Source organism: Megascapheus bottae, chromosome 13, assembly GCF_031878675.1.
Source record: "Megascapheus bottae isolate mThoBot1 chromosome 13, mThoBot2.hap1, whole genome shotgun sequence".
In the NCBI taxonomy this organism is placed as follows: domain Eukaryota; kingdom Metazoa; phylum Chordata; class Mammalia; order Rodentia; family Geomyidae; genus Megascapheus; species Megascapheus bottae.
The window spans coordinates 58,781,094-58,852,202 of record NC_143521.1 but is presented as its reverse complement, the minus strand read 5'-3'; the positions used below and the strand labels follow the sequence as shown (position 1 = coordinate 58,852,202).

Below are 71,109 nucleotides of genomic sequence, written 5' to 3'. Positions count from 1 at the left end.
CTGACAGGGACACAACAATCCTTATGAGGCAGACACAGAACACTGGCCACGAAATACCACCGCCGGAGACATAAAACAAGACTTAATAATTCACCTCATTTCACACAGCGCAGCCAAATGAGAAGCAGATGGCGATGGTAGGAAGACAGCCGGAGAAGACCCCGTGGATCCTGCCACACCCCTGTGTCGGCAAGACGCTGCTCTCGTGCCGCTCACCCGACACTGAGTGAGGTCTTGGCAGGGAGGACCCTTCCCACGGTGGAGTCAGGTGGCACGGACGCGTTGCTTGGCTCGGTGGCCATGGGAACCTTGCAGCTAGGGCTGGACCCCAAAAACGGAGGGCACCAAGGAGGGGCAGGCACCCTCAGAGAAGGGGGCAGCAGCGATGGGTACAGGGATAGAGGAGACCTGGGGCCCGAGGAGCGGCCTGGGGGCTGAGGGCCCTCAAGAGTCCCCCTTGGCAAAGGCGTCTACTGCCGTCGGTTTGAGCGAAGGCCCTGAGCTGGCGCGTGGCGGTGCACCCTGGAGGCGCGTCCCGCCTTCTCATGCGCTTTGAAAACCCCAGCGCTTTCGTCGGGTTTAGATGGAGCTGTGCCTGGGCCAGCCTCAGCCTGCGCTTCCTGCGTAGCTGAGCTCACAGGCGCAGACAACCGAGCCTGGCTCCTGAGTGACATGGAGTCTCGTGACTTCCTGGCCTGGCTCCTGTCTGGCCCAAACTCCTTCTTGCTTGGTTCGGCTTGGATAGGGCCCCGGAAAGGCTCCTTTGGGTTGGTTGTGCCAGGGGTGCCCTGGTGTCCGGCTCTATCTCCTGTGAACTCCCGGGCGATCTCGGATCCTCGGGGTGTCTGGGAGCCGGCCGTGTCCCTCGCAGGGCGCGCGCCCTGGTCCGCTTTTCTCTCCCAGGGCCACGAGTCCTCCGACGCATCGGCCTCTGTAGGTATGTTAGCTCTACCTCATCGCTTGTTTCCATTCTAATCCTATTATTATGTTGGTGCTTTCACGCCGTACGCATTATTCGAGGATTTTCACACCACATCACGTCATTCTTTCCACACCGCGTTCCTCATGCTGGGATTTCCACACCGTCACCTCTTTATGCACACACTCTCACACACTCACATATACACACTCACACACACACACTCACACACAGTAACAGAGCAGCAGCATGGGAACACACGGAGACCATGTGGAGATGTTGCAGTCATGGCAGCGTTGGAGCCAGGAGACAAAGGACACAGAGGACAGGGCAGCCATGCTCAGAGTGAGACCCCCCCCCAGACGCTGGCCTCCAGGCTGGCCTCCGCTGCTATGGCCTCCACTGCTGCGTCTCCCATCTGCGGCCTCTGTGAGGGCCTTCCCAGCACCACTACCAGGTGGCCTGACTCCTCCATGGACCCCTGAGGGGAGGAGGGAGGAGGAGGGAGGAGGAGGAAAGAGGGAGGAGGAAGGGTAGGAGGGAGGAGGAGGGAGGAAGAGGGGAAAGGAGGGCAGAGGAGGAGGGAGGAGGAGAGGGGAGAAAGGAGGAGGAGGGGGGAGGAAGGAGGAGGAGGGGGAGGAGGAGAAGAGAGGAGGACCTGGAAGGGGACTCCAGGGCGTCGGCCTCTAGCCTGGAGCCCCCAGGGCAGTGGCTTGGTTAGCTGCGGGGGGGGGGGGGGGGAGGGTGACGGGAGGGGGTTGGGGGGCAGCTGTGGGCACCGGCCCCTCTGCTCTGGTCCTGGCTAGGCGTCAGTGCTCCTTGCAGAGGGATGGGGATAAGGGGTCACTTTGGAGTAAGTTAGTGGCAGATGCCTCCCAGGCCAATTCAGTCTAATTGCTTTTGAGAAATGACTGTTGTTATGTGTCGGAGACACCAGCCGAGGTGGAAAATCCATTACGAGCCGCAGTGGAGGGGCCTGGGGCCTGGCTCCGGCTCCGCCTCCCTCCCCTGCCTTGCTGCCCCTGCTGTCCTGGCTGCTGGGCCACCTCAGGTCGGGAAGGAAAGGGCAGCAGGGCAGAGGGAGTCCCGGGGAACCGTCCTGCCTCTACCCACTTCCCCTGACGTTGAACATGCCTGGGTGGCCTTCCTCTCTTGTCTGAGCCTCAGTTTCCCTGCCTGCCACCCCTCCCCCACAGGGTTCCTCCCACAACAAGGTCTCGTTTGGGTCCCACAAAGCCAGTGTGTGTTTGCCTTGGGCTGGGGCAGCCTGAGCTCAGAAACAGCACAATTATCGTTCTGCTGTTCAGCTTCCTCTTCCGCTTGCCTCGGTGGCACCGTGGCTTCCTGAGAGACGCCTGCCATGATGGCAAGCACAGACCATTGGGCTGAGGCCCTGGGGCCCCTGCCCGAGGCTCCCCCACCCCCTCCCCTCTCTCCCTCCTCTCCACGATGGAGATGCCTGGTGAGTTTTCTGTGCTCGGCTGGGCTGCAGGCCCGGGTGTGACACTTTCACAAGAAAAGCTCACTTTTTTCCTAAGAGAAGACCTTGGTGTCACCTGCCTGGTTTCTTGTCACCTGCCTCCGCTTGCTGACGGGACGGGAAGGGGTGGGGTGGCCTCGGCTCCAGCCCGGTGATCTGGCGCTTTGGTTTTGGAATTTATCCAGAGCTTCTTCAATTGTTTTTCCAAAGTTCTTAAAAATAACTCCCCCTGGGCTCGTGTTCCCCTCCAAGTACGTCCGCCCTGCGCCCCGGGACCGCCCTGCGTCACCAATTCCCAAGGGGCCAGGAGGTGCTGCCCCTTGCGGAGGGCAGCCAGCCTGCACCCAGGAGCGGCCGGGAGCTCACAGGCATAGGCAGACGTGGGCACGCATACACGATTGCACACACACATGCATGCATACTGCATGCATGTCCACACCCATGTACACTGCACACAAGCCTCTGTATGGAGCCCTGTCCCTGGGCCTGGCGCCCTGGCCTGGCCCTGGTGCCCTGTGGGAGGTGAGTCCTCCAGGCCCCCGCTCCTGCTCCCTCCCCATCTCCTTCTGTCAGCGCCAGCCCAGGAGGAGAGCCAGGCCCCATGGAAGTAGAAGCTGCCCACCGCTTGGGACCCCTCCCCTCCCCACACTTTCACCCCCAGGGCTCCCCCACCCTTTTCGGGGGCATTCCCACCCCCTCGGTGCCCCCTCTCTGGGCCTCGGTGGCATCCTCTGCTGGGTTTTCTTACTGCCTCTGTCCTCCCTCTTCCCTCGCTCCCTCCTCCTCTTCTCCCTCTGCTTTTTACCTTGTTATTTTTTTAACATACAAAAGGTTTAATTTGCTTTGTCCAGTCTATCAATATCTTTCTTCGTGCCTCGTTTCTCACTTCTTCCGAGCCTCATACCACAGGAATCTGCTTGTCTTCTCCTCCCGCCCGCCCCCAGCTGCCGGCAGCACGTGGGGTGGGCATCTGCGGGCATCCACTTGGCCCCTTCTCTGGCAGTGTCCCCTCAGCTAGTCCCTGCCCTGGTTCCCTGTGCCCCTGCCAAGCTGCCTGTGGGGCACGGGCGTGGCAGGGCGTGGTGGAGTGAGGCAGAGCGTGGCACAGCCACAGTCTTGCCAGCCTGCTCTCCACTCGCAGTGCCAACCTCCGATCTCCATGAGCTCCCCATAGATGCAAGCAGGGGCACCAGGGTCTTGGTGGGGCAGAAGGGACTGAACTGGAGCTGGCCAGGCTGAGGGTGTGGTATCCATTACCTTTCTGGGTCCTGCTGCTGGCATCCCCTGGCTCAGGCGATTGGATCCCCCTTCCTCCTCAGGCTGGCCCCGCAGGCTGACCTCCTGGCCCCCTCTGTAGGTCACCTTTACAACAACAATTTTTAAAAAAATCAACCAAAAATAACTCAAAGTCATGATGAATTCTGGGTAAAGAAAAGAAACCCCAAAGCGGTCAAAGATGCCAAGAATCTGTAGACTCCCCCAGATCGTTTTCTACAGGCCCCCCAGTCCCTCTCATCTTACGCTCTTCAAAAGGCCTCGAGAATCTCCCGTTCCGACTGAGAAAAATCAGCACTGCAGCATTTCCAACGCCAGTTGTGCCTTGTACACATGAGATACACTGGTTTCGCACGCTCTGAGTTTTTAACGCACACGCGGGGAAAGCGGCCTCGCCCCCTATTACCATCTCCAAGCCGCTTCTCTGCTCCCACCTTCCCGCCACACCACCTTTCCATGCCGTGTTGACAATGTCAGAGCATTTCCAGAAAAATGCTTCTACCAAATCCCAGCCATCGTCACACGTTTCCTTTTTCGTTAATAACCAGGGCATACCCGTCTCTTGGAAGAACCTTTACAAATCACACGGCTCTCTCCACAGCTGACAAGGGCTCAGTGCCAGGCGGCGGGCACTCCAGGCCATGGGGGCTGCTCACCGCCCACTGCCCCCAGCCGGGGAAAACAGGATGGCAAACCAGCCCTCCGCGCCTGGACTGAAGACTCGGATAATACTTCCATTGTCCAGTAAGATTTTCAAAAGGTATTTTTACAAAAGTTCCACAATGAAGGCTTGGCTTCAAGTAGTGACGATGCTTAAGTTGTAAAACTTCACTGAAATAACATTCCTGGCACACTTCCGTCACCTGCTGAGGGGCTGTGGTCTCTGATGTTGAGGGGCTCCCCTGAGCGGTCCTGACATTGAGGGCTCCCCCGAGCGGTCCTCGTGTTGAGACAGGCTCGGTGGAAAGAGCCACAGCTGCCCTGCACACAGAGGGCAGAGACTGCAAAATGCCCTAAGGGTTCAGAAGAAAAGTGAGGCTCAGGAAGGGGCAGGAGCTCGGCAGGCAGTTGGACAGGGAGGGTAGACATGGGAGAATGAGGATGCGTGGCATAGATGGATGGATGCACGGATGATAACATGGGTAGCTGGGTGGATGGATGAATGGATGTGGGGGGGGGGGTGGATGGACAGGTGGGTGGATGGATGAATGGAGAGACGGCCGGGTGATGTGTAGATAAATGGGAAAATGATTGATAGGCAATCCATAATAGACAAATAATCCATGAATGGGTGAAAAATGGGTAGGTGGATGAGGAAAACGGGTCATGTGTAGGAAAAGGGATAGATGGCTAGTATATGGGTGGGTAGGTGACCAATGTGTGTTCGGGGGTTGAGGTCGGGGGTTGAGGGATGGAGCGTGAGTAGTGGGAAGGAGAGATTGTGGTTGGGTGGCTAGATGTATAGGTGGATGGAGGATGAATGATGGATGGGTGGATGGACGGGTGGATGATGAATAGATGGGAAGACATATGGATGATATATAGATGGACAGGTTAGTGGATGGATGGATGGATGAGTGGATGAGTAGAAGAATGGGTAGATGGATGGTAGAAGGATGGATGGGTAGATGGATGGGTGGGTGGATGGGTGGATGGATGGATGGATATATGGATAGGTGGATAGGTGGATGGGTAGATGGATGAGTAGATGAGTAGAAGAATGGGTAGATGGATGGTAGAAGGATGGATGGGTAGATGGATGGGTGGGTGGGTGGATGGGTGGATGATAGGATGGGTGGATGGGTGGATGGGTGGATGGGTGGATGGATGGATGGATGTTGGATGGGTGGATAGGTGGATGGATGGATGGGTGGATGAGTGGATAGATGGGTGGATGATGAATACATGGGAAGACATATGGATGATATATAAATGGACAGGTTAGTGGATGGATGGATGGATGGAAAGATGGTGAATGGATAGATGGATGGATTATGGATAATAGATGTATGGATGGGTGGATGGATGGATATATGGATAGGTGGATAGGTGGATGGGTAGATGGATAAGTGGATGAGTAGAAAATGGGTAGATGGATGGTAGAAGGATGGATGGGTTGATGGATGGGTGGGTGGGTAGGTGGATGGGTGGATGATTGGATGGGTAGATGGGTGGATGGGTGGATGGGTGGATGGATGGATGGATGTTGGATGGGTGGATGGATGGATGGATGGGTAGATGGGTAGATGGATGGATGGGTGGATAGACGGGTAGATGGGTGGATGTTGGATGGGTGGATGGATGGGGGGATGGGGGGATGGGTGGATGGGGGGATGAGTAGAAGAATGGGTAGACGGATAGGTGGCTGGGTGGATGGATGGGTGGATGGATGGATGGACGGATGGTGGATGGATGGATGGACGGATGGGTGGATGAGTAGAAGAATGGGTAGATGGATGGGTAGGTGGGTGGGTGGATGGATGGATGGATGGGTGGGTGGATGGGTGAGTAGGTAGATGGACAGATGGTTGGAGGATGGGTGGGTGGATAAATAGATGGAGGATCTGTGGATGATGGATGGTCAGTGAGTGTGGATGAAGACTAGAGGGTAACAGGTGGTGAGTGAGAGGACGGGTGGCTGGCGTGGGTGGGGAGTGGGGGCTGGGCGGGTGATCTCTCTCACACTGGACGTCTGGGCCTTGCACCCTGCATGGCCTGTATGCTTGCTCTCTGCCCTCGAGACAGCCCCTCCCCTGACCCAATGCCATTGACTTCCACTGGGATTTCCATCGGATTTTCCTGGTCTAAATGCACCGATGCCAGTGTTTGGAGCCTGTGGCCCAAGTTTGTCTGCCAGCACAGGCAACCCACAGGGTCCCAGCCTGGGAGGTGGAATTCAATCCCACACCAGAAGATGTTTGTGAGACAATGGTTTTTTGCCATTTTTCCTCATTTGGCTTCTGTTCCTGGGCACTGGCTAATGCTTACAGGAAAGCCGGGTTTCTCAGTAATGACAGGAAATCAGATCCCTGGGCTTGGAGGGTGCAGTGAGTGGTGAGGCCTTGGCACACAGACGAGCCGGCCAACTCGGCCGCCTGAGAGAGGCTGCTGCCCCTTCCCGCCCACCTCTCCGGGGGCAGCGGACCCAGCTCTGCCCCACCGGTGGCCAGGCTGTCACAGGATGCACGCGTATGGAGACCGGGAGGGGCACTGGGGAGGCCCAGGGCAGCAGAGCAGAGACCCCCAGGTCACAGTCGATCCATGCCCAGCCCAGCCAGGGAGCGCTGTCCAAGATGAGGGTGTCTGGGGGTGAGCACGCCCAGGAGAGACTGTGCCCAGGGAGCAGTGGTGCCCCCAGGGAGCCCCTCAACATGACCGCTCAGGGGAGCCCCCTCAATGTCAGGACCACTCAGGGAGCCCCCCTCAACACGAGGACTGCTCAGGGGAGCCCCTCAATGTCAGGACCGCTCAGGGCAGCCCCCCTCAATGTCAGGACCACTCATGGGAGCCCCCCTCAACATGAGGACTGCTCAGGGGAGCCCCTCAATGTCAGGACCGCCCAGGGGACCTGCCACGTGAGAGGCCTCAGCTCCCTCTCCACAGCCCGTGTGCAGGCGCAATGGGCAGCTTGTGCCTTGGGGCGCAGGGGGCAGGGGCGAGAGGAGATGGGTTAGACGGAGTCTCTCAGTCCTGGCCACAGTCCATGGCTCATGGGCATGTAGCCGGCCTTTGACCTCTTTGTGTGGACAGAAGAGGCGTGGCAAGCTCTCAGTGCTGTTTGAAGGTCATGTGGGGCCGAGGTCACGCCGGGGCCGTGGCAGAGCGCAGCCATCTGCAGCCGCACTCCTCCACGTGAAGCGGGGGGCATTTTATTGTCCCAACTTCCTGGCAGCTGTGGAAGCTGTGGGAGACGAAATTGGCTATTCATTCTCCTGGCCAAAGTGCCAGTGAAGCCTGCTGCCAGCCGTCAGCACAGCTCACAACCCAGACGCCCCCCGCGTGCGTCAACCTGCAAACGCCGGGCTGAGTCTCTGTGGACTGAATTCAAAAGTGCGGCTTGAAAACCCCTGGCTCGCCACGAAATACGCCACGCAGAAAGCACTAAGAGCAGTCAGTGGCCAGCCAGCCCTGCTAGGCGCTTCTCAGTCAGCTGCGCTGGCGCCAGCCCTGGCCAACAGTGGGTCACCCTGACTGCCCACCCACTCTGCCCTGGTGGTCGGGGTCCCAGCTGCAGGCCCTGGCTGAGCACGTAGGGGAGTGAAATTCACAATAGTTCAGTCTTTTCCCAGAGTTTGAGAAATTCCCTGTTTCAAAAGAGCCGAGGAAGAAAATGACTAAGCAGGCACTTTACGTAACAGCCATTCAGAGAACAGTCAGTTTTGATTCGAGGTGCAGGATCCTCTGTGAAGAGAGACACCCTCGGCTCTCCAACGCTTCCTAAGGGCTAAGTTAAAGCTCTTCCCCGATCAGCATCAAAAGGCTGCCTTCCTATCTACACGTTAGCAGGAAGCTGAAGCTGGAAACTGGCTTCCAAATTACGCAGGCGCCTTATCAAGACCCAGGCTTTATGTAAGACTCGTGGCTGCTGTTCATGGATTATTGATATTTACCTGGTGTTACCCTGCTGTGCGGTGGAGGGGCTGGGGCAGAAGGACCTGCCTCGCTGCCGTTTCCTCTGTGCAGCCCCAAGCCCCTGCTCCCCCTCAGCCCCTTCACGGGGTTCACTTCCACAGGCAGGAGCTATGTGGGGTCTGGCAGGGGCCACGGTCCCAGCACTCCCTGCCTGGATGATACGGGAGCTCTGTAGCCAGAGTAGCTGTTCCCACGCGCCCAGGACCTGCCTGGCCACTGCGCCCTGGACCTGCCCACGGTGGCAGGACCCAGTCAGACCCCGCCTCCCAGCCAGGGTGGAACAGGGGTGCAGGGGCTCCTTGGCAAGACCCGGGGGTCCTGGCCATCCTCCTGGCCCCTCAGCTCCACCCCAGGCTCGGCTGCTATCTCCACTGTGGTGGCAATCCCCTGTGCCCAGAGCGCCCCATCTCTCTCAGGAGAGGCTCTCCTGGGCCCCATGGGGCTGGCGTGGGGCCCCTGTCCTGGAGCAGTGACCTGCCTTCAGGGACCTCTCTCTCTCTCTCTCTCTCTCTCTCTCTCTCTCTCTCTCTCTCTCTCTCTCTCTCTCTCTCTCTCTCCCCCTTTCCTCCCTCCTCCCTTCTCTCCTCCTCTTCCTCCCCTCCCCCAGTCTCCTCCTCCCTTCCTCCCCCTCCCCCCTCCCCTCTTCCCCTCACCCTTTCTCCCCTCCTGCCCACAGCTGACTCTAGCCTCAGGCGTCCTGAGGAGGGGTGCTTCCTCTGGGAGGGCAGAGCAGGGGGCTTGGAGCAGGCTTCTGAAGGAACACTTCATAGATCCTGATATACAGGACAGGTGCCACCCCTGCAGGTGTGTGTGCAGGTGTGTGTGCAGGTGTGTGTGCAGGTGGCTTTCTGATAAAGGACCCGGGACAGAGGAAGGTTCCTGAGATTTGTGAAGGTCCCGAGGCTTCAGGTTGGGTTTGCCTGGCGGGGTGCTGGCTCTGTCTCCCTGGGCTTCTCTTCCCCTTCCAGGCCTCTCTTTCCTGCTCTGCAGAGCTGGCGCCTTGGTGAGGGGCTGAGGCCCTGCACAGAGCTGGGCTCACCGCCCAGATGCCCAGGGCGGGGGCTTGGTTTGAGGAGTAGGCAGTGAGGACTGGGCGGGGTCCGGCCTGGCCCACGGTGCATCCTGGAAAGCAAGAGACCAGGGCCGGGCCTGCCTCGAGAGGCTGCGTGGCTGCCTGGAGCTGTGCGGGCGCCCTGGCTTCTCATCCATAATCCTCGCTACTCGGGAGGCTGAGCTTTAGAGGCTCCTGTTTTCAAGGCCAGCTCAGGCAGAAATCTCTGCGAGACCCTTATTACAACTAAACACCAAAGGAGGCAGGAAGCAGAGTTGTAGCCCAAGTGGTAGAATGCTAGCTTTGAACAAAGAAGCTTAGGGACAAGGCCCAGTCCTGAGTTCAAGCCCCAGGTTTGGCCCCCACAGAAACAACAACCCATAAAAAACACCACAAGGCTGTCCTCCCTTCCTTCCTCCCTCCCTCCCTCCTTCCCTCCCTCCCTCCCTCCCTCCTTCCTTCCTCCCTTCCTTCCTCTCTCCCTCCCCCCTCCCTCTGTAGCTCTCTCTTTTGGATTTTAAATAAATGCCTACCAGTACTTGCAAAGGGAAGGGGTGGGGTGGAGGGGGGCATCTAGGCTGGCTCCACGGTTGCTGCTGTAGCAGCTTCATGGTCCCTGAAACCTCCCAGCGCAGAGGGCAGGGGCTCTGTGGCTCCAGGAGCCCACGGAGCCCCTCCCCGGTGGGCAACGGCCAGCCGGGAGCGCGCCATGCCCACTGAGCCAGGCGTCGATCTGGGAGCAGTGACCGCATGGACGTCTGTGGACGCCCCACCATGTGGTGGTCATGCGGGGGGGGTGGATTTTGAGAGTGGCGGTCCCCTCGTGCCCTGCCAGAGACGGTCCATGTCCACCTGTGGCCCACTCTGTGAAGGTCGGGCCGGGTGGGGCAGGGCAGGGCTTCTCGCCCGCCGGCTGTCAGGGGTGGGGCTGTTTTCACACGTGTGTGCCACGTTCCCTCGTGCTGCGTGCAGACACGGCGTGATTTGTGCTTTCCATCCTCCTTAAAGGTTTTCCGATAGTAGACTGTGCTTGGCTCCTCCTGGCTGACCGGGGGCCACGTGGACAGTCAGTCAGCGTCTGTACTGGGCAATTTATGGTGTTCCATCTTCCATTTCACCCCCTCAGCTGGGCAGATCTGGGCGCTCTGATCTCTGACCGTTCTAGAGAATTCTCCCTATGACCACTGGAAGACAATGGCACTGGTGGTTCTCATTCCTTGGCTCTCTGCAGCTGGTCCCCCGCCTACCCCCATTCTGTCCGTGGTAGTAGCCCGACACAAAGCCACCGCCTGTTGCTTATGGGATGCATCTGGTGACCACATGTCCTGGGCTCCGGTGCCTGCTTTACTTCTGTGCCTTCTCTGTAATGTCTGCGGGCCCCTTTTCTTCCAGCACCCCACTGCCCACATGCATTCTTCTCCTGGCCCGCGGGAGCTGGTTCCCAGAGCCCCGGCCTGCTGGCCTCTGTCCTGGCCGGCCTGGGCTCTCTCAGGGACTGCAGCAGGCGTGTCTTCAGGTGCCTCCTGGCCTGGCCATCTGCGTTAGGCTTGCATAGCTGGGAGGAGGGACGTCTGCTCGCCCTGACCCCACGGCCTCTCCATCATTTCCAACACGCACCATGTACAGACCTGGTTTTATTTTTTTCTAGCCCTGGGCCTTGAACTCAGCGCTTAGGCTGCTACCTGGCTTGGTGATCCGCAGATCTCAGGCTCCTGAGTAGCTAGGATTATAGGCGGGAGCCACCAATGTCTGGCTTTTTTTTTCTAATTCTTTCACGAGTGGGTCGGCATTGGTGGCTCACACCTGTAATCCTTGCTACTCAGGAGGATGAAATCTCAGGATCCTGGTTTGAAGCCAGCCTAGGTCAGAAAGTCTATGAGTCTCTTGTCTTCAATTAACCACCAGAAAATATGGAGCAAGAGCTCAAGTGATAGAGTGCCTGCCTTGCGCAAAAGAGCTACAGGACACCTAGGCCCTGAGTTTAAGCCCCAGGACCCGCACGTGTGCAGGCATATGTATATGTGCTCGTGCCTGCATGCGTGCACGCACACATACACACAGAGTGTGGCTAGGTTTCTCTATAATAGGCCATTTTCAGAGGTTCTAGCTTACAGAAACAAGGAGAGGAGCCGTCTCAGCCCAGCCCGCCCTGTGCTCAGAGGCTTCATTTGACCTTGGGTCCTCATCTGGCCTGGGACCCCTCCAGGATTCCACCGCACAACCCGTGCTCCTGCCACCGCCATCTCCTCTCGGCGCCTCCCCCTGCTGACCACTGGTGTGGCTGGGGACACTGGTGAGCAGGGCAATTGCGGGTCAGGATTTGCCACTGCGTCCCTCTGGGCTCTTGGGGGAAAGATGGCCGGAGCGCAGCCCATGGCTGTTGTGGGAGTCCCAGGAGTTCTCACGGAGACCCTCGGTCGCTGTAGGGAGTGTCTGCTGGGTTTCCTTCCTGGGAAACTGTTGTGCCTCCTCTTCCAGGCTGCCCTCCAGAGAGGGAATCCTCTGCCCTGGGGCTCTCACAAAAGGGGCCACTTGCCCTCCCTGAGAGCAGACTTTAAACCCAACTATCAAAACGGTCATCCTTTTGTCTGTTGGCTGGGCCCAAACACCCCTGTGGACATGCCCTTCCCAGACGATTGACCACAATATATATTTGAGACTGCTGGAGATGGGCAGAGGGAGGACACAGCTGCCACAGCCTGAATAGCCAGCAGGGGGCGCTGCCCTGCCCGCCCCCTCCCCCCCCCCCCCCCCCCCCCCCCCCGCAAAGTGCCAGAAAGTAACTCCCATGTTCTCAGCCCCAGTTTGCAGTCACTGGTTGCAGAGAAGAGAATCCAGCTCGAGTGGCTACCCTGGGCTGTCGTCATAAGCCTCGGCCCATCTGAAGGAGAGTGCAACAGCTTCCTTTCGTCCTTGATGCCTGAGCGTGGCACACCAAGAGGCCATCAGTGGACCAGAGTGGCCAGGGGCCCTGGTGTCTCTGACAATCAGGGTCAGGGTCCTGGCAGCCATTGTCTGGCTTCTGATGGTGTCTCACCTGTTTCCAGGGAAAGGAAGTGTTCTCCGTTTCCCGTAGGAAGAATTCTTCGAGGAAACCAGACTTGTCAGACCATCTAGCAAAGGCTCCAGGGTGGCTGCTGTGTCTCTTAGTGCAGGGCTGGACAGGGTGGCCTTGAGAGGGCACTGCCCACCTGGCTGCCCACCCCAGTGTCCTGGGAATGGGGCAAGGCCCCACACCAAGGCCTCCAGACTGAGTCTCCCTGGCTCAAGTGTGTCCAGATTGTGTAAGAGACAGGGGGTCTGGAGGCCCAGCTCAGAGCTGCTTCGGGGTCAGGCAGATCCTTGGTCATAGATAATGTGTGAAGCGTTCCAGGCTTCTGCTCTGGTGTCATCTCTAGAGACACAGAAGCCACATGCGTGTGTGTCCAGAGAATCTGGGGACCACAAGTATGTCCCAGAGTGGCTAGGGGCCGTGTGTGTGTGTGTGGAGTGTCTGGGGGCCATGCATGCATATCCAGAGTGGCTAGGCCACACATGTGTGTCCAGAGCGGCTGGAGGAGGTGCTGGCTTGGTTGGCCTTGGGTCCCCGCTCAGCCATGTACCAGCACCCTCCCTGTGGGTGATTCCTCTGGCTGGCAGTTTCAGAGTTGTCGCCTGTACACTGGACTCTGGTCCTGCCTCAGAGGTGCTGGCACAGTAAAAGACCATCCAGGTGCCCGATGCCCAACACAGAGGAAGGATAGGCTTCCTGGAATGGTAGTCATTAAGTGCCTCAGACACCTCTCCTCCCTGCCGTCCTGTCGTCAGCTTCCATTGTAGAGCTGTGGCCATGTTGGGCTCCAGCGGCACTGCAGTCATTTTCTCCCTTGCTATGTGCTCAGGGTGGTGAGGCGTCTCATGAGCCGTCCTGGCCTCCGCGGCCAGCCGGGGGTTTGCTTTAAGAGTGTGGACCGGTGCCCTGCAGTCACCGTAACAAACACCACTCGCTATGAGGCTGCAAAGTGAGCCTCCGGCCGCTCCAGAGGCCAGAAGCCCGAATCCAGATGTGTATGTGAATCCAGGTGTGTGTGTGTGCACGCACACACGTATGTTTCTTCTCGCCTCTCTGGCTTTGCCATCACATGTTTTGTTTCCTGGCTCAGGTCTCAGTTTCCCCCAGAGAAGCCGCGGAGGTCCCATGTGAGGACACAAGCCAGCCCAGAAAGGCATTCCGTGGAATGGGTGAGGAGTGGGGCGCCAGCAGCCCCCGCCTCAGATCCCAGAAACTCAAGACGCTAAGATCGGAGGTGTGAAGTTCAAAACCAGAATGGGCAGAAACATCGGTGAGGTTTTCATCGCCCGTGAACCAGCGCCAAGCTGCAGAGATGGCGTGGCTCAGGTGGCAGAGCCCCAACTAGAGCAAAAAAGCTAAGGGAGAAACCCAGGCCCTGAGTTCAAGCCCCAGTACCAGCGCATGTGCTAGCACACACCCATACACACACAGGAAAGAAAAGGAAGAAACAAAGCAAGAAAAGGAGAGAAAGAAAGAAAGAAAGAAAGAAAGAAAGAAAGAAAGAAAGAAAGAAAGACAGGAAAGAGGGAAGGGAAGGGAAGGGGAGAGAAGTGGGAACTGGCCATCTGGGAGTTTATTATCCAAGTCTCCCCATATATGCTGAGAGTTTCTATGATAAAGTCTCATGTAGAAAGGTCATGCTTTCAATGCATATTTAATAACCTATATTAAACATCATGCATCCACAAAACGTCTTTGTAGAAGAAATGACCCCAAATGCCCCTGGCCATTTTCCCGGAGAGCTGTGCTGGGGGCTGCATTTGATGCGTGTCACATTCCTGCACTTTGTGAAGAATTCCCACATTGGATAGAGATTCTTTATATAATTGTGGAATAATAATCCAACCATCCACCCGATGACCATTCAGAGACGCGTCAGGGAGACCCGTCAAGGCAGGAACTCGTTTATTAGGAAGTCCATTCAGCTAATATAGAGTGCAGGAGCCTGTCAGCACAAAGGTGGGCAGGGCGGGGGACGGGAGGGGAGGCAATCTCACTAGGAAGTAGGATGCAGGTGCTGTCTGAGAGGGCGGGAGGGTTCGATCCAGAGGTGGCCTTACTTTCACAAACCACTGCCACGCCCGGGGCGGCAGACACCATCTCAGCCAGGTGCCGTCCCAAGACCAGGGAATGAGCACTGGGCCACCAGTGAGGCCTCCTTTTACAGCGCAGGTTTCCATTTCCCTGACTGACGTGCCCCCACTGGATGTGGTTCCGATGGTAAAGAGCTTGCTGAGTAACTGTGAGCTCCTGAGTTTAATGTCTAGCACTGCAAAATTAATAAATAAACATGTCAAAAATACCAAGGCACCGTTGATGAAAGTGATGACACAAACCGAAGAGGAGATGGTGACAGGCACCCTAACCGCCATTCTGGGAGGGACAAGGGGGTGGACAGGCACCCAGGCACTGCCCCAGAAGGTAGATGGCTGGGCGTTCTGCACTGGGTGTGAGGAGAGATCCAGAAAGCATGTCAGGGCACGGGTGGCAACTGGCCCTGGAGGACCCACAGTGGGTCTGCAATTAGCTGAGTAAGAATGACCTGAAATAAACTTGAGTGTATAGAAGTTTCCAAAATGGGATCCTGAGGCCTGTAGCCTAGAGTCTGCGGGCTGGAGTCTGGGGGCTGCAGTTTGAGGGAGTGGAGTCTGGGGGCTGCAGTCTGGGAACTGGAGTCTGGAGTCTGGGTCTGGAGTCTGGGTCTCGAGTCTGGAGTCTGGGTCTGGAGTCTGGCGTCTACAGTCTGGAGTCCGGGGTCTGCAGTCTGGGGTCTGCAGGTTAAAGTCTGGAGTCTGAGAATTGGAGACTGGGGTTTGAAGTCTGGGGTCTGCAGTCTGGGATCTGCAATCTGGGGTCTGGGGTCTGCAGTCTGGGGTCTGGTGTGCTCGAGTCCGGGCTGGCAGCGTCTTCTTGTGTCCAGTGCTTGTGTGCCCTGGGGTCTGCCCGTGTGACGTGGAAGCCGTGGAGGCAGAGGTAGAGTTGATTGAGATTTAGTGGGTAGAAAGATTTGCCGTTGGCAGTCCCTCTGCTCCTCCTGGCCCTCAAGTGCTGCCGTGTGTGTGTGTGTGTGTGTGTGTGTGTGTGTGTGTGTGTGTGCGCTTGCACATGGGTGCGTGCTCTAGGGACATGGTGGTGTGTCTGAGTGAGGGATACGTGTGTGTCTGTGCCAGCTCCATGTTATCCGGGTTGGGTACCCCCCACCCCCCCAGGAGGTGCCAGGGACTCTGCATTTTGAGAGAAAGCATGGCTGCCTTTCCTGTAGCCTGGTCTGCAGTCCAGTGCTCTGGTGGAGCTGTCAGGTACTTTTGGTTTGGGGGCTGAGGTTTGAACTCGGGACCTGTGCTCGCTGTCACTCTACCACGTGCGCCACGCCCAGTCTCACTGGCTTCCTCCCCGGATGCCCACCTGAGCTGCAGTCTGCCTCCTCAGGCCTCCCGTGTGGCCCCGCACGCTGCTGCCCTCTGCTGAGAGGGGTCTCAGGGCTGCTGCCTGAGCCAGCCTAGAACCACGACCCCCCATTCCCGGCCCCTGTTCAGGGTGCCACTGCTGTGCCCACTGTGGGTTCAGAGCGGGTCCCGCAGGCGTCCTGCCTGCACTGCTCCCAGTGAGCCATCTCTCCCAGCAGCACCCACAAGGAGGGCAGGTGTGGAGCGCCTGGCTTTGCTGAGCCCTTTGCAGGGGCGCAGAGCCTCCGCCGGCATCGGACAGGCCCTCCAGAGGGAGGGCGGCTCACAGTGCCGCCACCAGTCCACCATTCTGCTGTCCCTGTGGCCACAGCAGCTCCTGCCCCCTTCACTACTGGGGGACGACTCCGCCCCTGGCCAGGAGAGGGCTCTGGAGGGGGCCGGCTCTGCCTGCTTGCTCCTTGTGGCCCCTTTGGTCCTGGAAGCCACAGAGGCTGGAGCTGGGCAGCTGCCCCTTGCTGGGTGCCATGGCTTCCTTGAGGCAGGAAGGAGAGGTCAAGGCTCACCACCCAGGAATAACCGGGCTCAGTGCCCAGCAGGCCAGGAGAGCCGGGGTAAGTCAGGGCCAACCCTGCTGCTGGGGTTCCTGTGCCTCCTCTGCCAGCCCCCTGCCATAGCAAAGGAGGTGCCATCTCCAGACAGGCAGGCAGCCGCCCCCTCCAAACTGTCTCCACCTCCACACCCCTGCCGTGCAGGGGGACCAGAGCTCAGCACCTCAGGACCTGGCCCTCTCCCCTCCCGCCCAGGGAAGCTGCTGGAGCCTGCAGCAGCTTCTGGTTGCCATGGAGACAAGACTGCCCGCCTCCCCCTCCTCCCCACTGCGCTGCCTGTCCTCTGTCCTTATGGGGTCCTGGGGGGGCCCCTGCAGGGCAGAGGCCAGGCCAGGGGCATCTGCAGCTTCTTCATGACCCCGGGCTCCCGGAGGGCAGGGCGCTGTGTGCACCCGGTGTTCCAGCAAGGGGTCTCTGACCTCTAACACACCTGCCCCTGCCTTGACCTCGGGTGACCCTCGCCCAAGTCCAGCCTCAGTTTCCCATCCACAGAGTGAGAGACAACTATGCGCCCCCCTCTGCTTTACCTCCTCCCAGTGTGTCCCCGGCTCCCCGCCCCAGGCCCGCAGCACCCTGGGACGGGAGGGCAGAGAGGCTAGGGGCTGGCTGGACTCCCTGATGACCACCAAGTCCTTGGGGGCAGAGTGGGCTGGATGGGGCCACAGGCTGGACTCCACATGTGGTCTTTGGCGGTCCTTACAGGAGCTGCCACCCTGTGTCATGGCACCACAGGAGGAGGGCTTCGGGCAGTGCAGGGAGCCCCTGCTCCCCCCCTCACCCAGGCAGGGCCTGCAGACGGGAGGGGGACACTGAGGCAGAGGCCCTGGGGAGCAGGGAAGGCTTTTCTCCTGTAGGGTCCCACACGGCTCTCTGTCCTGGAGAGATTCCAGGAAGATGCCAGTGTGGAGTGTGGGTGGACCCGAGCCCAGGCTGGCCAGGCAGGACCCCGGCAGCACAGCCTGGGGACAGCGCGGCATCAGGATCCCTCCCAGAGCTGCTCTCAGTGCAGGGAACCTGGAGGAAGTGGGCTGAACCTCCCCTAATGTGCGGTTCCTTCAGCTTCCTCCCCCCTTCCCTGTAATTATCCATTGTGGGTGAAAATAAACCTTGTCAGGAGACAGCCCCAGAGCAGGCGCTGTGCCAGGAGGGGGGGGGGGAGAGGCAGGCGGCTGCAGGGGTGCAGCTCTGCGTCCCCCTGCCTGCTACAGTTCAGCGGACACTCACTGTGAGTGACCTGGCCAGTGTGTCCCTGGCCGGCCTGGGTCATACATCTCAGCAAGTCCCAGCCCTGGGCCACAGCGATGGGTCACAGTCACAAACCCCTCGGCACCTCTGGGCCTCTCGGCTGTAGCCAGGATGCTGAGACCACAGCCCAGGGCGGCCTCCTGGAGGCCCCAGTGTACCTGCTCCCTGCCCGCCTTCTCCCATGGCCCCACTGCCAGCCTCCACCAGCCTCCCCTGGGGAGGCCCCTGCCGCTGGCTTCCCCGTGCCACGCTGTCTAAGCATCTGGTCTCCCCTTTGTAACAAAATCCACCCCTGGGGCAAGTCATGGAGTGACTATGAGCTGGTGACCTGCCGGCTGTCTGTGTCATCACTCTTCCTCTCCCTACAGCTGGTGAAGGAAAGATGCTTCTAGAATCTGCAGCTCACAGGTGAGGCTCTCAGAAATAAAAGAAATAAATAAAAAAATTTTAAAAAAGGAGAGAGGAAAGAAGGGAGGGAGGGAAGGAGGGAGGAAGAAGGAAAGAAGAAAGGGAAAGAGCCTCCTCTAAGACTGCCTGCTGGGTCCCCAAGGCAGACCCCGTGGACAGAAGCCAGGTGCCCTCCTCCACCTGGGCGCCTGGCGTGTGGGTGGTGACGATGTAGAATCATCCCAGATTGTCATTCTCAGCAAATCAAAACCCCAGCACACCCCACACTTAAGCTCTTGGAAATGTCGCCTAATATCGAGACTAAAGAAAGACGCTGGAGCAGATTGAGAGCAGAAAGAATTTATTTATTTTGCTGTGTAGCAGTGAAGCGATTCATGTGTCACTGAGCTCTTAAACAAGGAACTCCGCTGAGTAAATAATTATTTTCCTCTTTCCTAGAAGGATTGTTTCTTTTCTTCCTCTGTGTGGCCCATGCTGAGGAGGTGGTGCCCCTGGGCTGGCTGTCACCTCCTGCCCCTCTCTGCATCTCTGAGGTTCACTTGTCAGCAAGGGCTCTCCGCAGGTCTGTCCACCCCCTCAGACCTGTGCAGTGTGTGGTCACTGCAGCTCTGTGGCCAGCCGATGTCCTCCTTCTCCCGCTGGGACACTCAGACCCTTTTATTCCACAACTACTTACCCACTGCCCTCACCCCCGGCCCCAGGCCAGCTCTAGGGATGGGGCCGGAGGCAGGGACAGGGAGGTCCCTCAGGAGCACCTCCCAGCGCCTGAGACCCCACTAAGTCCACAGGGACAGCTGTGGCCTGTGCCCAGGGAGCCCCTCAGAGCTGGGGGTCCCCTGGGCTCATCTAGGGCACCTCCCGACAGGGTATCTTACCCTGTCCCTGCTCCCCAACCCCACACTGCCCCCAGCCACCTATCCAGAGGCAGCAGCCTGCTGTCCTCACCGGCCCTTGTCCCGAGGGCCTCCTGTCACTCCTCTCTGACTGACCCGTGGCAGCCCATGCCCATCTACGCAGGCTCCTTCTCACCCTCCCCTGCCACCCTTGCAGCCTCTGCGGTCCCACCTGGCCCCAGGCCCAGTGGTCTCCCCAAGGGGTTCCTGGACCGGCCTCCCGGGGCCCTGCTGCCTCTTCCTGGTGGGTCTCGGCCCTCTGTGGTCCGCTATATGCACACTGGGCCCCAGCTGAGCAGCTGAGTGAGACCCTCTGCCAATCTGATGCTGGTGATGGCAACTTGGGTCTTCCCCCCTGGCAACACGGCCTCTGCTGGGGACAGATGTGGACGTAATGTTGGTCTGCTGCCTCCTGTCCCTGCCCACCTGCCCCTGCCCACCCACAGACGCCGCCAGCTTCCCTCGGCTAGAAAGTTCCCCCAGCAGCATCTCCCCTGGTCCCGCCTCCATGTCACCCCTTGAGCCCTGCTCTCCACGGGTGCCGCCTAACCCTCCCCTTGGCCTGCCTGCTGCCTGCTCCCTCTGGAACCGGAGCCCTGAGTCCAAGGCCAATCTGCCGCCCGAAGCCTTTTCCACGTGTACCCACAGTCCCAGGATTGGGAGGCAGACTCAGCTTTAGTGTCACGTCTAGAGCACTGCACCAGTCCAGCTAGCCACTTAGCAACGTCTGCAGACTTCCAGCACCGCCGACAGGCACGCATGTGTACACTGTTTTCCTCTCTCTGTCTCCTTTTTTCCTTTTTTCCTTTTTTCACTATTGTTTTTGTATGTGCTGGTCCTGGAGCATAAACTCAGAGTCTAGGTGCTGTCTCTGAGCTCTTGTGCTCAAGGCTAGCACTCTACCATGCTTGGACTTTGGGTGGCTAATTGGAGGTAAGAGTCTCCCACACTTTCTTGCCTGAGCTGCCTTCAAGCCTCGATCCTCAGATCTCAGCGTCCTGAGTAGCTGGGATCACAGGTGTGAGCCACCCGTGCCCGGCCTGCCTGCCTTCTCTCTGGTTTTGCAATGCTTAGGAGAGACCCTCGGTGGTGTAGGGCTGTGTCTCCAGGTCAGCCTAGAATCTGACGCTGTTCTGGCCTGTACGAGGCCTTGGGTGAGTGTCACTGGAGACCCCCACTCTCTGTCTTCCAGTCCACCAGGAAGGAGAGAGGCCCCACTTGACGTGTGCCGAGAATCAGCTGTCCTGTCTGCACCTCTGCTCTCGTCTCTGGGAGAGCTCAGAGGACTGTCCGCCATCATCACCTCTTACCACTGTCCCCTCCACAAGATGGCAGGACCCCTGTCGTCAGCTGGTGTGCCCTCACCTGCTCCCAGCACCCTCATCCGTTGGCAGATGGCCCTGCCCCAGCGTGTGTGGGTCCTCAGGGCCGTGAGCCCAGGTCCCTGTGTTCCTCCCGCCTCCCTCCTCCCCCTGCGGTGAAGCCCTTGGGTTGGCAATCCCCTTAGAGCTGCCAGTTAGTTGAGCCTCCAGAGGCCAGGCTAGCAGGTGTGTCGACGGCACCCCCGTGGGTCCCCAGTGGAAGGAGGGGAGCGCGTGGGACCTGGGCTGAGACCTCCGGATTCCCAGCAGACACCCGGCCACCGGAGCGAGCAGAGCCTATCACACCCGGGAGGCCACATGGGGTCAGAGCCCGAGGGGAACCTTCTTGTCCCCGGGCTGGCAGTGCCCCCGGGGACAGAGGACACCTGAGCAAGCCAGGGGTTGAGACACAGCCATCTGTCCCGCAGGGCCTGGCGACAGCCGGACCTGGTGACCTTGACTGACTGGGACGAAAGATAATACTTGGAAAATGATTCTCTTTTCCTTCTCAAAGAAATTAAAGAAACCTGTGGTTTGCAAATCTGCTGACCCAGCAGGAGGCTTACGTGGAAGCAGCCGGAAGAGGTCTGGGCAGGGGACGGGAGGACTGGGAGGCGGACTCTGGCCTGCTCCAGGAGAAAATGGGTCACGAGGAGGCTGGCCCCAGGAGGGGCGGTGGGCGTCCATCACTGGACCCCAGGACGAGGCCACACCGCCCCTTCCAGGCGGCCTGCTGCGCCTGAGAGATGAAGGAAGGCCCGGCCGCCCCAGAACACCCATCCCTCCAGGCCCCCCGGCCCTGCCCTCGGCCTTGGCGGCCTCCTTCGGCAGGTGGAGCTCCCTGCCTGCCCTGGGTGCCCATGGCGAGGGCTGGACGGGAAGGAGCCAGGCTGCGATGGCCCTGGGCCCCGGGGCAGCTCTCAGGTCCTCGGCGCTGTCCTTTCCGGCAGGCCCTGGCCCAGCGCTAGGACAGCTTTCAGGAGGTGAGTCTTGTGTGAGGAGTCCCTGCCTGTCCTCGAGGGCACCGATGGCTCCTCCACTGTCCCCGGCACAGGAACTGCGGCTCACCCGCCGGCCTGTGGCACCTTCAGAGACCCCCGTCCCAGCTCTGGTCTCTTCTGCCCTCACACTGCCCATGCCACAAACGTACTGAGGACGCCCACCTCAGCCCCACCACGTTCTGGGCTGCAGACCCACAGGTCCCCTGCCTGCTTGGGGGCCTCCAGACCTGTCCCTGACTGTCCTCCTCCCTGTGGCTTGGGGGCAGCAGGCTCCCAGGCTCTGGAAGACTGCGCTGTGCTGCCTGTGCTGTAGCTGCTGTCTCCCTTGAACAGAGGAGCCAGGACTCCCCGCTCTGCCCATGCTCTCAGGCCCCGGCTCCCCCAAACTCTAGGCCCCCAGGCCGGGCTTGCTTTGTCTACGTCCAGCAGCCCAGCTCCACGCCCAGGCTCTGGATAGCTGTGCAGCGGGTCATCTGCTCCAGGCTGTGGGCTGCATGGCAGGAATTTTCCAGATGATTCCTGCGAGGGGAGACGTGCCTCTCTGGGCGTGATCCTCCCCACAGACAGAATTCCTCGCAGCAGCTCCAGACCTGGGCTCCCAGATGAACTCAGACATGAATCCCTGTGCAGCTGTGACACTGAGTGCTGTGGTGACACGGCGGGCTGCAGCTGTGAGCAGGGATGGAGGGCTGGGCCACTGGCCTGAGACCCCCAGGATGACATTCTCCTTCCAAGACACCCCTGCTCCGACCATGGTGGGAGGACCCCTGCTCAGCCCCACGCTGTTTAGAGCTTCAAAATGTCAGTCCCCCCTGGCCCACCAGTTGACACAGAATTGACTGTCACAGCTCACCAGCACTGATGGTGTGTCACTGCTTCTTACCCTTGACTGACCTCCGTCTCCCTGACTGCACTGAGAAGGGTGCAGGGGGAGAGGGGTCTGAGCATCTCTGAGTCCATGGCCCAGAGGGGCCCAGAGTGATGGCAGCCGAGGAGAGGCAGCTCTCCCTCCTGCTCTTCCGGGCCTTACTCGGCCTCTTCCCCCACTCGGCTGTGGGGCAGCTTCTATCTGGAGCTGTCCCGTGCACTTTGTGCATGTGAGAGAGCATGCGTGCTTTCTTTGTACACATGTGTGTGCACGCGGCCTGTGTGAGCCCAGATGTGAGCGTGTGCCTGTCTCTGAGTGTGCGTGCCGATGTATGATGTGCACGAGCGTGCAGGTCGCTGTCTGCGCGTGTGCATGCACGAGCCTCTGTGTGTGCCCGTGTATACCCGTGTCTTTGCGCATGTTTGTGTGTGTGCACGAGCAGGACTGGAGCTGTGAGCCTACCTTGAATTTGCGTGGGCTACTGAGGTCTTTTGACCTGCATTTGAACTCCATATTTGCCAGTTCACTGGTCTTGCTAAAAATAAAGCAAAAGAAAAAGCTGTCTCCTATGTGGGGGTGAAAGGAGCCAGGAAGCAAACTTGAAGGCCAAGGAAAGGCTTGGGGCAGTCTTGGCCGGGGCAGTCGCCGGCAAATCAGAAGCAAATGCGTGAGTTCCACACAGGAAACGCGGCGTGTGTGTGTGGAGAGGGAACGTGGCCCGGCCGGACCCTGTGCAGGCAGGCAGCTGTGAGGACAGGAGTTCAGATCTCATTGGCCCTTCCTAGACAGCTCAGTGACGCATACCTGTGATCCCAGCGGCTTTGGAGAAGGCGGGAGGATTACCAATTAAAGACCAAACACCAAATATAAGGGACCGGGCTGGAGGCCTGACACAGTGGTAGAGTCCCTGCCTAGCAAGTCCAAAGCCTTAGGTTCCATCCCCAGTACACACCCCCCATACACCACACACACATAACACATGCACTTGCACATATACACACCACACACACGCACACACACGCATCCCTCCTTCTGTCCAGCAGCCCCCACTCCCCGCCCCGGCCAGACGGGAGCCCCGTTCTTGTCCTCACCCCTTGTCTTAGGTGAGTTCAGAGGGCAGAGCTTGAGGCAGGGACTTTTCACTTCGGGGTGATACAGCCTCGGGGGAGCAAGGGGGAAGAAGAGTGGGGAGGCACTGGGAGTGAGTGGGCAGGTCCTCTCTGTGCAGCCCCTGTCCTCTGGGCTCACGGCCAGGAGACAGGACGGTTGTGGCTGGACTGCCTCTCTGTCCTGGGGTGACGAGCTCCCCGCACAGCAGCTGTGCTCTGCCTCACTGGGCCCCGGCAGGTCTGGGAACACAGACGGGGCCTGGCCGGCGTCTGAGGGAGGGATCTGGAAGTTCTGAGCAGAAGATGGGTGAGTCCCAGCCACCTAGGGCAGCTTGCTGGCCAACAGTGGCATGAGCAGAGTGAGTGGAACAGCATAGCTGAGGGCTCAGGGAATGCGGGGGGCGGGGGTCCCCTGCGGCCAGAGTCCCTGGCCCAGTGCTGCTGGAGTGATGTGTGGCTGGTGGAATCTTCCAGAATCAGCTCTGCCTGCTAGGCCTGTCTGCTCTGGAGAAGCAGCCCCAGGCACCACCCGCCTAGCTCTGTCCCAGCTCTGCCCCACCCGGCAGAGCTGGAGGTGCCAGCGAAGGCTCTGGGTTTGCTCAGCCTGCGGTCCCTGCTTCCGGCCTAAGATGAACAGCTATCCGTTAGCAGATGAGCATTGGGAGCAGGTGACCTTCCGGAGACAGGGCTCAGGCGGGGCTGCCCCAGCTCAGGTGCCTGCACCCTGCTCATCCCACCCAGCTCCCCGTGCAACAGCAGCTCTGTGTGTGCACTGAGTCCTGTATGCCCACACTCATATGCCAGGCACACTCGCCACGCAACGCACACCAACAAAGCACCGTCTGTCCAGTGTGCACTCACAGTTTACACCTGCACGTGTGCGACATGGCTGCTGGTGTCACCTGCACACACCACACATTTACTTACATAATGCACGTGCAATGCAATTCACACATGCAAGGCGTAGACGTGCAGGCGCACTTGTGCAATATGCAACTCGATGCATGCTCACGCCTGCAACATGCAGACTCACAAAACCTTCACATCCATGCAACATGCACATACACAGCACTCCTGTTCATACAGTGCAAAAGTATGCAGAACACACTCGTTCCTGCAAGGTGCATGCACAATGCATATTCCTCTATGCATGCATGCGACTGCTCAATATCCATTCACTCATGCCATCTACACACGCCAAACATGGTGGGTCATGCAACAGGCATTGTGAGCTGTATGCAGACTCACCCATGCAACACATGCTCACTCACGCAAAATGCACACATGTAACCTCCACTTATGCAACCTACACACCAAACACACTTATTCCTGAAATGTACACGTGCACGACATGGCAGAGGAAGCCTGTGGAGCTGCGACGGCAGGTCCCCTTCTGACGTGAGATGAGGAGCGCCTGGGGCCTGTCCTGCATGGGGGCTGGCTTCCTGCTGGAACTGTCCTGGATTGTACTGTGAATGGCCCAGGTCCTCTCTTCTCCTCCCTGCCCCTCCCCTCCCCTCCTCTTTCTTCCCCTCTCCTCTTCTGCTGGGTCAGGCACCCAGAGCAGCAGGCATGGTTGGGTTGGGGGAGACAAGGCGCCAAGAAGCCTCATTCCAGGACACCCCTGGCTGCTCTGGGGATCAGCTCAGGGAGGTGCAGAGCTCTGCTGGGCACCAGATGGGGGCGGGGCAAGCCGAGTGGACCCTTGGCGAGGGATGTGTCAGGGCTGTTTCTATCTTCACCCGCCTTGGAGGGACTGGCTTCCTCGAGGCTCGGCAGTCTCTGTGGTGGTCTCCTTCCGTGGGGACAGTGGCCAGGAGACGCCTCTGGAAAACCCATGTGGACAGCAATTTACACCACTGTTTTCTGGTCCCTGGGTCTGGCTGAGCGGACCTTGCTGCCTGCTGGATATCCAGCCAGCACCTCCTCCCAGCTGAGCACTTTCTGGGGCCATTTGGTCACACCTGCCAGGGCAGCTTCCCGACGGGGCCAGGGTGTGGAGGCCTCCAGGTCAGAGCCTGCGCGCTCAGACTGGCAGCGGCCTTACCCTTTGTGCCAGGACGAGCCTGCTGGATAGGAAGGCCCAAAGTAAGTGGTCATTGTGCCCCAGTCAGTTCTGATTGAGCAAGCTGCAGAACAGGCGATTCCTCCTGGTGGCTTGAAATACGTGGTTTTCTTCCCCCTTGGTCATCTGGGCCCGCGGTCCTGAGCTGGGCTGGCTGAGTGTGCTCTGGGCCAGGTGAGCCTGTCCCGAGAGGGCCGGCTCGGCTCAGAGTCCTCATCTGTCCACCCACATCCCGCTGGGCTGGGCCAGCATCGCTGTGGTGCCCTGGGGAAAGAGCACCTGTGCCCAGAAGTTATCCGATGCTCTATCCTCATAAAGCTTCCCCGGGGGCTGGGGACGGGGCCAGCCCCACTCCCTGGCTGGATGCCCTGAGGTCCCTCCTCCTCTGCCTGCCAGAGAGACAGGGCCACAGCTGGTCAGGATCACAGCTGGCCCCAGAGCCACCTGGCATGGAAGTGCCCTGCCCTGCCCTGGCACTGGAAAATGCTGAGTCTTCTTTTGTTTTTGCTAGCGATGGGGGTGGGGCTGGGGCAGGGGAGAGGGGAGCAGCAGGGGGAGGGCTGAGTTCCTGGAGCACCTGTTGGAAGCCAGATCTTCCCCCCTACCCCAACCAGGCTCCAGGCACAAAAGGACTTACTGTGATCATGAAAAATAGGAGCCTGGATCTTAACACCTCCGAACAAATGCCTTTAAAAGAAGTAATTGCTTGACTGCAATTATTTTAGGAGGTTTAACCACACGGGCACTTTTTAAGAATACTTCAGGAGTTTAAAAATTCCACCCACAACCCCCAGAGGTGCACCCTTCCCCCTGGGTGCCCGAGGCTGCGTCCCAGCCCAGAGGGGTGGACGGGCTCCCGGCAGCCCCCCAGAGAGGGCCGGGAGGGGGCTTCTGGCAATGGAAGCAGCCCAGCCCGGGGAGGTGGGCGGCGGTTGCCAGGGAGACTGCCTCCTCCTCAGCTCGGCTGACTGCTGGAGAGCCAGGCACCTTGTGGGGGCTCGGTTGGGGTGCCATGGAAGGGGGGTGGGAGCGGGCGGAGGCGGGAGGAGGGAAACTGAATTTCCTGCAGACAGGCTCTTCTCTGAATCCCCATTTTCTTATTGATAAGGAGAGGCTTCCTGGTCTGTCTGGGTGGGTCTGGGTGCTGTGTACACCCTACCTCCGTCCCTCTGGACCTGAACTCCCAGAGAGACTCCTCACCGCCCTGGCAGTGTGAACAAAGCATCACCCCAAGACCAAGAAAGAAAGAAACCCGCCAATGCCCCTGAGATTCCGCGAAAAGGACTCCAGTAACCAGGGATTTTATTTTCAAAGAAGCCATCTGGAAACAGTGAAATGCAACCTAGGAGAAATGGTGGGGAAAGTGAACCATGAGCCTGATGAGGCTACTTTAAATAAGTGTGTAAGCCCTCGGGGACTTTGGATGTGGCTGGGCTGAGGGGCTGGCTGGGGGGTGGGGGGGACAAGGCAGTGCCAACCAGCCCTTCCTTAGGAGGGGAAATGGAGGCCCACCAAGGCAGGTCCCCTGCCCGCCTGGCACAACTCCTCCTTCCTTTTCCTCTCAGCAGTGTGCTCTGGCCAAGGGCTGTCTGCGGACAGATGCTCACAGTGGCTCCCCACAGGTGAGCCTTCATCTCCCTGAGGCCTCTGGGTCAGGCAGCGGAGCAGACTGAGACAGTCCCCGCTGGTGACTCTAAGTGTCCATCTGGGCCTGAGCTGCGAGGCTTTCGCCTCCCTGGGACCCTCTGCCCATGCCCCTGGCGCGAGGGCAGAGCAAGTGCGTGGCTCCTGGGATTTGATTTGACCTGATTAACTAGGTCTGCCATGGCCCCACTGCCCACTCCCAGGTGCCACCGTCACCCCTAGTGCTTGTGGGTCATCCTGGTGCCGAGGCGCTGAGCTCTCCTGACACCGCAGACCCTTCCGCGGCACCCCAGTTTTCTGACACTGGTCCCAGCATGCTCTTCAGCTCCAGAGAAAGCTGTCTGCTAGCCCTGCCAACAGTCACTGCTCTCAGCGGTGACTTAACCTGACTCCATCTTTGGCCTTGATGGATCGACAAAGATGAAAACAATATCCCATTAAGGTCATTAAAAAAATGGATGTTTCCGTTCCTGTGCCATCTCAAGAGTGGAGATGCTGACAGCCGATGCCCCTGAATCCCTGTCCCTATGTGCTGAGCCGCCAGGCTCTCCCAAGCTGCAGAGTCCTGAGTGGAGGGGAACCTGCAGGCGGGTGGGCGGCGTGGAGAGCTGGGCGTGGAGAGCCGGCCGTGGAGAGCCTGGCGCTTCAGGGGCCCTGGGTCTTCTTGGAGTATCAGGAATGCTGCACAAAGCGGTGAGACGAGGAAAGGGCTGAGCCGTGGGAGGGAGACCCCATCTACTCAGGAGGCTGAGAACTAACTGTACCCTGGAGGGGCTGGAACAGACTGGGCAAAGCAGGCACGTAAGGTGCTGTTCAACTGTACAATCGGAGGTCCGCATCACGGCTCACTGGACCCCGTAAAGCTTGGGACAATGGGAATGAGGGCTGTTTGTGTTATGGATTTCAAAAACATTCACCGCTTCCTCCACTCCCTAGCAGTGAGGGAGTTAGTTATCACAATGCACACAAACTATGTCTCATGTCCGTGACTGCACCCACAGACAGACGGATACCTTGTTTTCTGCAGGTACCTATGGTAACCCTCCCTGTGCTCAACTAAATAAACAGGCTGGCTATGGGAGCTTGAGGTTCAAGAGCCGGTGAGCCTTGAACCCCTGGGCCCCGCTTGTATTACTCTGTGTGCGTGTGTGTGTGTGTGTGTTCTCATTTCTTCAGCTCCAGTGCCCTGTCCTGCTGTTCCAGATTGCAGGCAGCCACCATGGAGCCCTGGAATCTTGGTAGAACCGAGACCTGGGAGAGGCCCTGGGATCTGGGTGGAGTCCTGGGATCTGGGTGCAGTCCTGGGATCTGGGTGGGGCCCTGGGATCTGGGTGGGGCCCTGATATCTGGTTGGGGTCCTGGGATCTGGGTGCGGTCCTGGGATCTGAGTGGAGTCCTGAGATCTGGGTGAAATCTTGGGATCTGGGTGGAGTCCTGGAATCTGGGTGCAGTCCTGGGATCTGGGTGGGGCCCTGGGATCTGGGTGGGGCCCTGATATCTGGTTGGGGTCCTGGGATATGGGTGGAGTCCTGGGATCTGGGTGAGGCCCTGGGATCTGGGTGGGGATCTTGGGATCTGAGTGGAGTCCTGGGATCTGGGTGGAGTCCTGGGACCTGATTGGGGCCCTGGGATCTGGGTAAGGATGCTGGGATCTGGGTGGAGTCCTGAGATCTGGGTGGGGATCCTGGGATCTGGGTGGGGATCCTGGGATCTGGGTGGAGTCCTGGGATCTGGGTGAGGCCCTGGGATCTGGGTGGGGATCCTGGGATCTGGGTGGGGATCCTGGGATCTGGGTGGAGTCCTGGGATCTGGGTGGTGATCCTGGGATCTGGGTGGGGATCCTGGGATCTGGGTGGGATCCTGAGGTCTGGGTGGAGTCCTGGGATCTGGGTGTAGTCCTGGGATCTGGGTGGGGATCCTGGGATCTGAGTGGAGTCCTGGGATCTGGGTGGGGATCCTGGGATCTGGGTGGGGATCCTGGGATCTGGGTGGGGATCCTGGGATCTGGGTGGAGTCCTGGGATCTGGGTGAGGCCCTGGGATCTGGGTGGGGATCCTGGGATCTGGGTGGGATCCTGAGGTCTGGGTGGAGTCCTGGGATCTGGGTGTAGTCCTGGGATCTGGGTGGGGATCCTGGGATCTGGGTGGAGTCCTGGGATCTGGGTGGGGATCCTGGGATCTGGGTGGGGATCCTGGGATCTGGGTGGGATCCTGAGGTCTGGGTGGAGTCCTGGGATCTGGGTGTAGTCCTGGGATCTGGGTGGGATCCTGAGGTCTGGGTGGAGTCCTGGGATCTGCGTGGGAATCCTGGGATCTGGGTGGAGTCCTGGGATCTGGGTGGGGATCCTGGGATCTGGGTGGAGTCCTGGGATCTGGGTGGGGATCCTGGGATCTGGATGGAGTCCTGGGATCTGGGTGGAGTCCTGGGATCTGGGTGGGATCCTGAGGTCTGGGTGGAGTCCTGAGATCTGGGTGGAGTCCTGGCATCTGGGTGGAGTCCTGGGATCTGGGTGGGGATCCTGGGACCTAGGTGTTGTCCTGGAACCTGGGTGGAGTCCTGGGATCTGGGTCGGGATCCTGGGATCTGGGTGGGGTCCTGAGATCTGGGTGGAGATCCTGGGATCTGGGTGGAATCCTGGGATCTTGGTGGAGTCCTGGGTCCTGAGTGGAGTCCTGGGTCCTGAGTGGAGTCGTGAGATCTGGGTGAGGCTCCTGTCCCTGCCCTGCTCCTGGACCCACAATGAGAGGCCAGAGCTGACCTGAGACCACGGAGAAGCCCAGCAAACTAGGCCTGGGCTCTGTGGGGACCAAGGTGCCAGCAACAGGCTCAGGCGGCAATGCCTTGCTGAAGCTGAGAGTGTTTATTAACCAGCTGCTGCCTCTGAGAGGACATGCCGTAGGCACGGGCAGGGGCACGGAGCCTCTGGAGAGATCCAGCCACTGCAAGTTTCTGAATGCATTCCCATGCAGGGCCCTGTTCCCGGAGCCCAGCCCAGGGCTTGCTATGAGGCTGCATGGCCCCCGGGATAGGGAGCACAGCTGCTCTCGGAGGCCAGCCTGGCCTTCTGCAGGAAGCCTCGCTCCTGTCCTGTGGCCCCATGCTGTGGCAAGGACAGGGACAGGGACTTGTTTGTGCTGTCTCAGGGAGCAGCCCAGGGTGGTGCATCTCCAGGCAGCCCAGCCATGTATCCAAGGAAACTTCTCCAAACATCCATGGGCTGTTCTTTGCAGATGTCCAAAGCCCCAGTGTGGAAGTGTTTGTTCCTGTGCTTCCTGTAGAAGAAAGGAAATGGACATCCCCCACCCAGGATGGCCGGAAGTGGACAGCCCCCACCCAGGATGGCCGGAAGTGGACATCCCCCACCCAGGATGGCCGGAAGTGGACAGCCCCCACCCAGGATGGCCGGAAGTGGACAGCCCCCACCCAGGATGGCCGGAAGTGGACAGCCCCCACCCAGGATGGCCGGAAGTGGACAGCCCCCACCCAGGATGGCACCAAGGAGTGTGAGGATAACAGTCTGGGGATGGTAGAGTAATGAGTGACAGAGGGTGGGGAGGGCGCTGGCGTGGGGTCCTGGCTCTGCATGGCTTAGTCAGCAGAGTCTCACCAGCGAGGCCCTGGTGGGCCTTGCCCCTCTGTTGTTCGCTCCTAGTTTCTCTGTGTCAGTTAGCTACTGCTGCATGACTAGTAGACCCAGTGCAGTGGCTTGTGACAATGCCTGCCAAGCAGCTCATTTTGGAGGCTGGGCAAAGGTTGTGTGTGTGAGTGCTGTGTTCCTCAAGCTCCAGCCTGGCCAGCTGCAGGGCAAGGGGTGGCAGTGCCCCCTGAGACGCACAGACCCTCACAGGAGAGAGGGAGGGTCAGTTGCTTATACCTAAGGCCATTTGAGCCCAGCCTTGCTGTGCTGTCACCCTCTTCCCCCCTCCTGTCCCAGGAGTGGGCATGGTGTCCTTCCGCCTGCTCATCCCCGCTGCTGCCCACTCACAGCTCTGGTCACAAGCCATGGGATCTCCTTTCCACTGGCCATGAGAGGTGACCTGAAGCAGCTTTTGCCAGCTGTGGGTCAGCTGAGAGCTGAACAGCCGGGCCCCACCCCATCCCTTCTGTGTTCTCTGGTCCTGGCTGCTGTCTTTCTGCCATCGGCCTCTCTCACACTGGGCCAGAATGTCCCGATCCTTCTGAAGAGGCCAGAGAAAGCTCTGGAGACCTCCTGCCAGAGCCACCCTGAACAGCAAGCCAGGAGCTAGGGAGAGACTGACCCCCCCTTCCCATTCTGCCCATTTCTAGGAGGCTTCCAGACCGCAGAGGGAAGTGGAAGGGAGGCAGCAGGGTGGAGGCCGGCATCCGAAGGGCAGATGGAGGTCTCAGCGCCCAGCCCAGGCTCTTCCTCTGGAAGCTGGATTTAGGCAGACATACTTGTGGCCTGTGGGGCAGAAGTCACGAATCCCAGGACGCATCTAGGACGGGAAACAGAAGGGTTAGGACGCGTTCATCGCACCAAGGAGTCAGCAGGCCCTAACCCGGGGCATCTCATAGAACCGAAATAGAAACTCCAGACAGAGCCAGGCTTGATGCTGAGCTCCTATGGGAAGAGAAAGCCTGCAAGTTCCCCAGGAGGAGGCCCTGGGGTGGGGGCTGGGAAGCCCTGGAAGGCTGGGAGGCTGCTCAGCTCTGTGAGAACAGCCTGCTCGCACTCCAGGCCACAGAGGGAGGGGGAGGAGGGAGGAGGGGGGGAGGGGGAGGGACTAGGGGTCAGGCCCCTCTGATCTGGAGACTGTGGACAGCTGGGTGGGTCCCGCTCCTCTGAGCTCCATGCACAGTTAGCTGCTCTCTGCCATCCTTGCTACTCAGGAGGATGAGAACTGAGGATCATGGTTCAAAGCCAGCCCGGGGAGGAAAGTCTGTGAGACTCTCCAATTAATCTCCAATTCATGATCAAAAAGCCAGAAATGAAGCCATGGCTCAAGTGGTAGAGCTCCAGCCTTGTGGAGGACAAATAGCTAAGTGCCGAGGCTCTGAGTTCGAGCTCCAGTACCATCACACACACACACACACATACACACACACACACATACACACACACACACACACACACACACACACACACACACACACACATGAGAGCAAAACAGTAGAGGCCTCCAAGTACAAATACAGGGTCTGATCATGCGCGAACCCCTGCAAATCGGCAACATGGAAGGTTTTTCTGGAGCTAAATGTCTGGATGCAATAAAAGAAACACTTGCATGGATGAACACGTCTAAGAAAATGACTTAAGTGACAAAGACAAAAGTGACCGAAGGGAAGCAGGGATGGAGAAGGAATCCTTGGAAGAATGCAAGATGGCTGCGGTGTGCATCTTTCCAGGGAGTGGAGCCTGCAGTGGCCGTCGCTGTCCCCAGGAGCTCTTGCTTTGCCTCTTGGATTTCTAGGATATGTTGGCAAGAGAAAACAAGCCAAGTAGCGAGAGGGTAGATGGTAAGTTTCCCGTCTGTGAGGCCCTGGGCATGGTTCACCATCCTCTAGAGAAGAAACAGGGAAGACTAAGCAAGAACACCTGGCCTCTCAGAGGGAGCGGAGGGAGGGAGCTGTCCAGGGCGCATGCAGGCCGGACCTGCGAGCCGGACCTGAGGAAGATTACTGCTCTCCCTATCTGTTCAAGCCCTGAGTCTGAGAAAGCGGGGGGGGGGGTGAAAAACAGCCGCTGTGTCTCAAATGCAGAGCCCCGCCATGGTGGAAGTTAGGGGATACACTTCATCGGGAGGGATCCCAAGCGCCTGAGCCTCTTCTCCATCCCCAGCTCAGCACCAGCAAGGAGGGAGACCAGGGAGGAGCAGCCTGACCTGGAACATTCGCTCCTGGACGCCCCGTGCGCTTTCTCTGGCAGCAGGTGGACCAAGCCTCCTAATGGTTCCCCAGATGTGATCCAGACTCGCACAAACACATGAACGAGAGGCAAATAAGGGAGGCAGAGTCCAGGAAGCAGGGATTGCAGACCATAGACCAGGGAGCCTCCTCCGGGGAGGAAATGAACCCAGCAGGGATTGCAACCCAATATGGTCATGTGTGGGGATATGGAGCTACTGGAGAAGAGAGAGAGAGAGAGAGAGAGAGAGAGAGAGAGAGAGAGAGAGAGAGAGAGAGAGAGAGAGAGAGAGAGAGAGAGAGAGAGAGAGAGAGAGAGGGAGGGAGGGAGAGAACACAGGGACACATATGCGCCCATGAGTTGTCTGTGCCTCTGTATGTCAGTCCTGCATGAATCTCTTCACTCCCTGCTGAAAGGCCTCAAAACCTTGTCTTTGAGCCTGGCCCCTGCACCTTGGATTCTAAAACATTTCTAACTAAAAGAAGCCAAGACTCTGGGGAGAAAAGGCTGATTTTAGGGCCGGGGTAAGAAAAGTATAAAATTAGACTAGAACATCTTGTTATGCCAGAAAGTAAGGAGGTGCACAAAAAGTGTGGAGCCAGCTCGAAGGGCTCCCTTTGGCCAAATTTGGAATGATTGAGCACCAAAATAATCGAGTCCAGCGATGAATTACAAACGTTGACAAACACAGGTATTTATGTCTGCATTGACAATAGACGACAGATAGATGATAGCTAGATACATAAATGAATGATTAGCAGATGCTAGGTTGGTGTATTTTATGTATACATTTACACACATAAAATTAATGGATATATGGATGAAAGATGAATGGACAATGGAAAAATGGATGACTGGATAAGGAGTGGATAGAAGGGTGGATGACAGATGGATGATGGATAAATGAGTAGATGGGTGATGGATGGGTAACTGGATGAGTAGGTGGATGGGTGATGAGTAGGTGGATGGACAAGGTAAGAGCTCCAGTAGCATCTAATTTGAGGGTAATTGTGGTGAGAAGGCTTCAAGTGTCTTTCCCAGGAGTGGCTGTAGTTGCTGGGAAATAAAGAGCAGACACACTGAGAATGTTGGAAGGGATAACCTTGACCGGGATGCATTGTTTCATAAAGGGCACCTCCTTCGTACAAATAAAGGTAATAAACAAGTAAAATAAGTAAGAAGATAAGCAAACAAACAAAAAGGAGCAGATAAACCCAACAGCTTTGTGACCAACTGGCCACAAACAGCATCTGCGGAGAGGCAGGGGACAGTGGGTAGTGATATCTGTCACTCAATCCAGAGGTTTACAAGACATCAGGGAAGCAGAGAGAGGAGTGAGGAGTGAAAGAGGAGAGGAGATGGGGAGATGGAGAGATGGAGAGAGGGGGAGGGAAAGGAGCGAGGAGATGGGGAGATGGGGAGAGAGAGAGGGAGAGGGAGATGGAGGGAAAGGCATGCAGAGAAACTGATGAGCAAATAAACAAGCCTAGAACATTCCCTATGAGTGACTCTAAGCAAAAAGTATGCAAGCCTCTTGTACTATTTCCATTCTCAGAACTTTTCTATGGTTTGAAACTACAGCACCAGAGGAGAGCTCAGATATGGACACCATTGTCTTGTACAGCAGTTGCTCTGGCCCTGCCCCCCTGACCCCGGCGTCCATGAGCCCCCAGAACCCTGGGGATGGACTTGTCTCAAGGCCTCACCACACACAGCCTGTGTGGTGAAGAAGGCCCGGCCTGCAGAGAGCACCGGGGTTTGTAGACCCAGGACAGCCTGAACGCTCTGGAGACGATCACCCATAACTCAGGAAGACAAAGGCCCACTTTCGCAGGCTGTGGTAGGAGGAGGAGAAACAGGGCGCCGTGAAATGTCGGGAATTCCTGGGCAGATTCTCACCCTGTGGTCCCTGCCGGCTGTGGGCCTGGCTGGGGAGCCTATTTCAGTCTATAGTAGCCTATTTTAGCCCTAATCCAAGAGATCGGGAGGGCTGTGATCTGAAGCCAGTCCTGAGTTCAAACCCCGGCACTACCGAAACAAACCAACTCAAAAGAACCCACATTTCCATCTTAGTGTTCAGCAGTGGGCATCCACGCCAGCGTCACACCCTCCAGTCCATTCCCTGCGCCTGGCGGCCCCAGGCTCCTCTCCACCGAAGGTCTTTGGGTCCTCTGACCCTACAGGGCCTCCGAGGGCCTCTGGCCTTCCCTGGCTGGCGGGTCACCAGGTGGGGGCTGCATCCTGAGGTCCATGCCAGGCACATGCCAAATCTCCTTCTTCTGGAGGCGTGTGGCCCCCCTCTGTGGCCGTGACAAGCGCCACTGTGCACACGTGTATTAAAAAGATCTTTGTCCTCACATCCCGCTCTTGCGGGGACACTCTGCTGCTGACTGCTGGGTGATGCGGTCACCCTAGTTCTATTGGTATTTTTTTTTCAGTCCTTGGGCTTGAACTCAGGGCCTGAGCACTGTCCGTGGGCTTTTCCTCAAGGCTAGAGCTCTACCACTTGAGCCACAGCACCACTTCTGAGTTTTTCTATATGTGGGGTACAGAGGACTCGAACCCAGGCCTTCGTGCATACTAGGCAAGCACTTTTCCACTAGGTCAAGCTCCTGAGCCCTCTATCAGTATTTTAAATGTCTGCCATGCTGGGCTCCGTGTGATCCAGGCACACAGTGCTGCCTCTAGCCCCAACCCCAGCCTTACTTCCGTCATTTGGGGCCCTTGTGCCACAGCCTGCGTTCTTCCAAGGGCACCCCGACCCCCACACTCACCGCTGCTTGCTGGTGGGGTGGGGATCGGAGCTGGGCACAGGTCACGTGGCACTGCTCTCTGGCAGAGCCCAGGTCACGTGGCACTGCTCTCTGGCAGAGCCCCAGCCCGTCACACAGCTGTCAAGATCGCAGCCCTCGGGGCCAGGCAGTGACTCGCCCTGCAGCGTGACAGAACTCAAGGTGTCCTGAGACTGGGGTCTGCAGGGTGGGTGACAGGTTCAGCTCAGGGTGAAAGTGGCACCCAGGACAGCGCGGGCGCTGGGTCTGACGCAGCAGAGCTTTGCAATGGCACAAAGAGTCAGGGTGCAGAGGGGGACCTGCTTCCTGTCTAATGTCTGCTCAGAACTGGGGCACAGGGCCTCTGATGACCACAGACACGTTGCAGGGCCACTCCTGTCATGGGGCGCTCTCTTGGGCCCATCACCCATGTGGCCTGAGGAGAGCCGTGTCCTGTCTCATGAAGCCACCAGGAGTGGGGGCCACGGGAACGGCAGGCTTTGGCACTCAACACAGAAGATTTATTCAATTAGTGGTCCTGAGTTCGAGGGAGCTGGCTTCAGTCACGACTGCGGCGATGAGGCTGCAGCATCAGCGTAGAGATGCCCTGTGGCTGCTGCGAATGAATGCGGTGACGCTTGCTGCGGGGACCAGCAGGGGATGCCGCCTCCGAGATTCGCCACCTGTCTCAGGTGAGCTCTGCAGATGTAGCCTCGGCCTGGCAACCCTGTCACCAGGGGCTCACAATATCTCCCCTTCTTCTGGGGACCAGGAGGGCTTCCCGGAGGTGGCTGAGTGGAGGGGAAGGCGTGTGTCGGGAGGGCTGAGTGTTCTGAGGTGGGGGGCAGAGGACAGAGTGGTGAGGATGCTGGGGGGACTCTTGTGAGGCGGCAGGGGTGAGGGTGGCAAGGCCTGGGCACGCTCCAGAGAGGGGCTAGCACCCTGTGGGCCTGGCTGGAGACAGAGTGGTCTGGGGCAGGGGGTCTGCGGAAGCATCTGGAGGCCCCTCAGTGTCCAGGCTGTTCCTGGGGGCTGCAACTGGACGCCCCAGCTGTGGGCTCTCCCCCACGGGTTCCCCAGGGCCAGTCTGCAGGGGCAGGGCCAGCGACGTTGCCCCCTCCTGGAAGCCAGCTGCTCTTGTACCCACGTGGAGTCAGGATGCACTAAGAGCCCACCGTGCCCTGGGCTCCACGGTGGGCCAGCCAGCCTGCACAGCTGCTAACCCCGAGCCGTGCCAAGGCACGTGGGTGTGTCTCCGCGGGCAGCTCCTCCTCATGTCAATGGAAGCAGTATCTGCTGAGAGGCATCTAATTGCCGCCGTGCGATCCTAGACACTGAGTGGTAGAAAGCCAGCATGCTAGCAGGGCCCATGGATACAAACCCCTTGTTCAAGTCAAACACAATTTCCTGGGGCAATTCCCAGGAACACTACGGTAAAAAGTATTTTGTCATTAAATAGCTCTCCTTGCGTGGAGCCTGATGGTGTCTGCTTGGCCCTCTTTTCTTTTTCCCAGGGGCCATTGTCATGGAGCCTGTGTCCCCTCCTACCAGAGGAAGACCCCATGAAAAGAGAGCTTCAGGGCTAGGAGGTCCTCAGAGAATTCACCCCTCAGAGCCGAGAGCACGAGGTAAGGGGAGAGCAGCGTGGAGCTGGACTGCAGGGAGAAACGTGGCGAGGCACAGGTCGTGGAGGCCAGTTAACCCCTACACCCCGATCCCAGCTCCAGCCCCCTTTCAAAGGTGTGCATTCTGCAAGGGGCTCGCTCTCGAGTGCTCGTCTGTCTTTGCAGGTTCCAGAGGAACCTCTGCCCATGCACGCTCCTTCTCCGGTCCTGGCAGCTGTCAGTAAGTGACAGGTGCTCCACGGCAGGGGTGCTGACCGCAGGAGGGGCGTGTGCAGGACGAGGCTCCCCCCCCCCCAGCAAACCCCCCCGCTCTTGGCTCAATACAAAAGCCACGCGCTCTCTCACAGTCCCCAAAGTCTGAAGTTCAGACTTGAGGCTGTGCTCTCCTTAAAGCTGGGGAGGACAGACCCGGGGCCACGCCAAGTTGACCCCACGTGTTCTCAGCTGCAACTGGATCCCTCAGTCTCTGCTTCCATCTGCCTGTGGCCTCCTTCCCCGCGCGTCTGTCTTCTCTAACGAACTCACCGATCACATGGACCGAGGGCCACCCTCACCCAGCCGACCTCATTTAACTTGGTCACATTTCTCTATTTCCAAATAAGAATCACACCCACAGGACAGGAGTTAGGACCCAGATGTGTCACTTTGAGGGTGACACAGACAACCACACAGCTCTCTTCCTTTTCTTAATTAGGTGCTGTGAGTAAGCCAGGCGGTATTAAACTGGATCACTGCCTCTTCGGCACCAGGGCGGGTGGACTGGGCTGAGAGAGAGAAGCCGTCCCTCTCTGGGCTTGGTTCTGACCATTGGGATGTCAACTTCTGGGGAAGCAGTTCTATGATTGGGGGCCACGTGGCAGCGTGGACAGGACATCCAGCTGCATGGTGGGGTAGACGCCTGAGGTTTCTTGTGGGGCAGCTGCCCAGCCAGGCCAGTCCTGGCCAGACCTTCAGCTGAATAAAATCATATCTGTACTCGGGATGTGTCTTAGCACAGCAGCGTTGCCGTGCCTTGACGTGCTCTCAGTTCTAAAGGTGAGTCCAGTCCCGCGCCCTACCAGGAGGGAGCTCTGCTTTAAACCTCAGCTCTGCCCTGGGAAGGCTTTGTATTCTTCCCCAGGATTCTGGGAAGAGAAAAGCCAAGAAGGAACTGTAGAAGCTCTTGCAATGCTTCAGCTAAAGGTATCCAGCTTCCAACTCAAACATTCCAGGACCTCAGGCAGTGGTAGGACTGCGGGGCCCACCTGCCAGAAGCCCTGGGGAGTCGGGATGGTTACCAGTGGTGTTCTGGGGCCTCGTGATGATATTTGGGGCACTCCGGAGGTGTCCACTCAGGAGATGGGGTAGGAGAGCAGAGCCTGCATGCCTCCCCCCTGCACACCAGCACAACAGGAAGAAGCTCCCAGGGTCACAGTGAATCTCAGCCTTCTTAACTTGTTTTTCCAAACATGCTAAGAACTCTGGCATTTTCTGGTTTAACAAGAAAAAAAAATAGCCAAACAAAAGAATGTCTGAACTCTCTCTAGCTCTGAAGCACTTGTCTGCTACGGTCAGATTCACAAATTGTAGGCATGAAATTGCTTTCATTTAACGAGCCATCTCTGCTGGGAACATTCTCTGAATTCTCCATGGGGCAGCTGAAACACGAGATGTCACCCAGGGAGGTGAGCGTGTGCCCCACGTACCACACACAGCACGGGGACACCCGGGGGTGACCTCCCCCCTGTACATGCGTGCGTGCGTGCAGGGAGGGGCCTTGGCTTCTGTGATTTGGGCAGCATGCTGGGCGGGACCTGCGGGGTCTGTGGCCCTGTGGACATGTAACCCCTCTGGACACATGCCCCTACACTTGGTGGCAGTGATAGGAGGCTCTTTTCTGACAGAGCAAAGAGAATGTGGCCTGGACGTGGCCAGACTGCTTTTAAGTGAAAATTCCACCCTGCGGGAGAGTCCATGCATCCGCATTTATAGGATACATGGACCCATGGAGGAGACCACCCGGACAGCCATCTGAATCCGGCAGCAGCCTCAGACCTCACCTGCTGGGCTGTTCCCTGGTCACCCGTTGTATTCACCTGAAAAACCTCTGACCTCTTATCAGCAAGGTGGGGACATTTGCTGCACCCAGTCCAAGGCTTGCAATGGCCTGCTGGGCATCTATGACCTCAGGATCCCAGAGGAAGCCCGGGCCTTCCCCCAGGGCAAGACTCTGGTAGCCAGCTAAATAGCCACGGCCAGGGCGTTGAGTACCAACAGAAGCTACCAGGGCCTTTGTCAACCACAGAAACAACCCTTAGCAATGTTAAGGCCAAGCAAAAACTCCACTCCAAAAAGTCCATCCAATCACCAAGCCACTAGCCACACCTCACAGGTTCTGTGATTGCATGTTAAGTTGGCTTACCTGTGCCCTACGCCCAGAGGGCTCCTAGCTAGATGAGTGTGAGATCCAGTGAAACTTAGCATGGCTACACTGCAGGAAAGTAGCATGTTTCTGCTGTGGAGGTGGAGGAAAGAGACCACCCAGCACACCAGAAAACCACCAAGAACATGATCAAAGAACCCAGGACATCAAACCACCACCCAGAACACCACAAGACCACCCAGGACACCATCAACACCACCCAGGACACCATCAACACCACGCAGGACACCACAACACCACCTAGAACACCACTACACCACCCAGAACACCATCAACACCATCCAGAACACCACCAACACCATCCAGAACAACATCAACACCCCTAGAACACCATCAAAACCACCCAGAAAACAACACCACCACCCAGGACACCAACAACACAACCCAGGACACCATCAACACCACCCAGGACACCATCAACACCACCCAGAACACCATCAACACCACCCAGGACACCATCAACACCACCCAGAACACCACAACACCACCCAGAACACCATCAACACCACCCAGAACACCACAACACCACCCAGAACACTACAACAACAACCAGAACACCACAACAACACCCAGAACACCACAACACCACCCAGAACACTACAACACCACCCAGAACACCATCAACACCACCCAGAACACCACAACAACACCCAGAACACCATCAACTCCACCAGAACACCATCAACACCACCCAGGACACCATAAACACCACCCAGAACAACACAACACCACCCAGGACACCATCAACACCACCCAGAACACCATCAACACCACCCAGAACACCACAACACCACCCAGAACACTACAACAACACCCAGAACACCACAACAACACCCAGAACACCACAACACCACCCAGAACACTACAACACCATCCAGAACACCATCAACACCACCCAGAACACCACAACAACACCAAGAACACCATCAACTCCACCAGAACACCATCAACACCACCCAGGAAACCATCAACACCACCCAGAACACCAAAAAACCACCCAGGACACCATCAACACCACCCAGGACACCATCAACACCACCCAGAACACCACAACACCACCCAGAACACCACAACACCACCCAGGACACCATCAACACCACCCAGAACACCATCAACTCCACCCAGAACACCATCAACAACAACCAGGACAACATCAATACCACCCAGAACACCACAACACCACCCAGGACAACACAACACCACCCAGAACACCACACAACCACCCAGAACACCATCAACACCACACAGAACACCATCAACACCACCCAGAACACCATCAACACCACCAGAACACCATCAACACCACCAGAACACCACACCACCACCCAGAACACCATCAACACCACCCAGAACACCATCAACACCACCCAGAACACCATCAACACCCCCAGAACACCACAACACCACCCAGAACACCACAACACCACCCAGGACACCATCAACACCACCCACAACACTATCAACACCACCCAGAACACCATCAACATCACCCAGGACACCACAACACCACCCAGGACACCATCAACTCCACCCAGAACATGATCAACACCACCCAGAACACCATCAACATCACCCAGGACAACAGACCACCACCCAGAACACCATCAACACCACCCAGAACACCACAACAACACCCAGAACATCATCAACACCACCCAGAACACCACAACACCACCCAGAACACTACAACAACACCCAGAACACCACAACAACACCCAGAACACCACAACACCACCCAGAACACTACAACACCATCCAGAACACCATCAACACCACCCAGAACACCACAACAACACCAAGAACACCATCAACTCCACCAGAACACCATCAACACCACCCAGGAAACCATCAACACCACCCAGAACACCAAAAAACCACCCAGGACACCATCAACACCACCCAGGACACCATCAACACCACCCAGAACACCACAACACCACCCAGAACACCACAACACCACCCAGGACACCATCAACACCACCCAGAACACCATCAACTCCACCCAGAACACCATCAACAACAACCAGGACAACATCAATACCACCCAGAACACCACAACACCACCCAGGACAACACAACACCACCCAGAACACCACACCACCACCCAGAACACCATCAACACCACACAGAACACCATCAACACCACCCAGAACACCATCAACACCACCAGAACACCATCAACACCACCAGAACACCACACCACCACCCAGAACACCATCAACACCACCCAGAACACCATCAACACCACCCAGAACACCATCAACACCCCCAGAACACCACAACACCACCCAGAACACCACAACACCACCCAGGACACCATCAACACCACCCACAACACTATCAACACCACCCAGAACACCATCAACATCACCCAGGACACCACAACACCACCCAGGACACCATCAACTCCACCCAGAACATGATCAACACCACCCAGAACACCATCAACATCACCCAGGACAACAGACCACCACCCAGAACACCATCAACACCACCCAGAACACCACAACAACACCCAGAACATCATCAACACCACCCAGAACACTACAACACCACCCAGAACACCATCAACATCACCCAGAACACCACAACAACACCCAGAACACCACAACAACACCCAGAACACCACAATACCACCCAGAACACCATCAACACCACCCAGAACACCATCAACACCACCCAGAACACCATCAACACCACCCAGGACACCACAACACCACCCAGAACACCATCAACACAACCCAGAACACCATCAACACCACCCAGAACACCATCAACACCACTCAGAACACCACAACACCACCCAGAACACTACAACAACAACCAGAACACCACAACAACACCCAGAACACCACAACACCACCCAGAACACCACAATACCACCCAGAACACTACAACACCACCCAGAACACCATCAACACCACCCAGAACACCATCAACACCACCAGAACACCATCAACACCACCCAGGACACCATCAACACCACTCAGAACACCACAACACCACCCAGAACACTACAACAACAACCAGAACACCATCAACATCACCCAGGACAACACACCACCACCCAGAACACCATCAACACCACCCAGAACACCACAACAACACCCAGAACATCATCAACACCACCCAGAACACTACAACACCACCCAGAACACCATCGACATCACCCAGAACACCACAACAACACCCAGAACACCACAACAACACCCAGAACACCACAATACCACCCAGAACACCATCAACACCACCCAGGACACCATCAACATCACCCAGGACACCACAACATCACCCAGGACACCATCAACACCACCCAGAGCACCATCAACACCACCCAGAACACCATCAACACCACCCAGAACACCATTAACACCCCCAGAACACCACAACACCACCCAGAACACCACAACACCACCCAGGACACCATCAACATCACCCAGAACACCAAAACTCCACCCAGAACACCACAACACCACCCAGAACACCAAAACTCCACCCAGAACACTACAACACCACACAGAACACCATCAACACCACCAGAACACCATCAACACCACCCAGAACACCATCAACACCACCCAGAACACCATCAACACCACCAGAACACCATCAACACCACCCAGGACACCATCAACACCACCCACAACACTATCAACACCACCCAGAACACCATCAACATCACCCAGGACACCACAACACAACCCAGGACACCATCAACACCACCCAGGACACCATCAACACCACCCAGGACACCAACAACTCCACCCAGAACATGATCAACATCACCCAGAACACCATTACCACCACCCAGAACACGATCAACACCACCCAGAACACCACAACAACACCCAGAACACCATCAACACCACCCAGAACACCACAACAACACCCAGAACACCATCAACACCACCCAGAACACCACAACACCACCCAGAACACCATCAACATCACCCAGAACACCACAACAACACCCAGAACACCACAACACCACCCAGAACACCACAACACCACCCAGGACACCACAACAACACCCAGAACACCATCAACACCACCCAGAACACCACAACACCACCTAGAACACCACAACACCACCCAGAACACCATCAACACCACCCAGAACACCACAACACCACCCAGAACATCAACACCACCCACAACACCATCAACACCACACAGAATACCATCAACACCACCCACCCAGAATACCATCAACACCACCCAGAACACCACCAACACCACCCAGAACACCACAACAACACCCAGAACACCATCAACTCCACCAGAACACCATCAACACCACCCAGGACACCATCAACACCACCCAGAACACCATCAACACCACCCAGAACAACATTAACACCATCCAGAACACCCAGAATACCACAATACCACACAGAACACCACACCACCACCCAGAACACCACAACACGACCCAGAGCACCATCAACACCCCCAGAACTCCATCAACACCACTCAGGACACCACACCACCACCCAGAACACCACATCACCACCCAGAGCACCATCAACACCACTCAGGACACCATCAACACCACCCAGGACACCACAACACCACCCAGGACACCACAACACCACCCAGAACACCACCAACACCACTCAGGACACCATCAACACCACGTAGAACACCACAACACCACCCAGGACACCACAACACCACCCAGAACACCACAACACCACCCAGGACACCACAACACCACCCAGAATACCATCAACAACACCCAGAATACAGCACCACCACCCAGAACACCACAACACCACCCAGAACACCATCAACACCACCCAGGACACCACAACACCACCCAGAACACCATCAACACCATCCAGAACAACATCAACACCACCCAGGACACCAAAACACCACCCAGGACACCACAACACCACCCAGAACACCATCACCACCACCCAGAACACCATCAACACCACCCAGAACAACATCAACACCACCCAGAATACCATCAACACCACTCAGGACACCACAACACCACCCAGGACACCATCAACACCACCCAGAACACCACAACACCACCCAGAACACCACAACACCACCCAGAACAACATCAACACCACCCAGAACAACATCAACACCACCCAGAACAACATTAACACCACCCAGGACACCATCAACACCACCCAGGACAACGCTACACCACCCAGGACACCATCAACACCACCCAGGACACCATCAACACCACCCAGGACACCATCAACACCACCCAGAACACCATCAACACCACCCAGGACACCACACCACCACCCAGATCACAACACCACCCAGAACACCATCAACACCACCCAAAACACCACAACACCACCCAGAGCACAACACTACCACCCAGAACACCATCAACACCCCCAGAACGCCACACCAGCACCCAGAACACCACACCACCCAGGACACCACAACACCACCCAGGACACCATCAACACCACCCAGGACACCACAACACCACCCAGAACACCACACCACCACCCAGGACACCACAACACCACCCAGAACACCATCAACACCACCCAGGACACCATCAACACCACCCAGAACACCATCAACACCACCCAGAACACCATCAACACCACCCAGAACACCACAACACCACCCAGAACACCACAACACCACCCAGAACACCACAACACCACCCAGAACACTACAACACCACACAGAACACCATCAACACCACACAGAACACCATCAACACCACCCAGGACACCACAACACCACCCAGAACACCATCAACACCACTCAGGACACCACACCACCACCCAGAACACCACAACACCACCCAGGACACCATCAACACCACCCAGAACACCACAACACCACCCAGAGCACCATCAACACTCCCAGAACACCATCAACACCACTCAGGACACCATCAACACCACCCAAGACACCATCAACACCACCCAAGACACCATCAACACCACCCAGAACACCACAACACCACCCAGAGCACCATCAACACTCCCAGAACACCATCAACACCACTCAGGACACCACACCACTACCCAGAACACCACAACACCACCCAGGACACCATCAACACCACCCAGAACACCACAACACCACCCAGAGCACCATCAACATCCCCAGAACACCATCAACACCACTCAGGACACCACACCACCACCCAGAACACCACAACACCACCCAGAACACCACAACACCACCCAGAGCACCATCAACACTCCCAGAACACCATCAACACCACTGAGGACACCACAACACCACCCAGAACACCACACCACCACCCAGAACACCATCAACACCACCCAGAACACTACAACACCACCCAGAACACCATCAACACCACCCAGAACACTACAACACCACCCAGAACACCATCAATACCACCCAGAACACCATCAACACCACCCAGGACACCACAACACCACCCAGGACACCACAACACCACCCAGAACACCACAACACCACCCAGAACACCATCAACACCACCCAGAACACCACAACACCACCCAGGACACCACAACACCACCCAGGACACCACAACACCACCTAGAACACCATCAACACCACCCAGAACACCATCAACACCACCCAGGACACCACAACACCACCCAGGACACCATCAAGACCACCAAGGACACCATCAACACCACCCAGGACACCACACCACCACCCAGAGCACCATCAACACCACCCAGAACACCACACCACCACCCAGAACACCACAACACCACCCAGGACACCATCAACACCACCCAGAACACCATCAACACCACCCAGAACACCACACCACCACCCAGAACACCATCAACACCACCCATAGCACCATCAACACCACCAGAACACCATCAACACCACCCAGAACACCACAACACCACCCAGAACACCATCAACATCTCCCAGAGATACTGACAGTCGTGGTGACGGGGTGGTGGTGTGACGATGACAGTTTGATGGTGTACTGAGGTGACAGTAGTGGTGGTGATACTGGTGGCAGCGTGCCTTGGTGTTTGCGGTGATGGCGAGGCTGGCTGTGGTGAGGGTGGTGATGGTGGCACCCTACACACGTGCACACCACCACTACATGCACACTAACACACGTGTACCCTTATGCACTACACATGCACAAACCACACACCCACCACACAACCTACCATGTGTACACACCCACTGCACGCGTGTACATGCATGTGTCCATCCGCCATACACATGCGCTCCACACACGCGCTCCACTGTGCACAGGCTGCACACCGCACGCATGTGCATGCACCACACCTCCACACACACTTCCTGGCAGCACTGGCGGTCAGCAGTCTGACGGGCTGTCTCTCTGGGGATACTGGCTGCCGAGTGTCCCACTTCCCCTGGCCTCTGGACCCCGTCCCCTCACTCTGGGACGCTCCCGTCCTCCTCTTCCATCAGAGCTGCTGAGGCCCTCAGGCCTCCTGTTCAACCCAGGCCAAGAGACCCAGCTCATGTCTCGTCTGCCAAGTCCCTTGTGGTTCGGGGGACCTTGTAGGCCACGTCCTGAGTGGCTTGGGAGCGGGGGGTATTTTCCCTGGCATGGTGGTCACTTTTCAAAGGCGCCAGAACAGGGCTGTGGACGGTACACTCTTTAGGACATGTTCCTTTCAAGTTCCGGAACCTTCCTCCCAAAAGACATCAACAAGGAGCTGCCCAGAGTCCCGCTCAGGAAGGCTCGGGGCTGTGCTCGTGGAGGCACAAGGCGGCGGCGTGTGCTGCTCGTCCCTGCCCTTGGCACCTCCTCCTCACAGGACATGGCGGCAGGCCCTAGCATCACGTATGTGCATGGCCACACGGGAAGGCAGGCCGTGCCCCGGTCTGGGCACCGCCGGTCTGTGCTCAGGGCAGTCTCACCGGCTGGCCCTGGGGCCTCCCCAGAGCCTCCTGCCGGGACTGGCCCCGAGCCAAGAGCGCGCTGGCATTCGGTGGAGCCTGCACAGCAGCGAATGAAGCTAGAAAGGGCAGTGGCCTCCCAAAGTGACAGACAGAACCAGGTAGCTGGAGTCCAAGCTGCAGGACCAGCAGGGGGGGCCCGCAGTGGGAGGTGCCCTGCTGGAGCACACGATGTTGCTTAGCCATGTCTGCAGACTGAATGAGCCACCCAGCCGACTCAGAAGACCGGGGTGCCAGCTGAGGGAGGGGAGCACAGGCTGTGCTGGGGCCAGCACGAGGGTGCAGGCGGGTGAGGGCAAGGCCCAGGAGGAACCCACACGTGCACATGTGGAAGCCAGTGGGCATTTGAGCCCCAGCAGGCCAGTGCACTCCAGAAGACGCCGACTTGCTGTTCTAATCTATCACACTTGGTGTGGAGCCCGGCTGGCCCCAGGGGCAGCTCTGTCCTCCAGGGCTTCTGCCGGCTCTGCTGCAACTGGACGGTGCCAAATCCTTGATGCTGATCCATGTGCGATGGTTTGGGCCTGCAGGCGGGGCACCCAGGGCCAGGCCACCCTCTGCCCATCCCTGCCACATCTTGACAAGATGGATTGGGTTCTGGAATTCTTCACGGAAGGGTAAGAAGCCTCATTTTTTTTCCTGCCTCCTCTTTAAAAATGAAATTTCAAATACACCTAAGGGAGAAATGTTGTTGTAAGGGAGAACATGTCCTCTCACTCTTGAGACAGAAGCTCCTGCTTTCCCTCCACCCTGACCCCAGCCATGGAGAGATGGCTTCCTGCAGCTGTGGGCGCCAGCTGAGGACAAAGGCAGGCAGGCCAGGCACTGTGCTCCTTCCCTAAACTCCCTCCTAGGACAGGGAGAAGGGAGAAACTCAGCCATCTTTCGCCTTAGAACTACCTTGCACAGTGCTTTCCCGAGACAAGGGAAACTGAGGCTCAGACAGCAGGAGAGCCACCCAGTTGATGGGCGGTGTACTGCTCAGAGCTGAGGTGTGCGTCTGTGAGTAGAAGTGTGTACACTGCATACACGCACAGGGATGGTAATGAGCATGCACGGCTGGCCACACACCAGCGCGGTCACACAGGCAGTGTGCATTCTGTGTATGTGGGGCACACGGTGCATGTGTGGACACTGTGTGGATGCACCGTGGACGTGTAAAGGAACGTGTGTACACAGGAACGGGCTCACACATGGCTGTGTGTGCACACATAAATACTGCATTTCCTAGGCAGGTGTATGTGCATATGTGTGTACGCGTGAGTGTGTGGGGTGGGGTGTGTACAGCACGTGGTTCAGGGACAGCTCCATCAGCCGTGCTGAAGGCTGCTCCTGAGTGATGTCACACCTGAGTGTCTCCCGGGAGTGGTGCAGCCAGGTCCCCTTGCAGGGACAGCCAGGATCTGGCACCGCAGCAGGGGCCAGGATTCAGCGTCCTGCCACTGTGTGGCCCTGGATGGCCCTACCCTGGCCTTTTGGGGCCCATTCACTCCAAGTGAGCAGAGGGCACCCTGCGAGTGCCCCACACCCAGAGCCTTCCTTCTAACAGCCCTGGCATGGGCTCAGCCTCCCTACCACTACCCCAGGGCCACCCGAACCCCACAGGAAACTCCTGCTCGTGCCCAGCGAGGCCTGGACTCTGGCCACCCCTGGGCCAGGAGTCTTTCTGGGCACGCTCTGCTGGCTCGCTGCAGGATGGTCTGCAGTGGGCAGGCCTGACTTCCTGTGTCTGGGTGGAGGGGTCTGCTGGCTCTTTGCAAGCAGTTGAATACGCTTCAGCCACTGTCTCCCCAGCCCGAGGACACAGGGTGGGGGGGTTTCCTTCATCTCCCCCTCTTCCCGTCCACACCCACCCTGCCTGATCACTTATGCCAGGAGGGCAGACTGCCAGCTGTTCCCAAGGGCCTGAGCTACTCACTGGCCAGGCCTCCTGAGGACCCAGGCTGGCCTGGGCTTGAGTACAGCTCCCGGGCAGTATGAAGTCTTGTTGGCATCAAGCCCAGGTCTTCTGTTCCCTTCTTCCTTCAAATGCCTTGTGCCCGGGCAGCCGTGGCTTGTAAACACAAGGCTGGCAATGGAGGCAGGACCCAGATGGACTGTCATCTCACCCTGCACACCTTAGAGCACTGCTCACAGGAGGAGATGCTCCCATGCTGGGGAGGCCCACGTGGCTGACCAGCTGCCGGGCAATTGCGTCTGACCAGTGCCCCTGCCCTTTTCTGAGTCCTCCTCTGTTCCTCACGCCTCCAGGACAAAGCCCACTCCTGCCGTGGTGAGCGTGGCTCAGAGCTCCTGAGAGTCTCATCCTCCCCATCAAGTATCAAGTTCAGTCTGTCACTACCCCCAAGGGAGGCAGAGGAGTCTGGGGCCTCACCCCATAGGTCAGGCTGTGCCTCTCCTTGCCCTGTGCACTAAGGCTAGCCGGGTGAAGACCAGTGCCAGTAAGAAAGTACAGGGCAAGTGGGGGCTTCCACACAGCTCAGCTGGCGGCTGACTCTGGGAGCCAGGGCGGTGGAGAGGAGCCAAGCTGACTGCTCAGACTTGGTGGAAGCTCTGGGCCAGAGGCAGCCATTGTCAGGGGCTGAAGGCAGCCTGCAGCCTGCGCACAGGTGAGGGGCTCCCTCCAAGCCAGCCTCTGGAATGCCTTCCTGGGCAGGTAGAAGCCACCCCTCCTCCCCCAGCCTCCAATCTGCCCAGTCTCATTCTGCAGGGGAGAGAGCAAGCAGGGAGCTCATTTCTGGAAGATCCCAGCAGGGAAATGTCAGCCAGCTTGTCCCTTCCAGCCACCTCTTCCCTGGGGATGTGTCTCCCACAGACTTGAGGCTGGGGGGGAGGGGGGCACCTCTGTGGGAGAGATGGGGGAAGGGAGCCCCACGTTTGCTCTTCCTTAGTCTGCCAGCTCATGCAAAGCCGCCCATCGCGGAGCCCTTGAGTGTGAAGTTTGTCAAGGGGCTGATTTTGAACACACTCGCACACACCCCGGCGGTGAAGCGCAGAGCAGTTAAATGCGGGGTCACGCAGCTTGAGAATTAACTTCTTCAATAATTGCCAACCTGGGTGCAGAGCTTCGGAGCCTGCCCAGGGCTTCCACGGGCACCGTGGCTATGATTCATGCCGGCAGCGCAGGGGAGCGCGCAGAGGAGGGAACTGAGGCTGGCTGAGGAGGTGGCTCTGGGGGAGCGCAGACCCCCAGCTCGGCAGGGCCAGAGCCTGGTGGGCGGCGCGGGGCGCAGGGCGCGGGGCGGGGACGTGGGGCGCGGAGAGCAGGGCGGGGACGCGGGGCGGGGCGCGGGACGCGGGGCGGGGCGCGGGACGCGGGGCGCGGGCGCGGGGCTCGCCCCCTCCACCGGGCCGGGAGAGGGGCGGAAGGAGGCGCCTCCAGCCCGTGGCCGCCGCAGGCCTCTGCACTGGGCGCCGGCCCGGGCCTGCAGGCCGCGGCCGGGCCTGGAGGGGGCGCCCTCGCCGGGCGCGCGCCCCGCGCCGCCGCCGCCGCCCCGGGCTCCTCCCCGGCGCCGCGCGGGCAGGCTCGCCCAGGCGGCCGCGGGCTGCGGCTCCCGGCCCGCTCCCCGGGGCCCGCTCCCCCGGGCCCGGCCCGGCCCGGCGCCCCGCCCCGCGTGCCCGCCCCGCCGCGCCACTCGACCCAAGTTGGAAGCCGAGCCCGAGCGGCGGCGGCACTCGCGCCGAGCGCTCGGCGGCGTTGGCGGCGGCGACGCGGCGCCCGCGGGGTCGGTGCGGAGCTGCGCGGGACGCCCGCGCCCGGGAGCAGCGGGACGGGAGGACTCGCGGCGGTGCCAGCGCCCAGCCCGGGAAAGTAAAGTTGGAGCCGGAGGCCGGGCGCGGGGGCCCGGAGGAGCCTGGCCGCAGCCAGCCGGATGGGAGGCGGAGCGCCTGGGCCGCCGCCGCCGCCGCCCGCAGCCTGCGCCCCGGCCGGGCTCCGGGGCCGCGTCGTCGCCGCGGGCTCGCGGCCCGGGCGCCCCCAGTGAGCGGGGCCGAGGGCGGGGCCCCGCGGACCCCGGGCCCGGCCCCTTCCCCCGCCGCCGCCGCCGCCGCGGCCCCGCGCTCTCCCCAGCTCCGGCTCCAGCTCCGCGCTCGCGCGCGCGCGCCGGCGGCGGCGGGGAGCCCAGCAGCCTCGCTCTCCGCCGCCCGCCGGGCCACCACGGCCACGGGCCGCCGGCGATGCGGGCGCCGACCCGAGCCCGGCGGCGCCCGACCTGCGGCGGCTGCGCCCCGGCTCCGGGCAGGACCGCGTAGCCGGCGCGAGGACCATGGCGTCCCCGGCGCTGGCGGCCGCGCTGGCGGCGGCGGCGGCGGCGGAGGCGCCGGGCCCGAACGCGAGCGGCGCGGGTGAGGGCGGCGCGGGCGCCAACGCCTCGGGGGGCACCCGGGGCCCCCCGCCGGGCCCGTACTCGGCGGGCGCCGTGGCGGGGCTGGCGGCCGTGGTGGGCTTCCTGATCGTCTTCACCGTGGTGGGCAACGTGCTGGTGGTGATCGCCGTGCTGACCAGCCGCGCGCTGCGCGCCCCGCAGAACCTGTTCCTCGTGTCGCTGGCGTCGGCGGACATCCTGGTGGCCACGCTCGTCATGCCCTTCTCGCTGGCCAACGAGCTGATGGCCTACTGGTACTTCGGGCCGGTGTGGTGCGGCGTGTACCTGGCGCTGGACGTGCTCTTCTGCACCTCGTCCATCGTGCACCTGTGCGCCATCAGCCTGGACCGCTACTGGTCGGTGACGCAGGCCGTCGAGTACAACCTGAAGCGCACGCCGCGCCGCGTCAAGGCCACCATCGTGGCCGTGTGGCTCATCTCGGCCGTCATCTCCTCCCCGCCGCTCATCTCCTTCTTCCGCCAGCCCGACGGCGCGGCCTACCCGCAGTGCGGCCTCTACGACGAGACCTGGTACATCCTGTCGTCCTGCATCGGCTCCTTCTTCGCGCCCTGCCTCATCATGGGCCTGGTCTACGCGCGCATCTACCGCGTGGCCAAGCTGCGCACGCGCGCGCTGGGCGGGGGCCCCGACGGCGCGGCGCCCGCCACGGACAACGGCCCGGCGGCGGCGGGCGAGAACGGGCACTGCGCCGCCGCGGAGCCGGAGCCGGAGCCGGAGCCGGACGACAGCAGCGCGGCCGAGAGGCGGCGGCGCCGGGGCGCCCTGCGGCGGGGTGGGCGGCGGCGCGCGGGCGCGGGGCCGGGCGGCGGCGGGGGGGACGCGCCGGGGCCCGCGGCGGCCCCCGCCCCCGAGGCCGGCCCGCCGCCCGCCGCCGCCCGCTCCCCCGGCCCCGGCCGCGCGTCCCGCGCCAGCGCGCGCTCCGTCGAGTTCTTCCTGTCGCGCCGGCGCCGCGCGCGCAGCAGCGTGTGCCGCCGCAAGGTGGCCCAGGCGCGCGAGAAGCGCTTCACGCTGGTGCTGGCCGTGGTCATGGGCGTGTTCGTGCTCTGCTGGTTCCCCTTCTTCTTCAGCTACAGCCTGTACGGCATCTGCCGCGAGGCCTGCCAGCTGCCCGACCCGCTCTTCAAGTTCTTCTTCTGGATCGGCTACTGCAACAGCTCGCTCAACCCCGTCATCTACACCGTCTTCAACCAGGACTTCCGCCGCTCCTTCAAGCACATCCTCTTCCGACGGCGCCGCCGCCGGGGCTTCAGGCAGTGAGGCCCGGGGGGCCGGGAGGAGACAGGGGAGACCCTGTGCCTCCCCAGCTCAGCCAGGGGCCGCTCTCTGCGGGGCTCTGCGGGCTGTGACCCTGAGCTCAGGGGTCTGGGGGGGTCACCAACCCCCAGAGGAGGAGGGAGGAGCCTCCCCAGACACGCCCCAGTGTCCCCTGCGAACAGGGGCCCCGCCTGGGCGTGTAGGACACAGAGGGCAGCTGACCATCGGATTCCTGAGAGTATGTGTTTGCCAAAAAAAAAAGGAACCAAAACAACCAAACTATTTTCTAAATAAACCTTTGTAATCTAAGCGTTGGCTGCAGCTGTGGGTGCTTCAGGCAGGGTTAAGACCCCTTCTAGTCCAGCCCAGGCATGGAGGGGAGGGCACTGGGGACTCCAGATCCCTCATGATGAGGAAGGGGACTTCCCTTAAAAAAACAGGCCCTAAATTACTTATATACCTACTCCAATGCTTGTGCTGTAAACAGCTAGGAAGCAAAAGCATGGGGCCCAAGCTGAGTCCAAATCTAGACGTGGGGGGCGGGGCCGCAGCCTCCTGGAGCACCCCACCCCTCTAACATCTGCTGCTTTAGAGAAGGGCCGGCGGGGAAGTCCAGGCCTCAAGAGAACCTCAGGCCAGTCCCCTGAGCTTGCCATTTCAGACATTATGGGGGGCTGGGGCTCGTCCCAGGAGGCAGTCTTCTCAACCCCCAGATAAGCCAGGCATGTCCTCACCCACTCCGCCAGATCTGAGGCCTTGGCTTGCTGGGCCTGGCCAGAGAGAGAGCTCGAATGGCCATCAGCGACCATTTCTAAACCAAAGCCAGGGTCCTGGCAGCCCAGAGCAGGGTGTGCTGGGGGTGGCTTCCCTGGGGTCCCATCCACCCTCTGCCCTCACTCCCAGCTGTAAAATACTCTAGGTCTGGACCCCACAGACTCTCTTGGCCCCAGCTGGAGATGCCAGCAGCTCGTGGGGTAGCTGGGGTGACCACTTCATCCTGGCTCTGTGGGGCCTCCTTCCCTCCCCAGCCCCTAGGTTTTCCCATATGCACCTCCCCCAGCATGCACCTCTTCAGGGACCCACACATCTGTCCTGAGCCTGACATGGTCCAGGGGCTCACCGGGAAAGGGTCACCCCCGAGTCCAGGACAAGAGAAGATCCACATCTGATCTGAACTGCCCTTCAGCCCCCCCCCCCCAAGCTGCATCCTCAGCACGCACCAGCCCAGACGATGGTGACATGCTCGCCTACTGTGTGCAGGCGCAGATAAAGTACGGAAACAGACTGGAGCGGGTTGAGGAGAAAGTCTGTGTCCAAAGGCCTGCCGCCAGGGCCTTGCTATCTTGGCCTTGCTCCCAGCCTATAAACGGGGTCTCTGGAAGCTGCCCAGGCCGTGTCAGACGGGCGGTCTGGTCCTGCCTGCCCACAGCCAGGGGGCCATGGCAAACGCCACTAGAAAATGACCCGGACAGACACCACACCTTAGAAGAGCCCCACGACTGGCTGTCCATCCACAATGAACTCCAGCTTGCTGGCGAGATGGGGAGACGACCCTGTCCCCATCTCAGGACCCCAGGGCAACCAGGACATCTTTCCTTGCCGTTCCATTCGCTTGGCTTTCAGTGTTATGACCTGCTCATTTCCTGGGGCTCAGAGAGGTGCACCTGGCCTGGGTAGGGCTGCGGGAGGTTGGAGGGATGTGTGAGGCGGAGGGTGAGAAGAGGCTAATGTCAGGATGCAGAACCCCGAGACTCCCTCAGCTCAAGGCAGCTCCCTCTAGGTAGGGGAGAGGCCGTGGCACCGTGGGGCGCCAGGCTCGTGTTTGTGCCCGTGGAGGTTGGCAGCTGTGTGATTGGTCACTCCAGCTGGGTGTTGAGTGGCAGGGCCCCTGCAAGCAGCTCTCGGGGACCGTCAACAAACTCTCATTTTTCCTTTCCTAATCTCGTGATCTGAGTGTCCGGTCCTGCCTGCTGCCATGGGCCATGCGGGGCTGTTTCACCCCCTCCTCAGCGGGCCGCTGCCCACTGCTGGGCAGGGCCGTTGCCTACAGGAGTGGCTTGTCAGCTGGCTAAACCGAGATGAGCTGGATTCTCCCCACTATTTCCTGGGTGACGTGGGGTGACACAGCCTCCCTGGGACTGCAGCGAGCCCCGCCTGCAGACTGGGGAGCCACCAACCAGGCCCCTTCTCCAGCACGTGACTGTGCTTGTGGAAACTCAGAGACCATAGTGTAGCCAGAATCCTCAGCGGGGGAGGAGGCAGCCTGCACCGCAGGCCCAGAAAGGCCCAGTGGTGGGGTCCCTGGCTGTACGCCCCAGCCTCGTGCCCGGTGACATGACAGAGACCTTTGTGTGCCCTGCAACCCACTGTGACCGGTGGAGGAGGCCAGCCGGGGGCCAGGGGCTCACGGCATGCGTCTCTGCTAGCTCTGGAGGCAGTTGTGAGCCTGTAGCAGGGGGAGGAGAACCCAAATACCCTTCTCCAGCTCGGTGGAATGGGAGCGAAGGCGTCCTATGGCGTGCAGGCGGGATGGAGGCCTGCCCGCCCCAGCTCAGCTTGGGCGGGGGGCACAGGCAGGCACGGTGCCCGGTGCCCGGGACTAGCTGAGGGGGGGCCGCCTTTCCTGGTGGTGCTGGCAGCTGGCTGTATTTTTACATCACATCCACCGACAAGGCTCCACTATTCCAGCATAGCATCAGATCAAAACACAAGGCGCCTGCAAGCGTCTGGTTTGACAAGTCTCCGCTCTTTTGTCAGCTCCCTGCCGCCCCCTAATGCCACCAGCAGCCCCTGGAGGAGGAAGGTGGGGTCACCTCCAGGCCCGGTGTGGAGGCAGGCAGGCCCCAGCTCCCACGGAGGGAGAACAGGCCACCCAGGAGCAGGCGGTGGGTGCCACAGGACCAGGAGCCCCCCCCCCCCCGGGGGGCTGCCGGACTCCTCGGAGTCAACCTGGGAAGCAGAGTCAGCTGTAGACTTGAAATGAAAACAGTGGGGACCCAAAACATGGATCTTTCTTGCCAGGAGGCTGCTCGCAGGGAAGGCCTCTGCACAGTGGAAACATTACGGTCAAGATAAGAAATGGGGTGTGCAGGGTAGAATGGGAGCAATGGCAAAGAATGGGGTACAAGGTGACCTGCTCTTAAACACGATACCTCTCCAGAGCTGCCTGGCAGCCATGGAGACAAAGGAAACGGTATATGCACCTCCCCCCTCCCCACGTACACCACACACACACACACACACACACACACACACACCCCACATGGATGGACAGACAGATGGATGGACGATGGATGCCAGATTGGTAGAAAAGGCTAGAGAAGGGTCATCTGTAGCTGACCTACCTGGAAGGTGACACGCCTCCTTAGGCCTGTTCCCAGGGGGAGTCTTGCGGGCCTCAGGGAGCCTCAAAGGGGCAGCCACGTCATAGCCCCCAGGGTGAGAAAATGGGTAAACCCCATCCCAGGCCCAGCTCTAGCCATGCTCCCCCAAACACTGGACGGGGGCACAGGGGGAATGGCCCAGTGTCTGGGAGTAGGGACAGTGGCTGTGAGGCCTTCACACCACACGTGGGAAGGGTTCTTGGGGTCACAGATCCCGGCAGCCCCGACCCTGTGCTGGCCTTCCTTCCCACCCGCTCCCAGGGCCCCAGGTCCATTCCCTGCTAAGCTTCCAGGCCAGCCTTCCCTATCTGCCCTCCTGTCCTCCCCTCCCCCCGGCCGCTCCCACCCCACCATGGTGGCCTACTCCTGCCTGCTGTGTTGTGCCAGCTCACCCTCACCTTGGCACACCCCGGGGCCCCAGCACCCAGTCCTGCATCCCTCGTCCAGGTCCCTGTTCTGATGTCCCCATGCAGGAAGCCAGATGTGTGGATAGCGTGCTGTCTCCGCCAGGAGACGCTGGGCAATGGGCCTTCCCTCACACAGAACCCCCCACCCCCCCAGGAGCCTCTGTGTGCCCACCGGGGATCAGGGGGCTGCCGGTGCCCCAGGCCGCACTGGGCAGTCAAGGGGGTGCCTGATGGGGGATTCAGGGTGCTGGGGGCGGCTCTGGCCACGGTTCCTGGGCCCTGGCACTGTGGGGGCTGCTCCACTTCACGTGCCGGCGGCCGTCTGCCGGGCCGGCTGTTCAAATACCCGTGGGTGGATTCTCCCTCCCGTATTCAGCTCTTGACTGACTGTGGCTCTGGAAAGCAGCCTCTCCGGAAGGCCTCGGGAGTGAAGCAGCACCCTGGTGGAGCTGGGGGAGTGGGGCCGGGGGGCGGCTGTCTACTGTCTACCTCCACAGCCCCCCCCCGGCTCTGGGGCCCGGGGCAGGGTGGGGGGACTCAGGGTGGACAGTAACACCAGCGCGCAGGCAGCAGCTGGCATCTGCTGTGCGCACCTCTGCAGGGTGCGGGCCGGGCCGTCTGTGCTCATTTCTCAAACCCCACTGCACCGATGAGCGAACAGGTCCAGAGAGGAACGCTGAGGAAGAGATGCCACCTCAGAGCTCTCACCACCCGCTCGGCCCCACCCCACCACCGCAGCGAGCCCTCCAGGCTCCGTGGACGCCCCCCCCCGCCTGCCTGCCTGGCCCTGCCCCTGCCCTTCGCAAGGGGAGTGCTCCCACTTGGTGACGTCCCCAGAACAATGAGGTGGCCATGAAGTTCACCCCACCCGAGATATGAAATCCCAGATGTTTGTAGTGACAGATAACCAAGTGACCCATTTCCCAGTGTGCGCTGGGAAATCGAATTTAAACAAAATCAGCCCCTTCGAATGAGTTCAAATGAAGCCTTATTCAAAATTGACTGTTTTTGCTTTCAAATGGACTCAAGTAGGAGATGATCTGGTTGCTTTTGCCACAGACCAATAACCCACAGCGCCAGAGGGGAGCGGGTGAAGAGGGCTGGGCCGGGCGAGGGCCGCGGCGCCTGCTCGGGGGGCTCTGGGAGCCGCTCCACAGAAGCCCTGGGGACCTGCAGGTGTGCCTGGGGGTGTCTCACCCCGGCACACTGCAGGTTCCTCATGGGTGGTAAGGCCAGCCATGGAGGGCAAAGTCCACTCCCGCCACCCCAGAGCCAAGCTTGAAGCTTGACTGAGTCACGCCACACCCCAAGCCCGGGGCCTGCGCCTCCTCCCACAGACTGCCACCAACAGCCCCCTTCCTCACTGCACAGGTCTCCAACCAAGACAGGACCTCACCTGTGCAAGATCTCCCGGGCACAGAGCCTCACCTGCAGAGGTCATCACACACACACACACACACACACACACACACACACACACACACACACACACACGGGTCCTAACGTGAAGAGGCCATCACACATACACACACACACACACACACACACACACACACACACACACACGGGTCCTAACGTGAAGAGGCCATCACACATACACACACACACACACACACACACACACACACACACACACACACGGGTCCTAACGTGAAGAGGTCCTCACAAGCACAGGGCTTCACACACACAGTGGTCATGTCCCCAGGTCCTCATCCACACAGGTCTTTATGGACACAGGTTCTCACGTAGACAGGTCCTCACGTCCATGTGTCCTCGCCTGCACTTCTCCTCACCTCACAGGTCCTCAAGTGCACAGGCCAATTATGTTGCAGGCTGGTGTGATGCTGGGCCTTGGTCTCCAGGCAGCTGAGCCCGGGCACTGGGCACATACCACGGGAGCACTGGTCACCTGGAGACGTAAGAGATGCTTGCAGCCCTGCGATCCACAGTGGAGCTGAGATCCACACCTCCCCACTGGCAGGATGTCCCCAGCGCCGTGGGCCAGCTGTGTCAGGCGCCTGGATGGACACGTGTGTGGGGGTGTGGACCCACCTGTGTGTTTCCACAGCATTAGTACCGATGAACAATGGGCCCGCAGCACATGAGTCGTCAGGCCCTGGGCAGTTCAGTGGTAACTGTGGCCAGGACCAGACACCGATTCCTTTATCCCCATCTGAGTGGCCTGTGTCTGCCTGACACCATGAGGCCAGGCTAGGTTAAGAAGGGGCTATGCAGGGTGCCAGGCCCCTGGGCGGCACAGGTGCAGTCTGTGTGGGGACGCTGTGAATCTCACCACTTTGTGGGCACACAGCTGTCTGGGGTGCAGAGTTGTCACTGCAGGTCTGGCCCGCAGTGTGGGGCCTCAGTGTGACGTGGGCTGTAGGTCGCAGTCAGGAAAGGCCGTAGTGGGCAGCAGTCTGGGGCGGAACGGAAGCCCGGTCCGGCCTCCTCCGCTCCTCCGCTGCAGTGAGTGCCTGCGGGTCAGAGGGCCCGCTGCACCTGTCTTCCTGCCTCCTCCCTCTGGCGCCCCACGCAGGAGGGTGCATCTGGGGTGATTGACAAGCTCCTGTGCCTGGAGCCTCGGCTGTGGGGGGAGATGTCTATCCACGGAATTATTCATTGGCACAAATAAGTTATGTGTGTTTGTGCCTCGTCGTGGGCTGGCAGATGGTGGTTGTTTACGTGCCTGCACACTTGTGTTCAAAATGGATGACATAGGTCAAGAGCATAGTTTTACAGGAAGGAGCAGCGAAGCTACTGTGGTGTGGTTCACAGAGAATCCGGAGTGGCCTGCCTGGCCCCCCACCTGGGGTCCACGGACAGCCGAGCACAGCCCTGTCCTCGCAGCCTGCCCGGTCACCAGCCACTCTGCCCAGCTCGGCCCCCACATCGAGGCCCCCTGGGCCAGACCACAGCACTCAGCCAGGGCCCTCAGGTGAGCCGCTCCCACCGCCAGCCGTCCATACCGAGGGGCTTCTCCTCCATTTGGCCAGCACTGCCCACCTCTCCGAGAGGACCGTGCTTCCTCCAGGGCTGCAGGTATCCTCTGCCCTCAGATCCCCCGGGCAGCAGACGTCCAGGATGGCCGGAGGCGAACCCTGCCCAGGAGTTCAGAGTGGGAAAGGCCCCTATCAGAAGGGGGACTTGGCGAGGTCAGTGGCCCCAGAGTTGGAACCAGAGCCTGAGCGCATGAGGCGAAGCTGGCCAGGCTGCGGCGAGGTCCCCAGGGTGCTTGATTCATTTTTCCCAGACGCTGCCAGCCTCGTCGAAGGACGGCGCCCAGGCCTTTTAATAAGCTGCATGTCTTCTCTTTACTCGGGTTATGCACATCACTTTCCCCTTGCGTCGGGGATGCAAATGGTCACAAAGTAAGGGCAGGCATCACGTCTCACCGCACAGCAAACCCAGCCCTGCAGATGGCAGTGTGCAGGGCCTGTGGCCTGACCCGGCTGCCAGCGTGGGGCTGGGGCGGGCGGCTTCCGAGGAGCAGGTGGGCCCTTAGGTACAGGGCCTGGGCCAGGAGAGCTGCCGACGGCACCGGCCACCGGCGTCAAAATCACAGCCCGGGCTGGGCGCGGTGGCTCACACCTGTCATCCCAGCTTCTCAGGAGGCTGAGATCTGAGGATCAAGGTGCAAAGCCAGCCTGGGCACTGAAGGACCTGAGATTCTTATCTCCCATTTTAACCTGTAGAAAATGGGAAGTGGGGCTTAGCTCAAGGGTACAGTGGGAGCCTTGAGCTGAAGAGCTCAGGGACAGCACCCAGGCCCAGAGTTTAAGCCCCATGACCCACGAAAAACAAAACAAATCCAAAAAACCCCACTGCCCGGGACCAGAGTGTCCCCTCCAGACGTGGCATGGCTGCTCTTCTGAGGCCTCTGTCCTTGGCACGGAGACCAAGGCTCCTCCCGTGTCCCCATATATTCATCCTATGGGTGCTGGGCTCCCGTGCACAGCTCTGGACAGGGCAGCTCCCCACCTCCAGCCTTGGTTTTCCCAGTTGAATTGTGAGGACCCTACTTGTACTTGCTTGAAATGAGTCTGGTCTGCGTTGGGGGGGGGGCGGGGGGCGGGTTGTAAGGTGTCCGGGCTAGGTGCAGAGACCCAACATCTTGTGGGCAGATCCACGGGGCTGTGGGGCCGTGGCCACATCCTCTGTGGTCCCACCCTGTGTCCCTGGGGGAAGGGGCCATCCGTGGCCATCAGTGGCAGAGCCAGGGGTGGGGGGCAGGGGGGCTGGCTCCAGGAGAGGGGGTCCCTTGGAAACGCCTGGCTTCGGCACTTGTTCTTTCTAAGAAGAGCTATGTCTCCTCATCTGTGCATTGGCCAAGTGTGTTGTGTTTGGGTTTTGATTGGGTGACGTTTGTCACGGCAATATTCACAAGATCAGAAAACCAGAGGCGGCCAGAAGGCCATCGATGGGTAAATAGACGAGCAGCAGCAGTCCTTGGCAGGGAGGGGGCAGGGGGGCTGGGACCTGAGGAGGGGCTGGCCCTGGGGGCGGCTGGAGCCTGCCCCGGTGGACATGGCACCGTCCCGTGGACACATGCCCTCTGAGCCATCAAGGTGACATCTGACCTGGGAGACTCCACTTTTTAGGGCTGTTTGGAGCTCACAGCCAAACTAAGCTGCGGTGTCCTCCCATCTGTCCCCTGTGACTAGTTAATGTCTCCGTCAGTGGAGGAGCCACCGAGATCCCAAAGGGTACCAGGGGGCGTCGAAGGTCAAGAAAGGCTTTGCAGACTAAGATGCTGCTGCTGCTGCTGCTGCTGCTGCTGCTTCTTCCTCCTCCTCCTCCTCCTCATCCTCCTCCTCCTCCTCCTCTTCTTCTTCTTCTTCTTCCTCTTCTTCTTCTTCTTCTTCTTCTTCTTCTTCTTCTTCTTCTTCTTCCTCCTCCTCCTCCTCCTCCTCCTCTTCTTCTTCTTCTTCTTCCTCCTCCTCTCCTCTTCCTCCTCCTCCTCCTCCTCTTCTTCTTCTTCTATCTTCTTCTTCTTCTTCTGCTTCTGCTTCTTCCTCTCCTCCTCCTCCTCTTCCTCCTCTCCTCCTCTTCTTCTTCTTCTTCTTCTTCTTCTTCTGCTTCTGCTTCTGCTTCTGCTTCTTCTACCTCCTCCTCCTCCTCCTCCTCCTCCTCCTCCTCCTCCTCCTCCTCCTCCTCCTCCTTCTCCTTCTTCTCCTTCTTCACCCATTCTGGGCCTGAGCACTGTCTGGACTTTCTCAAGGCTAACACTCTACCACTTGAGCCACAGCACCACTTCCGGCCTTTCTTGGGGGTTCGGGGGGGTACTGAGTCATGAGGCTTGAACTCTGGGCCTGGGCACTGTTCCTGAGCTCTTCAGCTCAAGGCTACCACCCTACCCTTGAGCCAAGCCCCACCTCCTGTTTTCTAGAATCTCGGATTCTTTTCTCCCTGGCTGGCTTTGAACTTGGATCCTCAGATCTCAGTCTCCTGAGTAGCTGGGATGACAGACCTGAGCACGGCACCCAGCTCACTTTTAGCTTTTTGTGTGTGTATGTGGTACCGAGGAATGGAACCCAGGGTTTTATGACCGCTAGGCCATACTCCAGGCCCAGAATCTCCCTCTTCACGGAGGGCCAGCTGGCCCCATGGACTCACGGACGGCAGGAAGAGGGGCTGGTGTCCCCAGCCAGGAAGGTTCTGGAAAGGTATCCCGGCCTCTTTGCTCAGAGCTGGGGAAAAGGCTCCTCTCCGCTGACCTGGCCTCTAGGGAGGCTGCTCTGCCGCAATGATGGAAAACTACCAGCCACCCGGCAGCGCTGCTTCCACCATCAGCCCGCAGGAGAGGCTCGGTGGCCAGGAACAGCAGGCAATGGCTTGCCTTCGGCTCCAGCAGAATGGGGGCTGAGGCACACTGGTCCCCCAGCGTGAAGACCAGGCCTGAGGACGGGACGTCCCCCCATGCCTCCTCTGCCCCCCCTCCACTTCTCGGAACAGATCCCGCCACCTGCTCTGCTTCAGCACCTACCGAGTGCAGGCAGAAGCCCCCATCCCCGCCCCCCGCAGACCTGGGGGGCTTTACCCTCTGAGGGGCTTGCCCTGGGGTGGCATGCCAGAGCCTGCTGGGCACCACTGAGGGCCCGGGGCCCCCAGGTGGAGGTGGGAGGGCAGTACCCTCAAGCGGGGGGCCCTCCCTGCCTGAAAACCTGCCCGTGGGGCCCAGAGATGCCTGCCTCCTGTGGATGGGGTCCCTGTGCCCGCCTCGCCACCACCAGAAGGGCCAGGCGAAACGGCAGGCTGGCCCTGCCTGGGCAGGCTGGTCAACCTCTGCTGGCCAGCTCCGGGCATGACGTGAATGTGGACAGTGAGACCCCAGTGTGAGCCGCAGCACTGGACACGGCCCTGGCCTGCACCTGAGGGAGGGAGGGAAGGAGGGAGGGAGGGAGGCTACAGGAAGCCCCAGTCCGCCTGCCTGGAGAAACATTTCTGAGCTGAAGGCAATTAAGAAGCAGCTAACGCAAAAGAACACTCTCTCCCGTCCTGTTTCTTTCCAAAGACAGATAAGAAGAAAGCCTCCTTCTGGAGGCCCTTCTCCGGAAGCTGCTCCAAGCTGGCGTCTGCTGCAGACGCACCTTCCCTCAGCTCCCAGCCCTAACCCCGGTCCTCCAGGAGACGCCAGTGAGCAAATCCCAGACACTGCACTGACAGACCTGGCCGGCTTTCTGTTCATCTGACTTTTGTCCCCACCATGAAGTTACAAAATGCCATTCCCCCTACAGCTACCGTGAGGGCGGGGAGGGGGGCGTCAGAGCACACCACCGCAGGGCCTGACTCTGCACAGAGGCCAGCAAGGCCAGCACAGGGTCCCAGCACACACTGGTGGGCTGCGCCCCCTCACCCCCGCTCCTTGCCCGCTGTCAGCTCCGGATGCACATTCAACCTCACAGCCTCAGGAGCAAAGGGGCGCATGTCCGCCCCACATCCCTCTGGGGCATGGTGCTGCAGTGCTCAGCCCGGCTCCTCCTGCACCACCGACAGGGAGGAAAAATCTCCAAATAAAACCCCAGAACACCATCCTCCCAAGAGCACGCGCTGCCAACCCCAGATTATTGGGGGGGTGCCCCGCCGCACAGCGGTGAAGCTGCCACTCTAATGAACGGCTCTCATTAGAGCCCTCTGCAAGGCGTGTGCTCGGGGAGGCCAGGTTTGTGGACTGGCGCCCAGATGCTGGGGGTCCAGCCCACAGCCATGGCGCTATCTCCAGCCAAGAGGGGACTTTCAAGGCTGCCGTGGCGCTGACTTAAGTGCCACCCCCCACAGGCCTCTGGGGATGGCAGTTGCCACTTTCTGATGCAGTGTACCCCCCCCCCCATTGCAGGCTTGCAGCTGAGATGGACAGAGACTCCAAGCCCCTTTCCTTCCGTTCTCCTGTCTAATGACTGCCTGCTCAGTAACCCCTGGAGGTGCCAGGCCCAGCGCCAGAGGCACCGCCGTCCATGGGACCCTGGCACTGGCTGCTAGGGTGGCAAGTCCAGGCAGGGCTCCGTGAAGAGGGCGGGCGGGCCTCAGAGCAGAGCAGCGGCTCTGAGGAGCTCCAGGCCTAGTGAGGGCCTGGAGCCCAGCAAGGCCAGGGCACCCAACACTCAGAGCCTGGAGCAAAGGCCTGGGGGCCAGGGCTGTCCTGCTGTGGCTCCTCTGAAGGCAGAGTGGGTAGTTCTGCCCGCCCTGGGACCTGCACGCAGAGGCCAGCCTCCCCCTCACAGTGAGTACTAAACCTCTCGGCCACTCCGGCTCAGCGACAGCCCAGAGTCACACTTCACAAGAGGCAGGGGCTGAGAGTACCCCTCCTTACACCTGCAAAGCCGCCATGTTGGCCTGTCCCCCCAGGCACAGGGCTGTCGGGCCTGGACAGGGTGAGGAAGGACCCCCTCCCAGCCCCTTCGAGCTGTCCAGCGTGGCCATCCTCGCCCTGGCTCCCTGGAGTGGCTTCACCCGAGGGACAGCAGACAGCAGCAGCCGGGCCTGGGCTCCTGGGGCTTCAGCTCAGGAGCTCAAACCAAGCAGTAACAGAGGACCTGAGGAGGGAAGGATGAGGGGAGGGGGAGGAGCAGAGGAGGGAGAGCGGGAGTGGAGTGGGGAGAGAGGAAGGGGGAGGAGCAGAGGAGGGAGAGTGGAGTGAAGGGGGGAGAGGAGGAAGGGGGAGGAGGGAGAGGAGGAAGGGAGAGGAGGAAGAGGAGGAAGGAGGAGGAGGAGGGGACGAGCAGAGGAGGGAGAGGGGAGTGGAGGAGGGAGAGGGGAGGGGAGGAGCAGAGGAGGGAGAGCAGGAGTGGAGGGGGGAGAGGGAGGGGAGGAGCAGAGGAGGGAGAGCGGGAGTGGAGGGGGGAGAGGAGGAAGGGGGAGGAGCAGAGGAGGGAGAGCGGGAGTGGAGGAGGGAGAGGAGGAAGGGGGAGGGGGAGAGCGGGAGTGGAGGAGGGAGAGGAGGAAGGGGGAGGGGGAGAGGAGGAAAGCTGCTCCAGACCTGGGGAGCTCCTCCACCCTCCCACCCTCAGCCTCACCTCCCCGTTCTGTACCCATGAGCCTCTCCACCTTGGTGTCTCCGCTGTGCTCTGGGCCCTGGGGAGCCCGGGTCAGGGAGCAGGCCGCCCTGTCTCTGCTCAGACTTGCTGTGCCCTCTGTGGCTGTCTGGGCCCGGGCTGTGTGGACCGCTCTTCACAGAGGGGAGCTGGCTCCATTCAGCCCCAGGCCCAGCGGGGTCCAGGTGTGGGGGGACACCTGCAGGGTCCAGGGCAGTGCCGGCCCATGGAAGGGTGCAGGGTGCCCCTCTCCCGCGTCCCTCATGCAGAGCAGCAGTGATGCTGAGAGCTCTTCCATGCTTTTCTCCAGCCCAGACACAATCGATATGTGCTAGAAATGTGAGAACAGCTGACCTTTGAGATTTCTAGCAAACCTTCTAGAATGAGGAGCCCTGCGCAGAGCTCAGGGCAGCGGGGTGCTGGGAACCCCCCCCACGGTGAGGGTGTCCTGTAGAGCTCAGGGCAGCGGGGTGCTGGGAACCCCCCCATGGTGAGGGTGTCCTGTAGAGCTCAGGGCAGCGGGGTGCTGGGAACCCCCCCCCCCACGGTGAGGGTGTCCTGTAGAGCTCAGGGCAGCGGGGTGCTGGAACCCCCCTTGTCCTGTGAGGAGGAGACCCACATCTCCATCAGTTGTCCTGGCTGCTGGAAACCACCTGCTCTCCTCTCGCCACCTGTCCCTGTGTGGACATGAGCACCTCCCGCTGGTCAGCTCCCAGCCCGCTGCCAGACCCCCTCCGGCCAGCACCCTCACAGCCTCTGCTCCCCCTACGTCTCATCACCCCCCGTCCTGTCCCCAGTTCTGCTCCAGAGACTAAGAGACCGCGGGGGACAGGTGGCCAGGAGTTTCTGCATAGGGCGTCTCAGTGGGCCGGGATGGCGCAGTCGCAGGCCTCTGTCCACCTGGAATGGAAGGCAATGGCGGAGACTGGAGAGGAGGGCCGGCCAGAGGAGCTGTCCACGCCCGTGGTGCTGGAGGGCCAGACAAGGGATGGGGAGTGCAGATGGACCCTTCAGTGTGCTCGACCAGTGCCCACCTGGGCATCAGCCAGGACCTGAGCCCGGTGAGCCCTCGGCCGCGCAGGGGAGCCGCTGGTCCTCCCCAGCTGGGCAGCTTCGATGGAGGCAGGACAGGACTGCAGTCATGAGCCGTGTTCTCAGGACTTCCTGTTGCCCGATTACTAAGCATACCCCACACGAGCCAGCCACTCACAACGGACTTGAGGACAGGTCTCTAGCCCCACCAAGCACGGGGTGAAGAGAAGGGCAAAGGTGGCAGAGTGGCTGGTGGAAGGGTCCCCTACCCCCAGGGGCCTGCCTGCACTGGCCAGGGTCTCGGTGCAGGCCTTTCTGGGGTCATGCATTCCCTACAGCACTAGCTCTGGCTGGAACCTTGGCTCAGAGCTGGCCTTCAATGCCAAGGGACAAGCCAAGGTTAGGGTTTGCTGCTGCAGCTCTCCCGGCTCAGACAAAGGCTGGCCACACCCAGTCTCCACCCGCTGTGTGAGGGTCCGTAAGCACACAGGCACACAGACGGGCCTAGGGCTGCATGGCGGTCTTGATGCTCTAGAAGTGCACGTGGGCTTGGGGCTGGGGGCTGGTGTCTTACACCTGTAACCCTTGCTACTTGATCTGAGGATTGAGGTTCAAAGCCAGCCCTGGCAAAGAAATCTGAGACTCTTACCTCCAATGAACCAGCAAAAAATAGCTAGAAGCAGAGCAGACGCTCCAGTGTGAGAACTCCACCACCACGTGAGAAGCTAAGCAGGAGCTCAAGACTGAGTTTGAGCCCCAGTATGGGACCTCACCAGACCCAGGAAATACCCAAACCCAAAGCACACTTGGGCGGTGAGAGAGCAAAGCGATCCTGGTCACGGATTCTAAGGCAGGCTGGGCTAGAAGCTGTTCTCTTCTCAAAAACAGATGTCTGGCAAGCACAGAGACATCGCTCCAGCCAGGGCAGAGTCTGCATCGGCAGGGCCCAGATTTCTGGTAGACATTGAGGTCCCCGGGGTGACAAAGTGGCTTATCCCACTGCTAACACGAACTCCCATCGCCATGTGAGGACAGGCAGGGCCTGCAGCCCCTCTGCACCCTCTCCCGGCCGCTCCTTCCTCCCCAGCCAGTGCTCAGACTGGTGGAGTCAGGGCAGGGCACGGGGCCACCACCATCCCTGGAGAGAATCGTGGCCGGAAGTCAGAGGTGAAGGGCTTGCTGGGCGGGGAGGGGCCCAGGGCTGGGGGAGCGGGGCAGCCAGGCCGGCCTCTGTGCTCAGGGCCCTTTGGCTGAGGAGAGGCCACCCAGCTGGAGTCCTGTGGCCCAGAGCCCTGGGTGGGAACTCCCTTGCACTCCAGGATGGCAAGACCGAGACAGGAAGGCCACAAGCGTGGCCACAGAGAAGGCAGGGAGGAGACCGCCCTGGGCACACGGCAGGGTGGGCCGCTGGAAGGATGTCCAGCGGGTGGGTAGAGGAAATGATTGGAATGGGAGAGGATGGACCAGGGAGACTCGGATGCGGGGGGAGGGCGCGGTGCCGGGGGAAAGACTGGAGGCGGGAGCGCTCAGCAAGGTGGGAGCTGGGCTGGGCTCCCCACTTCCGTGCCTGGGCCCACGGCCTCTTAGAAGCCTGGCCTGTCCCTTGCTCTCGACAAGCTGCTGGGCAGTGGTTTAATTGGATCTGTGACTTCGGCACAGTTGCTGACAGAAAGCTTTTAGTCCCCAGGACAGGGTGGAAATTGGATTTGGGGCTATGGCTTCAAGATGCGCCCAGATTCCTGACTGACTCCTGCTCTGCTCGGGGCTTGGACACTGGCCTCTGGCTGCTGCAGATTCTAAATTATACATCCACTTAACGCAGGGCCCGAGCCAGGTCCATGCCAGGGGCCTACGTGGCGCAGTCTTTCTTGTCTCCAGACAGATCCGTTCTGCTTAACCGAGCCTGGCTGAGATGTAGGTGGTGATTGGCAAATGTCCTGATGTGGTCACCGGGGCTTAGGTGGCGGTGGCTGGCATGCACGGAGGCCTGTGGGACCTCCAGAGTCAGACATGACGCGGCTGAGCAGCCAGAGGGGCCCCTGTGGTGACAAGTGGACAGGTTCGTGGAATATCCAGTCTTGGTTTGGGCATAGGCAGCTTCCAGTGTGCCTGTCCGAGCTGAGAGTGCTGTGCTTGTGTGCGAGACACCGGACATCATACCTCTCCCTGATGGACAGAGGCGGAGGTGGTGGTGACTTGGCAAGTGGGATATCCCCCTGGGCCTGGACATGGGACCCCAGGAGCAGGGCCCTGGGGCCGGCGATTGGTAATCAGTCGAGCTGAAATGAGATGAACAAGATCCAGCCCAACTCCATCTCTCCACCTCAGGCTCCACCTTTGTACCCAGAGAGCGGCTCCAAGGGACAAGGGTCAGAGCTCATAGAAGGACTAAACACTTACAGTGTGCCCTGGCTGAGCTCAGGGCTCCCTCCCTCCCTCACGCATTCATTCATTCACAAGGTCATTCACTTTCTCATTCATCCACTCATGCATTCGCTCGCTCATCCACTCATTCATTCATTCAAGGAGCTTCTCTGAGCTTCCCTGGATGGGGCTCAGATGAGGAACTAGCCATCGTACCTGCCCCCAGATTCCCTGGCTCCACCCCTTAGAGCCGTCAGCCCCAGGAATAGAGAAGGATGTGTATGCGCCTGGGACAGCAGTGTAGGATCCTACGTCACGTCACGTCACGCCACGTCACGTCACGAGTGAACTCTGCTTGCTCTGTGTTGCTGCATCCTTTCCGGGCCACAGAGTGTTTCCCTGTGCACGCAGGCCTATCCCAGCCAGTCACCACCATACCGCGGTGCATGTGAGCAGTAGTGTCTCTTCTGCACGTGGGCTTCGTGTAGCCCTGGATGGAATGGCATTAGGTAGGCCCTGTTCCCTTGTTTTTCTTGAGGAAACGCCATTCGGTGGGTGGACTAATTGCCGCTTGCACCACCAGGAAGGAGGGTTTTCTCTGCCTGTCTCTGACAATCTCCTATGTCTTTTGTGCATGCACACGCGTGCTCCTTTTACCTCCATGTAAATGCCACCTCCTCCTGGAGGCCTACCTGGTCCTCCCTCCCAGCCCTCCACCTCCCATCTGCATTGTCCCCTAGAGGCCCTGCACCTGTCCCCAACCTTGTGCTCCTGGAGGGTGGGCCACCACTCTGAAAGCACAGGGGAGCTGGAGACTGGCCGCTGGCAGCGGGCCAATGGACAGGGACGCAATGCAGCCAGGTGGAGGAAAAGGCAACAGGGCGGCCAGCTGGCTGGTGGTCAGTGACAGGCGTCCAGTCCAGGGTCCTCGAAGTCCCAAACTCCCAGGCGCCAGCGCCTGCCCACGGCCACCATGCCTGTGCTGCCACGGTGCTGCTTTAGGAATCCCGGGGCTCACCCGGGGGAGGGTTGCGTTAGGCCCCTTCTCTCCCGTTCTTATTTTAAGCAAACATTGTTATTGCCGCCCCCTCCGCTGAGCTCTGCTCGCTCTGCATTCCCCGGGGCCTCTCGGGGTGGGGGGGCTCCAGAGACCTTCACCGCGTGGGGCCACCCAGCCAGGGTCCCACACCCCGCTCCCTGTCCTCCCCAGTCCTCCCCTGTCCTCCCTCCCCCTCCCCTATCCTCCCCCATCCTCTCTGTCCTCCCCTGGCCTCCCCTTCCCTCATCTTCCCCCATCCTCCCTCACCCTCCCACCCCTCCCCAGTCCTCTCATCCTCCCCGTCCTCCTCCGTCCTCCCCCACCCCGTCCTCCTTCACCGCCAGCTCTGGGTCCCCCTGGTTTGCTCCCCTGCCACCATGCTGCCCGGCTCCTGAGTGAAGCCTTGCCACCCATCACGGTCCTTCTGTCACTGCTGCCTTTGTCCACACAATGCATTCAACACGAGGACTGAATTCTCTCCAAACTGCCTGGGAAGAACTCCGGAGAAATTCATCATCTCGAAGCTGCCACTGTCACTGCCGCCACCCACCCGCCACCCCCTCCAGCCCTGTATGGCCCTGCTCTGTCCCCAGGCACCGAGCCCAATACCACCCTGGCCCCCACGTCCAGCGTCCAGCCGGGAGGGCGCGTGGGAGCGGCGGCATCTTGGCTCCGGAATGTTCCTTGCTCTGATCTGCACTACCGCGCACACCCACCCCACTGCCTGTTGAGTCAAGGCCTCCCGGGACGTCTTTTCCCCTCCATCCCCTCCAGACTGCCTCTCCCTGCACCCAACCCACATCTCTCAGTCTCCGTCTTCTGCCGACATTTGATTAGCTGCGTGTTTTCTCGCGATGCGTTTTTACTCAGTTTCGCTGTGGAGCCCAGACTGACGCCAACCCACCAACTTCCTCCCTAGGCTCCAGACGCTGGATTGCAGCCACTCCGGGCCCGCTTGTCTAGTTGTGCCATTCACGGAGGTGAGGGCGAAGGGCTGCTGGGTAGCTTCTGGCTTTGTCTTCGCCCGTGTTCCTCTCGGTTTTCTTGTGTTCAGGATTCCCCTTGGATTGTGCGGCCATTTTTGCAGCCTGTCCTCTGTATGAGTTCTTAAACAGT

General features: G+C 59.5%; 1 protein-coding gene across 1 annotated transcript; it reads left to right on the top strand.

Annotated features, from left to right (window-relative positions):
• Positions 1-51,866: 51,866 nt before the first annotated feature.
• Positions 51,867-53,549, top strand: Adra2c (adrenoceptor alpha 2C). The gene has a single exon (XM_090344125.1). The coding sequence runs from the start codon at positions 51,867-51,869 to the stop codon at positions 53,241-53,243; it is 1,377 nt and encodes a 458-aa protein (XP_090200251.1). The 3' UTR covers positions 53,244-53,549.
• Positions 53,550-71,109: the final 17,560 nt, after the last annotated feature.

Bases quoted from the DNA above. Each gene is read 5' to 3' on its own strand.
- Adra2c (XM_090344125.1), top strand. From the start codon at position 51,867: ATGGCGTCCCCGGCGCTGGCGGCCGCGCTGGCGGCGGCGGCGGCGGCG.